At 46.5% G+C, this 72,089-nt stretch overlaps 1 protein-coding gene across 1 annotated transcript; it reads right to left on the bottom strand.

The window, feature by feature from the left end:
- Nucleotides 1-9,744: 9,744 nt before the first annotated feature.
- Nucleotides 9,745-28,923, bottom strand: LOC141167500 (olfactory receptor 10A3-like). Its single transcript, XM_073654899.1, has 3 exons — nt 28,002-28,923; nt 23,847-23,869; nt 9,745-9,903 (listed from the first exon to the last, which is right to left on the bottom strand). Exons 1-3 carry the CDS (start codon nt 28,921-28,923, stop codon nt 9,745-9,747), a joined length of 1,104 nt encoding a protein of 367 aa, XP_073511000.1.
- Between the last annotated feature and the right edge of the window lie 43,166 nt (nt 28,924-72,089).

The following is a 72,089-nucleotide window of genomic DNA, read 5'->3' on the forward strand; positions in this document are numbered from 1 at the left end:
GTCCGACCTAGTGTACTCTGAAGCAGTTGTTTTCTCTGAGCCTCTGCACTCTTCTGACCCGGCGGAGGACCTCCAGTTGTTTCCTGAATCCTCCGGGGTACCACCAGATAACAAAGAGACAGTGACTTTTCCTCATTATGTACCTGATAACCCGTCTATTTTTTCCTGTGGGCTTGACAAGATGTACCTCGAAGCAGAGATTACCCTCAAGTCTCTGTCCCCCTCCAACCCAGTGAACGACTGGCCCTCGAATTCCCTGCGGAAGATTCTGGCAGGCCTGAAGAAGAGGGGGCGTAAGGGGGGAGGTACTGTAACATACCTGGCGGCGTCCTTGCATGGTGGTCCATCTCCCACTGTGCAAGAGAGCGCACTTGATCTCCTGTCCAGAATGTCTCTCTGGCTTCCCTCCATGCTGTCTGTTTGTGTCTGTTTCTGCTGCTTAAGGGCGGCGCCCGATCACTTCCTGCTTTTTGTACCTGCTGTGGGTCACGCCCCTTGTGCGTCCTCAGCCTATTGCTGTCTGACACTTGGTATATAGCTCAGCAGCTCCCTTCTATCCCTGCCTGAGCATAGTGTTTCCTTCAGTGTGTGCTTGCACTCTGTAGGTGCCAGGTCCCGTTCTTTGTTTCCTTGTCTGCCTTTCCTGGAGGCTGTATTTCCAGGCCTGTCTGAACTTAGTCCTGTATGTCTCCTGCTTTGCGGTATCAGCTCCCGTGTCTGAACTGAGTCCTGTATGTCTCCTGCTTTGCGGTATTAGTTCCCGTGTCTGAACTGAGTCCTTTCTGTGTATCTTGTCTGTCCTGTCTGAACACGCTCCTAGCCTGTTCCTCCCGCCTTCTAGGGGCCGATTACCTAGACCCGCTCCTGTATCTTGTCTGTCCTGTCTGAACACGCTCCTTGCCTGTTCGTCCCGCCTCTCTGGGGGCAGTATTCCCAGACCTGCTCCTGTATCCCGCTGCAGTGTCGGTCTCCTCCGTACACTCAGTTCCAGTCTGAACTCTCTCCTATCCTTTACCTGTTTTGCCTCTATGTCCGTTCCCTTCCTTTTTCTGCAGAGTCTGAACTCGTACCTAACTCCTGCCGGTTGTCTCTGTACTCCCGTTTGTGAGTTTGTGGTCCACTCGCTACTTCACTGCAAGTACCCTGTGGGTGTCTGGCTCTGTCTTTCCCTTCCTGTCTGTTCCGTGTGAACAGAGTCCTGTCCTGCCCTGCTTCTGCCCGCTGCTCTGGCAGTCCTGTCCTGCCCTGCTTCTGCCCGCTGCTCCGGCAGTCCTGTCCTGCCCTGCTTCTGCCCGCTGCTCCGGCAGTCCTGTCCTGCCCTGCTCAGCCTTGTCTGCACTCTAGCTGTGCTTGCCTGTAACCCTCTGCCTGTATTGTTCCTGAGTCCCGGTGTGTACTGGGTCCTATCCCGCCTGTGTTCCTACCTGCTAGTGCCTCCCTGTCTGCACTCTAGCTGTGCTTGCCTTTACCCGCCTGCCTGCATACCCGCCTGCCTGCATACCAGTCGTGCCTGCCTATACCCACCAGTCTGTGTGCCAGCCTACCAGCCTGTTCCTGTATTCCCCTGTGTGGGTCAACAGCCGTGTCCGGGGTCTGTCCTGGAGTAGCACCTGGTCCCTCTGCTCGGTTCCTCCTTGGTGCACTGGCGTCGTATGCCGTCGTGCGACCCTGGTCGGATCGGGTGAATACTTAGTCACGCCCCTCCAGGCATTCACTCTCCGGCACGGTCCAGTGGAATCACTACAATCACACGCACACGCCTCTTAGCCCGGGCGTGTGCATAACAATGTGTAGCAGTTACCCCTACCCTTCTTCGTTTTTTCTTTTCTATTTGTATTTTGGTGATCATGGTCATAGTTGGGGAGTTTTGGTACAGCCAGCAGAGAAAGGACACTCTTATTGGAATATGTATAACCAAAGGCATTGACCCACTCAGCAAAAACAAAGAACAAATGGCTGCTGCACTGGCGCAACAGGAGACAGAGCAAGCCCTTCTCCAGACCTCAGCAGGGCCAGGGGTCAGCCGAGATATGGATAGTACTGCTGCAGGGGTCCCACCTGTAGACGCATGCCGCATCAGGGAACAGGACAGTGTGGACCCCTATTTGCAGATGGCTCTACAGCAACTTCCTGCAGAGGATCATGAAGGATGGCTGAAAGTAATTCAGCAGCACCTGGAGGCTGCCGAGCGGCAAGCAGAGGCCCAAGCCCAGCTAGAGGCAGAGAGAGCCGAGCGAGAGGTTGAGCGAGCCAAGCGGCAGGCCCAAGCTCAGAGGGCCCATGAACTGCAGATGGCCCAACTCGGGATCTCACCATCCAACTCATGGAACGGTGAGACCAACAATGCGACCCTGTTTAAACCCCGTCCAGAGCATTTTACTGTGATGTAAAAGGACGGCAACCTCGACACCTTTCTGAGGGGTTTTGAAAAGACTTGCAGACAGTACCAGCTGCCTGTGGACCAGTGGGCACAGTACTTACCTGCAGGGCTGCGAGGCAAAGCTCTGGATGTGTTTGTGGCTCTTCCTCAGGGCCTAGATGGGAACTATGATGCCATTAAGCAGGCTCTAATCCAGAGGTTCCAACTGACTCCTGAGCTGTACCATAAAAAGTTCCGGAACCTCCAACGTGGACCTCACGACAGTTACAGCGATGTGGTGCATGGGCACAGAACCAACTTTGAGCAGTGGATCCAAGGACTGTCAGCGACCACCTTTGAGCAGCTAAAGGACCTGATGGTGAAAGACCAGTTCCTGCATCTGTGTCCGACTGAGGTACGGCAGTTTGTGATGGATCGGGAGCCACCAGATGCCAATAAAGCAGGGCAGATCGCAGACACCTACGAGGCCAACCGGAGACCGGAGGTGCGGAAACTGGTCGTCGCCAGCTGGAAAGGGGGTAAGCCATCAACCACCATCCCTGCCCCTGCCAGTCGACCTTCCGGAGGCCTTGTCCCCGTTGCCAACGCCCGGCCTGCATCTGATGCCCGCAAGTGTTATTTCTGCAACCAGACTGGTCATCTCAGCGAGACTTTCCCAGAGAAGCAAAGGAAGAACCCCCCATCCAAGGCCCCAGGGCCTAGTGCATCAGTTCTTTTGGTGGGTGGGCCGGTTGGGAGGGCCTGTGAAAACTTGCAGTCTGTCACGGTGGGGGACACTGTCACTGTATGCCTCAAGGACACTGGGGCTGAACGAACCCTCATCCGACCCGAACTGGTGTCCGCAGAAGAGCTTATTCCAGGAAAGACCCTGACTGTCACTGGGATTGGGGGCGTCCGATGCCCCTTGCCCATGGCCTGGGTTTTTATTGATTGGGGTGCGGGGAGTAGGGTGAAAGAAGTGGGAGTATCTGAAAACCTACATTCAAATGTTTTGTTGGAAACTGATTTGGGGAGGATATTTGCTTATTATGTCCCTGACACCCCTCCCCGATCTGATGCGTTTGGTAAGGTTAATGCTGATAATGTAAATGTCAAAGCTTTACCTGATGATGATGATGATGTATTTGAAGGTACAGTAGAACTCAGCCATGTCACGCTTCGGGGTGATATTGCTGAGGATCCCCTAGCAGGAGCAATTGTCAGAGCTAAGGGTAATGGGGAGAGGCACGGGAACCATGAAGCAGGTGGTGCTGTGCCAGCGACCAGTGTCACAACAGACGGTGATCTGGCTGATGGTTGCTGCCCCATAAGTAGCACTGCGACTGAGGTAATGGGGGAGGATGGAGAAGTAGTACTTATAGCCGCGCAGGCTGATGGGACAGTGTTATTCCCTGGGGAGACGCCTATATAGCCGCTGTTACCCGCATTCAGAGTGCCCAGAACGCAAGTAACGCCATGCCTTCTGGACCCTCCTTGGACAAAGGAATAATGGAATCAGTTATGGACCCAGAGCCAATCCCAGAGGGTCCCAGTGAGGACGTGGCCTTAACTTCACTTCTGGCTTCCTCCAGCCAGGAGTTTCAGGCAGCTCTGCACTCAGATGCTAGACTAGAGACATTAAGGAGCCTCGCTGAGAAACCCACCTCCGAGTCAGATAAGGAGAGGGTATTCTGGGACCAAGGGAGGTTGTACCGGGAGACAGTTCCCTGTACACCCCAACAGGAGCGGCTGAGGGAAAGAGAGCTGGTCATCCCCTACCAATTCAGAGATGAGTTGTTGTGGATCATCCATGAGATTCCTCTCGCTGGACACTAGGGGGTCAGCAAAACCAAGGCCCGGCTGTCTCACCACTTTTATTGGCCCAAAATGGGGACGGATGTGGTGAACTACTGTCGCTCCTGTACCACGTGTCAAAGAGTGGGAAAGTCAGGGCCGGCTCCCAAAGCCCCCCTGATCTCATTGCTAGTGATAGAGGAGCCTTTCCAGAGGATTGCTGTGGACATTGTGGGACCACTGGCCATACCCAGCAGCTCTGGAAAACATTTCATCCTTACTGTGGTAGACTATGCTACTCAGTATCCGGAGGCAGTAGCCCTGTCCTCAATTAGGGCGGATAAGGTGGTGGATGCCCTCTTGGCCATCTTTTCACAAGTAGGCTTCCCCAGTAAGATGCTTACTGACCAGGGGACCCAGTTAATGTCTTGCTTAATGGAGGCCCTATGTAAGAAAATGCAGGTGCAGCATCTGATATCGAGCGCGTATCATCCGCAAACCAATGGTTTGTGTGAGCGATTCCATGGTACCCTCAAACAGATGTTAAAAATGCTGGTTGAGACCCAGGGATGCAACTGGGAGTGGCACCTCCCACACCTACTATTTGCTTACAGAGAGGTTCCACAGGCCTCGACGGGATTCTCCCCCTTTGAGCTCCTGTATGGCAGACGTGTCAGAGGACCCCTTGGGTTGATAAAGGAATCCTGGGAAGAAGAGCCGAGCTCCCCAAGAGTGTCCATCGTGGAGTATGTCATGGACAAGATGACAAGATGCAGACCTTGACGCAGTTGGTGCATGACAACATGGCGCAAGCCCAGGCTGACCAGAAGCATTGGTACGACCAGAACGCCTAAGAGCGGACCTACCAGGTGGGTCAGAAGGTGTGGGTGCTGGTCCCCGTACCAAAGGACAAGCTTTAGGCGGCCTGGGAAGGCCCGTATGTCATTCACCAACAGCTTAACCCTGTCACCTACGTGATCACTCTTGACCACGCGTGGGGTAGGCAGAAGGCTTTTCACATTAATATGATGAAGGCTCATCAAGAGCGTGGAGCCTACGTCCTACCGGTCTGCAGCCTGCCCGAGGATGGGGAGGATGACCCCCTCTTTGACATGCTGGCCCAAGCAAAGGCCAGCGGGTCCCTAGAGGATGTAGAGCTAAGCGCCTTGCTATCCGCACCCCAGAAGTCTCAGATGCGAGCACTGCTGAAACTCTTCCAAGCAGTGTTCACCAACATACCTGGCAGGACTGAGGTGGCGGCCCATGAAGTGGACACCAGGAATCATGCCCCACTCCGGCGGACAGCCTTTTGACTTTCAGTCGAGCTGCAGCATGTCATGCGTCCGGAGATGCTGAAGTTGGGGGAGATTAAGCGGTCCAAGAGCACGTGGGCCTCACCTGTAGTCCTGTTGCCAAAGAAGGACCGGACCACCTGTTTCTGTGTGGACTACAGGGAGCTCAACGTTATCACATTCTCTGATGCCCAACCATTGCCACACATTGAGGAGCTGCTTGAGCGGTTAGCCAGCGCAAGCTATCTCTCCATTATGGATCTGAGTCGGGGATATTGGCAGATTCCCTTGAGCCCCAAGGCCCAGGAGAAGTCCGCCTTTATCACCCCCTTCGGATTGTATGTATCCACGGTCATGCCTTTTGGCATGAAAAATGCCCCTGCCACTTCCCAGCGAATGGTCAACCACCTGCTCCAGGGACTGGAGAGGTACACAGTGGCATACCTGGATGACATTGCCATCTTCAGTCCCACCTGGGAGGAACACCTCGAGCATCTGCGGCATAGGGTGCATTCACCAGGCGGGCTTGAACATCAAGCCAGGAAAGTGCCAGATAGGCATGAACGAGGTCCACTACCTGAGGCACCGGGTAGGTGGGGGTACTCTGAAGCCAGAGCCTGGGAAGGTGGATGCTATCGTGTCCTGGCCCACCCCCAGAACCAAGAATCAGGTGCAGTCCTTCTTGGGCACCGCAGGATACTATAGAGGCTTTATACAAGACTATGGTAGCCTTGCGAAGCCCTTGACAGACCTCACCAAGAGGAGCCTCCAGAGATATGCCTGGAGGAGTACCAGAAGTTCCTACCTCCATAGCGCAGTCTAAAAAGGGGGAGGTGTCAGGCAAAATGTTTTTATGTCCTAGTTTTAAAAATGTTGAAAGGACAGCCAGAAGGCTGCAAGGTCTGACGAAGTTTTCCTGACACTCTTCTTGCCCCTCACCTGATTTTTCTATAGCAATTCCTCACTGATCCTACATTGGCTTCCTAAAACGCTCACTCCAGCTCTTGTCTCCTTTTTAAACCATGCTGATGCTTCGAGGGCTGACTAGTCATTAGCGAGTGTATTAGGAAACTAGCAGAGAACTTATTGAAAGCTGTGGTGGCAGAGGCAGGTGAGGGATGAGGCAAGTATAATTTATTGCTTTAAAACCTATTTCTGACCTATTTTACTATGATTAGAGATCAGGAGACCTCAGATCATTTAAACAGATTTTTTTCAGGACAATCGGGGACATTTGATTCCTATTGAGAAAAAAAATGATGACAATTAAATTTCCCATGCCAATTTGAATTTTGGCAGATTTACTCATCTCGAATGTCCTCACATTTGTTTTATTGGTGACAACCGCTAATTTCCATAATACAGAGAACAAAATATTTGCTTTGCCATAAATGTAATAGCTGCTTACTTTAAGAGTTGACATGTCAGTATCACAGAAGGATCAGAAGGCAGAATGTGATATTGAGATAATTGAACAAGCATGCTGTGATAGGAGAGCCTATTCTATTCTACCAAATACATGAACTATGATGACATCATAACAGAGCACCATTCTTACAGTTGAGCAAATCTCCCAAAATTGTACTTAGATGGATTGTCACGGGGTCTTCTCCAGTATCACACAGTCAACAGAGCGGGAGATGAGTGAACAATCCCAAGACCTTTATTACATGCAAAACTGAAAGTTCCATAAACAATCCACCACACAGAGGATAAAATAGTCCAAAAACATGAATGCAGTCCATTAACGGGATAAATGCCACTGGAGAATAGACTCCAACAATCCAGCAGACAGAGGATAAAATAGTCCATATGCTTCTCCATATATACTACTCCAGCAGTATTTCCAAGTTTCCTATCCTCTTTGATGTGCTGTCCTCACATCATCATCACATACAGAATTTAACTCCCTCATCTCTTCTGGCTGTAATATTTAAAAGTCCCTCTCCTCATTCACAGGGCAGTGGGGAAAAGTGGCAGGAGCGCAGGTCTCATTGTTTGAGTATTTTATCAATTTGCATGGTTGGTCTTCCATTGCTTTAAAAAATCAACAAGCTAGCCTGGTTCATTATGTCAATAGCATATTAGCAAACAGTATTATTCACTGACCCTGTGCAAGCATAACAGTACAGTAAACTGTGGGAGCTGATATCAGATGAGAAATAACAGCAATTCATCAATTAATAAATATCAACTCATCCTACAAGAGAAGTCAACATTAGAGGGAAAGCACTGAAGGACACAGAGCAACAAGAGTACACTATGAAAATCAGTAAAATATGAATATAGACAAAATCATACCCACATACCATATCACACCATCACAGGTATTTTATTAATTCAGTCGGCAAATTTGATGTACAGCGAATATATTTGATCCAAATTTAATATATTTGACCCAAGTTGAGAACAGGTTTAAAAATATTTTTATTCAGCTATCCCACCTCTGCCCCCTCTCTTAGCTTCTGCCATCTGCTTTCTATCCTATCATTTTTCCATCTGGGTCTTCCAGTCTCTGTGTCCCATTTTGCATGGTTTGTACTTGTCAATAATTTGTGTTCTGCCCCACATGGTAAGGGACCTAGCGAATGGAAGATCCTGCAAAAAAGAAAATATGAAACAGAGCATAAAATAGGCAATCAAGGACTGGCACGTTTAGGCAGTCTGAGCTGCAGGAAAACGTGGCAGTTTCCATTTTTGTCATATACCAATGGAAGAACATTTCCTCCAGCCACGGGGCACCAGCAGCAGTGGCTTTTTATGCCTTTACAGGTGTTGTGCTTGCACATAACACCCTTAGGTGACTGCTACCATCAATTATACCTATCCTTTACCAGACGGAATTGACCTATTTTGTGTGTACTTTTGTCCCTCTCTAGGGGTTCTCTTGCTTATTTTCTTAACCTCTTACCAGCCCTCTATAGTTCTCAAAATAGCATCTAATTCTCATTTTGCTGGATGCACACAAAAAACACAAATGAAAATTAAAAAAAAGCATACACTCTGTAGTAAGCAAATAGTAATAGTATATATAAATAACATAGGGTGTTTAGTTAATATTATTTTGATCAAATAAGCATAAAATACATGGCACTGAGACAAGTTGTACCCAATCTGGATTGTCCTATCTCTAGTATTAAAACCTCACCTTGTCTCAGCCAACCTCAATATAGATGGAGGCAGAGCAGGACACAGGCCCGACTTTTCAGACATCTGCCCATGGGAAGATGAAAGGCCTGGCTCAAAAAAGGCATGCAAAGCAGTTGTTTGTACAAAGTACAAAAAAACTACAGCAAAACCAAATAAATGAGCTCGAACAGAAGTTTCTATATGTGCAATGTGTGGGAGCACGTTCACACTGTGATCGTTTGGCCAAATGGCTGGAGTGTGAATGTGCTCCAAGGTGTTTTCCAGCTTGGTTTTGTTGGATTTGTATAAAGCGAATCACAAAAAAATTCTGATTTTGGTAAACTTGATTTGCTTGTAAATTTGGAGTTTGCCTCAAATTGATTCAATCGTCACAGGCGATATTGAATGGCTAAAAACAGACATACAGACAAGAACAACCAGGTGTAAAATTAACCAGTGCTAAATAAACACACTTACCTCATTTTGGTTTCTCATTGTAATTCCTTTATAGTTTTCCAATTTTTTTCTCTATAGACAGAATTTTTTTTACAGTTTCTTGTGATATTGTCTTCTTTGAAGGATGACATATGACCATGGCATAAAATATCATCACCCATAATGCGGCTTGTAGTGTTTCAGGTCTCGCTTTATACTCTCGGCTTTTAGGGCAAATTAGTCTCCAGTGACTGATAATGGCCTCAGTCATCCTTCTAAAAATTAAACAGATGAAAAATCCAATGAAATCTTTATTTATTATATACATGCTCAGACAATGGGCAGTAATAACAAAGGTATGAAAAAAATTGGTTTTATGACATTTATTTCAAATACAATGACTGATTCTTATGTTTTCTTATGCTCTGATTTTAAAAAAAAATTCTATTTTTAACAATCACGTATGGATTGTTCACAAAGTGCAAGTTGAATTTATGTACCACTAAGATGAACAAGAATACTCTTTTTATAATCAAGAATGTACACAATATTTTATATAAAAATTTATTGAACATACATTCTGCAACTTTATAGGAAATTCATTTTTGCCTCTGTTCCTTTTCTCTTCAAAGCTTCTCTTGATACCTTTTCTAAATTGAAAGCCTGCAGATCTTCTCTGTGAAGCATCCAGCTGTAGTCCACCATCATGTCCAAGTTCCATCTACCTTGGTATAGTCATTCCATCTCATTGATAACGTCATGAAATCTTTCTCCTTGATCTTCGCTATCAGCACCAAAGTTTTCAGGTAAATAGTCCAAATGGGAATGTAAAAAATGTAACTTCATCCGACAACCCAAGGCTTTGAAACATTTCAGCTTTTTCTCCACAATGAACTTAAATTTTGGATCATTGATGTTACCTAGAAATTTCTTCACAACTTATTTAAAATAAATCCCAAGCCCTTTTCTCAAGAGCTTTCATTTTTGTTTCAAACACGTCATCCTTCATGAGTTTTCGAATATCCGGACCCACAAAAATGCCTTCCTTCAGTTTTATTTCAGCCAGTCCCTAAAATTGGGTACACAGGTGCTTCAAAATCTCTCCTTCTATAGGAAGAGCTTTTTCAAACTGCTTCATCAGTCCAAGTTTAATGTGGAGTGGTGGTAGGAGAACTTTAGTGAGATCATGTAAACCCAGAAACTATATTCTTGAGTCCACGTTGCAAAGATGTTCTCATTGACCAACTTTTTTGGCTCCAGTGAGGAGTCCTATCCCGGCTGTCCCATTCACACAAAAAGCATGGGTACTCCATGCATCCTCTTCCTGCCCAAGGTGAAACCAAGAGAATGTTCAAATCACCACATATTCACCATCCTTGATCCTCATAGTTAAGTTTTTTGAGAATAAGTCTAAATTCGCATAGGTTTCCTACAAGTGTACTCCATGCCCTACAGGCACTGAAGCATACTTGCTGCCATTGTGCAGAAGCCAAGCTTACGACTTTTTTTACATGAATCAATAAAGAGTCTCCACTCACTCACATTATTCCCAATGTTAAATTTTTCCATCAGCCCAGGAACATTACGGCAATACACAAGAGCAACGTCTAGACAAAAATATGAATGGAATTCCTTTTCTCTGCTTCTGTACCGCAAAAAAAAGGTACCAGGAGCTAGCAGGTTCTTTTCCTTTAGTCTAGAGCCTAAAAAGTTCTGCAAAATGTTTAGGAAGGTCCAAGTCACTGACTAAATAATTTAATTTGAGCTGTGAAAAAAGCTGTGGATTGTTGGGAATTGCGTGAAAGTCTTCGTCAGAATCCTGCTCTTCATGCTGTGAATCTCCTGAATCAGGTGTACCTTCAAGTTTCTCCGGAGGTGAATGGACAGGTATTCTGGGACCATGAGGCAGAAGGCGAATTGCTGGCAGGAGGTCCGGGTATATTATTTCCTTCTTATTTTTAAGGTTTAATACGTCCACGCTGCATGTACAAAAGTAGCAGTCATCACTATGATTTTGCGGTTCTCTCCAGATCATAGTCATGCCAAAATGAAAGCTCTTTTCCTTCCCTTTAGACAAGTGTCATAGTTCTTCTACACAAACAGAACACAATACATGTGGAACCCACGACTTGTCCTAATCACCTAATTTTACACCAAAGTACGCCTAATACGCCTCTCTAACGAAGTTTGCAATGTTCCTTCATTGTTTCTTCACTACAAAACAACCTCAAATGTAGCAAAAGTTTTCAGGTGAATACAAAACCCCCTTGTAGCCATTTTGATCATGCTGTTTGAAACAGAAGCTTAATCCACAACAACCACTAATTACTGTAAGGAATCATGGTAAGCACACCACCACACTTTTGTGAACTCTATCTAATAAAAATCTGTCTTTGCTGCCCATAACAACCAATCACAGCGCAGATTTTATTTCTTATACTACGGTGGAAAAATAAACGATATTCTATGATTGGATGCCATGGACACCACCACACTCTTTGGAAGGTGGGTTAAGAAAATCTTCTCTGCCCACAGCAGCCAATGGCAACACAGCGTCCATTGATTTCTAACCAATCTAATGACACCAAAATCATCTATCTAAAATCACGCAAATGGGACAAACTGTGGTGCAAGAAAAAACCGATGGCATCAGAGTTTGTGATAATATTGTATGTGATGGAATTTTTTAGTTATTTTTACAGAGTTTAGTGATCAAAAGTATATAAAAATCACCTCTAACTTTTGGAAATAATTTTACCCTTACAGACTTGTGTAATTTATGTATATTGCTTCGACCAGATCCCAGTATTTTGTTATCACAACCTCCTACATTATGAAACACATCACGGTAGGAAAATTTCCATTTTTATGCTTTTGAATTCTTTCTTTGCATCCTAGAGCCAAAACTTTTTTTATTTTTCATTGATATTCTGTAGCTGTGTGAGGGATTGTTTCTTGAAGTAAATTGAATGATAAATCAGCACATTTTTTCTTTATGGCATTCAGTGTGCAGAAAAATGACCTTGCGGAATGATTCTCCAGGTCAGTGCAATTATGGCGAAACAAAAATTATGTTACTTTTTTATTATTATTTGCAAAAAAAACCTGCCTTTTGTAAAACTTAAACTGGTTTATATCTACTTTATCCAAGACCCAACTAAAACTAAACTAAACACCTAGAGAAAAGGTGTATCTGCTGTGGCTCAGCAGATAGAAAAGTTGTACACAAAGCACAGGCTCAAGAGCTTTCACCCAGACACATGAGAACTGTGTCAATCAATGGTTTATTCAATCGATGGTCGAGTCCTGAACAACCCCTTTAACACTTTCTCTTCTATCCTCTGAAATCCCTTAGAGAAGTCAAGCACTTTGTAACATTCCAGGCGGCATGCTGGCATGGCTTACCCTCTCTCACCATGCAAGACCGCCAACTTACCTACCAGTCCAGGTTGTGCACTGTGTTTCTCTGCTTGCTGTGTGCATGTCTCTTGTCTGCTGGTTTAGGGTGGCGGTGCTGTCAATTTCTAATTCTTAAAGTTAGAGTATGCGCAGTCCTAATGCATCCCCAGCCTATTGCTGTGAGTCACTGGATACTTAAATCTACTCCACCCAGTAGGAGGTGCCTGAGCAACACTTTCTTTCAGTGTGTTCTGTGCAACTGAGTTGCCAGGTCCTGTCCTGTATCTTGTCTGTTTCCGCCACCCTGGGGGCTGAGTACCCAGGCCCGTTACCTGTATCTGTGACTTCTAGTTTATTCCTGCCACCCTGGGGACTGAGTACCCAGGCTTATTACCTGTATCTGTGACTTCTAGTCTTTTCCACCACCCAGGGGGCTGTATGCCCAGGCTCGTTCCTGTGTCTCGTTCCAGTGTCAGTTCCTGTCTGAACTGTGTCCTTGCCCGTTGCCTGTTTTTCTTTATGTCCGATCATTCCCTCTTCCTGCAGTGTCTGTACCAGTACCTAAATCCTACTCGTTGTCTCTGTACTTCTGTTTGTGAATTTTGTGTCCACTAGCTACTTCATTGAAAGTACCTTGTGTGTTTCTGGTTCTGTTTGTCCCATTTCCCTGCCTCCATATCTACCTCCTGTGTTTCTAGCTATCTTCCTGTGTTTCCCAGTCTGTTCCATGTAAACAGAGTCCTGTCCTGTCTGCCCAACCTGCGGCTTTGACTGGCTCTGTTCCGCTTCCCCTCCGCACCTGCAGTTCGGCTCCGCTTGTCCTCCGCACATGCGGCTCTGCTCTGCTCCGCTTGTCCTCCGCACCTGCGGCTCTGCTCTGCTCCACTCCACTTGTCCTCCGCACCTGCAGCTCTGCTCTTCTTGTCCTTAGCAACAGTGGCTCTGCTCTGCTTGTCCTCTGCACCTGCGGCTCTGTTCCTGTATCCCAGTCTGTACTGGTCTTTATCCAACCTGTTTTCCTACCTGCCAGTACTGGCATGTCTATATACTAGCTGAGCCTGCCAGTACCCGCCCGTCTGTATACCAGCTGTACCTGCCTGTACCCGCCATTCTGCAAACCAGCCATGCCTGCCTGTACCCGCCTGTCTGCACACCTGCCAGCCTGCATTCCCCGGTGTGGGTCAACAGCTGTGACCAGGGTCTGACCTGGAGTAGCACCTGAGCCACCACTTATGTCCCTCCTTGGACCACGGAGTCGATTAAGCCGCAGTGTGTTCATGTTCGGATCTGCCGAGGCCCCTAGTCAAGCCCCTCCAGGCAGTCCTTCGTTCGTGGCCCAGTGAGACCACGAACCACGCTCACTCCAGTCAGTCCGGGCGTGAGCGTAACACACTTCATCAAGCTAGATATATAGGAAAGATAATTAATAGTGATGAGCGAACACTAAAATCCGCCTCCACCCAGTAGGAGGTGCCTGAGCAACACTTTCTTTTAGTGTGTTCTGTGCAACTGAGTTGCCAGGTCCTGTCCTGTATCTTGTCTGTTACCGCCACCCTCGGGGCTGAGTACCCAGGCCCGTTACCTGGATCTGGGACTTCTAGTCTATTCCTGCCACCCTGGGGGCTGAGTACCCAGGCTTATTACCTGTATCTGTGACTTCTAGTCTTTTCCACCACCCAGGAGGCTGTATGCCAAGGCTCGTTCCTGTGTCTCATTCCAGTGTCAGTTCCTGTCTGAACTGTGTCCTAGCCCGTTACCTGTTTTTCTTTATGTCCGATCATTCCCTTTTCCTGCAGTGTCTGTACCAGTACCTAACTCCTGCTCGTTGTCTCTGTACTTCTGTTTGTGAGTTTTGTGACCACTAGCAACTTAATTGTAAGTACCTTGTGTGTATCTGGTTCTGCTTGTCTAATTTCCCTGCCTCCATATCTACCTCCTGTGTTTCTAGTTATCTTCCTGTGTTTCCCAGTCTGTTCCATGTGAACAGAGCCCTGTCTTGTCTGCCTGCACCTGCGGCTTTGCTCCGCTCTGTTCCGCTTTCCCTCTGCACCTGCAGCTCTGCTCTGCTTGTCCTCAGCACCTGCGGCTCTGCTCTGCTCCGCTTGTCCTCCGCACCTGTGGCTCTGTTCCTCTATCCCAGTCTGTTCTGGTCCCTATCCAACCTGTTTTCCTACTTGCCAGAACCGGCCTGTCTGTATACCAGCTGAGCCTGCCAGTACCCGCCCGTCTGTATACCAGCTGTACCTGCCTGTACCCGCCATTCTGAATACCAGTCATGCCTTCCTGTACCCGCCTGTCTGCATACGAGCCAAAGCTGCCCATTCCTGCATTTCCCGGTGTGGGTCAACAACTGTGACCAGGGTCTGACCTGGAGTAGGACCTGGACCACCTCGCACGTCCCTCCTTGGACAACGGAGTCGATTAAGCCGCAGTGTGTTCGTGGTCGGATCTGGCGAGGCCCCTAGTCACGCCCCTCCAGGCAGTCCTTGGTTCTTGGCCCAGTGGGACCACTAACCACTCTCACGCCAGTTAGTCCAGGCGTCAGCGTAACGCCCCCTGAGGAAGTACGGAAACACGTGTCGGGACCTCCCCTGGCACTGCTGGTCACCTGTTTAATTTCTCTAAGTATGTCTTAGTTAACCCTTTCCATGTGATGTTTGTACTTTTTATGGGTTGCTGAAAAAACCTCTGATGGTTGTTTATACTGTGATTTGTTATAGGTCACTTGATCTATGTTATTTAACTTTTTCTGCACACATTGTCTGTGACTTATGGATTGTATGGGTTGGACTATGTGACCTATTATAGGTCCAATGTGAATTTGATACCAGCTGTGTCTCTATCTATCTCCTGCTTCCTCACATGCCCATGTTATTTATACCTATGTGTTATTTCTTAAAAAATACATAAATAAAGCATTTATCTCTTTTAGTCAACATATGTTTTTTTAATTCTGTTATTTTGGGATTTGAAAATACCTATGGTTTCTCTGGTTTATATACTGTTTCCTACCTGCCAGTACCGGCCTGTCTGTATACCAGCTGAGCCTGCCAGTACCCGCCCATCTGTATACCAGCTGTACCTGCCTGTACCTGCCATTCTGCATACCAGCCGTGCCTGCCTGTATCCAACCTGTCTGCATACCAGCCAAACCTGCCCGTTCCTGCATTCCCCAGTGTTGGTCAACAGCTGTGACCAGGGTCTGACCTGGAGTAGCACCTGGGCCACCTCCCACGTCCCTCCTTGGACCACGGAGTCGATTAAGCCGCCATGTGTTCGTGGTTGGATCTGGCAAGGCCCCTAGTCACGCCCCTCCAGGCAGTCCTTGGTTCATGGCCCAGTGGGACCACTAACCATGCTCACGCCAGTCAGTCCTGGTGTGAGCGTAACACACTTGATCAAGCTAGATATATAGGAAAGATAATTAATAGTGATGAGTGAACACTAAAATGCTTGGGTGCTCATTGCTCAGTTCGAGCAAATCATAATGCTCGGATACTCGACCCGAGCAACGTGCCCAATGTAAGTCAATGGGAAAATCGAGCATTTTTCCACTCCCCCTCCCCCCGGTTTTCTGGGGGGGGCCTAAAAATTGGTCAAATCAATATAAACAGTGCTCAAATGACATGGGAACATCATGGCAAAGACCCCTGGAAGCATCTCTGACTTTAAGGTCACTGCTGTTAACAGTGTTGTCAGAGTATTATGCCACTTTTACGGACTCAAAATAAAACATACAAAAATTAAGCCAAAATGGATTTTCCTGGAAAAAACGTTAAAGGAGATTCTATCCAGGATAATGACTTGTAGATAAGGTAAAAAACCCCAACAGAAATGATCCGCCACACCTTGGGCTATGTTCACAAGCAGCAATGTTGATGCATTTTTTCACTTTTGCTTTGCTTTCAACGGTGAAAAATACATTCACCAGTAAATGTCATTTTAAAATTTACAACTTTATCTGCCCATGTGGTGTTTCAGTAATGATCAGACACATTCTGTTTCATTTATGAAGGAGGGACTCTGAAAGTCACAAAGCCTATTTTTATGGGGCCATCACACAGCCCTTTCTATTGTTAAAGGGCCAGCAGTCGGCCCTCACTGTTGTTAGAGGGCCATGAGCTGGCTATGCTTTGTTTTTCCCTTTATTAAGGAGCAGGTTCCCTATACTGTTATTGCATATGCAGTGACTGCAAGGCCTGCCCAAAATTTAGAAAAACCAGAATAAACCTTTAAAGAGACATAGAGGAGGGCCTCGATTTAACCCTCCGTCACATACAATATCGGTTCTAACGAGTTCACATACAATGTGACTGTCAGGCGCAGGCTAGAAAAATACCTATAATATCTAATGTTTGCAATTTCAGTGCTCTAAAAGTGATCAGTGACCTTCATAGGGATGTAATAAAAGAGACTACACATAATCAGGTGCAAAAAAAAACCATTTACTTAACGTAAAACTAATAACTCTGAAATACAAACATTTCAAAACTCCCGCCAAATAGTCCCCAGTTCGACTCTGTCAAAAAACTCTACAAAGAAAATTTATGGAAACAAACTTAATTTTAAGGTACCTTAAGTACTATTAGATCCTGAAGTTTCCCCAGAAAAATTACACTTGCAGAGCAAAGAGCAAGAATTACACATCACCTTGAGTGGTGTACATTAGATGTCCTTTTTTGTACATAACTGAATATAGTCAATCCACAATTCATAAGTCCCCAAAATAGTAACAGCACTCCAGGCATCAATTTTCAAGGTCCCTCAGACTGGTGTAAAATCATCAGCAGTAAAGTTATTCCTTAGGATTAGTCCCTTCGTCCCTTAGTCCCTTAGGGACGAAGGGACTAATCCTAAGGAATAACTTTACTGCTGATGATTTTACACCAGTCTGAGGGACCTTGAAAATTGATGCCTGGAGTGCTGTTACTATTTTGGGGAGTTATGAATTGTGGATTGACTATATTCAGTTATGTACAAAAAAGGACATCTAATGTACACCACTCAAGGCACCGTGTGAATCTCAGATGGACTAGAGATTAAGATAAGTTTATTACTATTTCTTATTTGGTCTTACACATTTCTACCTATTCCAGTGGGTTGGGACGAAGGGTTTAATTATAACCTTCTTTGCGGATGACTTTACACCAGTCTGAGGAATTTTATAATATTTATGTCTGGAATATTGCTATTATAGCTTTGGGAAATTTTGCATTGTGGATTGACTACATTTAGTTATTGTACTAAAGGCCAACTAATTGATATCATTTATGGCATCGCTTGAATCTTAGTTTGATTGGGGATGAAAATATTCTTAATATTTTTTTCGGACTTGCTCTGACTGGTACACATTTCTATCTATTTATAATAGTGGGCTACTGTAAATCAAAAACCTTCTATTTGTGCAACTATATCTATTTTTGCCCACTCCCCACTGATATGGTATTGTTGTAATTTTTTATATTGAGCATGTCAATTATGACATGAATAGTCTACAATTGGTCCATTTATATGTATGTGTGTGGCATCTTTTGACTGTGTAGGGATACCTAGGGAAAGGAGAGGGACAGCCTCCGAGGAGCGGGGACACCATCTGAACCTTAGGGTGAAAAACACTCCGCTGTTAGGTAGGGAGAGCAATCCTATTAGGTGCTATTCAGGGCAAGTTTGTCTGAATTAATTGCTAATTTCATATTATATTCTCCTTACATGGTATCCTGTCTTTGAGATAGATGTGTAGTTTTTTCTCACTTGTACTAAAGAGTACACTTTTAAGGATAATTATTAAAAGTTAATTTTTATTGGGTATTTTTTCTGTCTATGGTTCTCTGGTAAATATATATACCCTATTACCAATTTAGTTTGGTGAATATTTTTCTGGTTCTACTTTAGGTTTTGAGAAACCACTGAACCAATGGGTTGAGCACATGGGCCAGGCATCGTACATGTGCGAGCTCACCTAGCTTCAGAGACGCCACCAGGTTAAAGTCATTGTCACACATGATCATGCCTGGCTGTAGGTTCAGCGGTGACAGCTACAGATCTGCCTGCTCTTTTCCAGCTGTCAACAACTCTGCAGCGGTGTGCAGTTTGTCATCTAAGCATATTAGCTTTATAACATACCTGGTGGCGGGCTTGCATGGTGCACCATCTCTCACTATGCAAGATCGCAAACTTGATCTTCAGTCCAGTCTGCTAGCCTGGCTTCTATTCATGCTGTCTGCTTGTCTCTATTCTGACTGCTTAGGGTGGCGGCCCGGGTACTTCCTGTTTCTTGTAGCTGCTTTGGCACACCCCTAATGCATCCCCAGCCTATTGTGGTCTGTCACTTGATATTTAAACCAGCTCCACCTTGGAGCTGATGCCTGAGCAACTCTTATCCTCAGAGGGCTTCTTGCCCCTGATGTGCCAGGTCCTGTTCTGTTTTTCCTGCCTGTCCACCTTCCTGGAGGCTGTATTCCCAGGCCTGTCTGAACACGCTCCTAGCCTGTTCGTTCCGCCTTCTGGGGACCGCATACCCAGACCTGTTATCTGTGTCTTCTAACCTGTTTGTCCACGATTCAGGGGGGCCGCATACCCAGACCCGCTCCTGTATCTCTCTGCAGTGTCAGTTCCTGTCTGAACACTCAGTTCCTGTCTGAACACTCTCCTAGCCTGTTACCTGTTTTTCTCTATGTCCGTACCTTCCCTTTTTCTGCAGAGTCTGAACCTGCACCTAGCTCCTACTCGTTGTCGCTGTACTTCCGTTTGTGAGTTTAGAGTCCACTTGCTACTTCATTGCAAGTATCTTGTGTGTATTCGGTTGTACCTTTCCCTTCCAGTCTGTTCCCTGTGAACTGAGCCCTGTCCCCTCTGCTCTGCCTTGCTCACCACTCCGGCGGTTTCTCTCTGCTCTGCCTTGCTCACCGCCCCGGCGGTTCCTGCCTGCTGTGCCTTGCTCACCGCTCCGGCGGTTCCTGCCTGCTCTGCCTTGCTCACCGCTTCGGCGGTTCCTGCCTGCTCTGCCTTGCTCACCGCTCCGGCGGTTCCTGCCTGCTCTGCCTTGCTCACCGCTCCGGTGATTTCTGCCTGCTCTGCCTTACTCACCGCTCCTCCGGCGGCACCTGACTGCTCTGCCTTGCTCACCGCTCCGGTGGTTCCTGCCTGCTCTGCCTTGCTCACGGCTCCGGCGGTACCTCTCTGCTCCGCCTTGCCCGCCGCTCCAGCAGTTCCTCTATGCTCTGCTTGTCAACCGCATTTGCGGTTCTGTTCCTGAATCCCAGTCTGTACTGGACCCTATCCAGCCTGTGCTCCAACCTGCTAGTACCTCCCCATCTGCACGCCAGCCGTACTTGTCAGTACCCTCCTGTTTGCATACCAGCCGTGCCTGCCAGTATCCTCCTGTCTACACTCCAGCCATGCCTGCCAATACCCACTTGTCAGTGTGCCAGCCTAACCTGCCTGTTCCTGTATTCCCCGGTGTGAGTCAACAGCCGTGTCCGGGGTCTGGCCTGGAGTAGCACCTGGTGCCACTGCTCAGTTCATCCCTGGTGCACGGCGTCGTTAGCCGTCGGATCGGGTTGTTACTTAGTTACGCCCCTCCAAGCACTCTCCGGCTCATGGCACAGTGGAATCACTAAATAACACACACGCCAGTCAGCCCGGGCGTGTGCATAACAAGCTTCAGCAGTGCTTGTTGACGATTGGGTGAGGCAGTGCTGCAGTGCTTCCAACCTCCAACTAATTATTATTATTATTATTTATTTATATAGCACCATTGATTCCATGGTGCTGCACATAAAAAGGGGTTACATACCAAATACAGATATCACTTACAGTAAACATACTAAAAATGATAGACTGGTACAGAGGGAAGAGGACCTTGCCCTTGTGGGCTTACATTCTACAGGAATGGGGAAGGAAACAGTAGGTAGGGGGGTTGCAATGGCTCCGGTGTTGTTGCAGTGGCATCAAGCAAGGTCATGACAGGCTTTAAGCTTGTTTGGCAAGATGAGTTTTCAGGTTTTGTCTGAAAGGATCCAAATGTAGAGACTAATCAGACATGTTAAGGCACAGAATTACATAGGAAGGGGGATATTCAGGAGTAATCTTGGAGCCGATTTGGTAAGGAACGAATAAATGTGGAGGAGAGGAGGTCTTGGGAGGACCGTAGATTATGTAAGGTAATATATCGGGAGATTAGCTCAGAGATGTATGGAGGAGAAAGGTTATTGGTGGCTTTGTAGGTCAGTGTTAGTAATTTGAACTGGATACGCTGGGCAATTGGGAGCCAGTGAAGGGATTTGCAAAGGGGGGGTAGCGGAGGAGTAGTGAGGCGAGAGATGAACTATTTGAGCAGCCGAGTAAAGGATGGACTGAAAGGATGCGAGAGTGTTAGCAGGTAGGCCACAGAGGAGGGTGTTGCAGTAATTGAGGCAGGAGATGGTGATGGCATGCACAAGCAGATTAGTAGATTGAGGGTTGAGGAAAGGACGGATTATGGAAATATTTTTGAGCTGGAGGCGACATGAGTTGGCGAGAGCTTGGCTTGGATGTGGTGTTTGAAGAACAGGGCAGAGTCAAGGGTTACTCCGAGGCAGCAGATTGCCAGTACAGGGGAAAGCGTGATGTCATTTAATGTGATAGAAATATCAGGTGGGGAAGATATGGGGGAAAATGATGAGTTCACTTTTGTTCACATTGAGCTTGAGGAAGCGAGAGGAGAAGAAGGATGATATGCCTGATAGACACACTGGGATTCTGGACAGCTGAGAGGTGACATCTGGGCCAGAGAGGTAGAACCTGGTGTTATCAGCGTACAGATGGTATTGGAAGCCATGGGATTTTATGAGCTGTCCAAGGCCAAGGGTATATATTGAGAAGAGTAGAGGTCCTAGGACAGAGCCTTGAGGGACTCCAACAGAGAGGGGGTGGGATGAGGAAGTAATGTGGGAGTGGGAGATGCTAAATGTAAAGTTCTAAAGGTATGAGGAGATCCAATATAGGGCAAGGTCTTTGATGCCAAAGGAAGAGAGGATCTGAAGTAGGAGGCAGTGGTCAACTGTGTTGAAGGCAGAGGACAGATCAAGAAGAAGGAGTACAGAGAATTGTCCATTAGCTTTGGCTGTAAGTAAGTCATTAGTAATTTTAGTAAGGGCAGATTCGGTGGAATGGTGGGGGTGGAAGCCAGGTTGTTGGTGGTTGAAGAGAGAGTTAGATGAGAAGTGAAAGGAAAGTTCAGCGTGAACATGTTGATCAAAGAGTTTGGAGGCAAATGGGAGCAGATATATGAAGCATAGCTGGACAAGGCGGTTGGGTTGAGAGGTGGCTTTTTGAGGATGGGCATGATTGTGGCATATTTTAAGGCATAGGGGAAGGTACCAGAAGCTAGTGATAGGTTGTAGAGATGGGTTAGGGATGGGATGAGTGTAGGGTTGAATGGTCAAGAAAACAAAGGGGTTGTGGTGGTTGGACAGTGAAGACTTGCCTTGTTTGGTCAATCTTGTTTTTGAAGTGTGTGGAAAACTCCTCAGCAGAAATAACGGATGTCGGAGGGGGCAGTGCCGGGCAGAGGAAAGAGTTTCCGTTTTTTTCAGAGATGGAGGCTGAGGAGGAGGAGGTGCTGAAGCTGTAGAATGTGGGGGCAATCCTGATTTACCCAAGGCCCGCAATCCTTGGCGTCGGGAGGACGTGTTCCATCCTAGGATCCCACTGGGTCCTGGCTTCCACTATATTAACCCAGTGTGTCGTTACCGAGATGTACCATCCCTGGCCACAAGCACTTGTCAATGTGTCTATAGTTAGGTGGACCTTCCCTGTAACTGCGTTGTTGAGGGTACGGGTAATGTTTTGGGACACGTGCTTGTGTAATGCGGGGACGGCACAATGGGAGAAATAGTGGCAGCTGGGGACCAGGGACCGAAGGACGGCAGCCGCCATCAAGTTGCGGAAAGATTCCATATCCAAAAGCCTAAAAGGCAACATTTCAAGTGCAAGCATTCGAGAAATGTGTGAGTTTAGTAGTTTGGCCTGGGGGACGTTGGTTGCATATTTGCGCTTGCATTCAAAGGACTGGTGGAGAGACAGCTGAACGCTGCACTGGGACAAGGATGTGGATGCTGAAGGTGATGGTTGCAAGTGTGCAATGACAGGTGCAGGGCGAGAGGCATCTTTGCCTGTGCCATGGACAGGGGATTGGCATGCGCGCACAACAGCTGAGCATCCAGTGATGTCACACAGACACTGTTTCTGGACCCTGGAATTCGGCCCAACTAATCGGGTGCTTTGCTGCCATGTGCCTGAGCATACTTGTGGTGGTCAGGGAGGTAGTTTTGCTGCCCATACTGATTCTGGCATGGCAGAGGGTGCAAAAGTCCTTTCTGGGGCTATCTGGTCAATCTTTTAAAAAAAGCCAGACTCTGGAAGAGATAACAATTTTACTGGCAACTTTCCTCTTGTTGATGTTCTGGGGACAGTTGCCCACCATTTCACATCACTGATTGTTTCTGCCTGTTGTGGTGCTACGCCTCCCTCCCCCTGTGTTCTGCTGTCTTTGCTATGCATGTCACCTTGCCAGGTTGAGTCAGTGACTTCATCGTCCACCACCTCATCTTCCACGTATGCACCCTGGGCCTCCTACTGACTTTGTGGCAATTGTGTCTCATCATCATCATCCACCTCTTGCCACAGTTTCCCACCATTGCCTTCATGTGACAATGGCTGCTCAAATATTTGGGCATCGCTACATGCAATTTCTTCTTACCCTTCTTGAATCGAGCCGGGTGAAAATATAGAATCTATAAATGGAAAAGTGAACAGCTCTTTGGAGTGTCCAAGTGTGGGATCAGTTGTCTCCAGGCACTAGGCATGATGGGAGAAAGGAGGATCAGGATGAGGAATATATGGCCCAGACTCACGGCTACTGACATTTGACCATGTGGATGACAGGGTGGTGGTGGTGGCAAACTGACTGGAAGCATTATCTGCTATCCAACCAACAACCTTTTCACACTGCTCTGGCTTGAAGACTAGTGTTCAGCAGCCACTTAGCAATTGGGACAGGAAGGTAGTTTGACATGATGTGGGTGCTTTTTGTGCTCCCTCAGCAGGCACAGTTTCATCTTGCCCACAGTCTCGGCCTCTATGTGCACTATCACCATCACGTCCACTTCCCCATTCCTTGCCACGAGCCTTGATCATTTTAAATGGAGTGTAATATTTGGCCCGCTCCACAAAATATCTGTATCATTACCTCAGTAATATGGGATCACGTGTAACTGTAAGAGGGTGTATAGAGTTATGTGTGTTGGTGATGACTGTGAGTAGAGGCCACACCTGTAACGATGACATCTGACCATTAGATGTCAGTGACACTCACTGTTGATCTAAATTTTATTAAGTGTTAATAAAACAACACTTGAATAATTTTATGAATGCTGCGATGCAAATAATAGACGAACTGTGCAGTGAAAATGCAATTTTACTGCTTGAGTTATAAAATCTTTCATTGCATCATTGCTCTGCCGCTCAAGCTTAGGATGGATAAAGTTTGTTTGGTTGAGAGGGGTTGAATTGCCAGGGAGACAGAGCTAAGACGTGACGAGCGTGGTCTGGGAGCTCCTGGTGGATGAGAAATAAAGGAAGGTCCAGAGCAGGCAAGCCTGGCTCCCCCTTGGAGTGCAGCGGTTTCGTGCTCCTGTGATTGGTGATGTCTGGGACAATAATCCTCTATTTCTGTTCGGTGAAGAGAGCGGGGAAGTTCAACAGTGGGATCATATTGAAAAGAGCCGGCCTTCTTGTGAAGTGTGACATGGCGCCCGCGGAGGGTAAAGCACCCTATGTTTTAAACAAGGATGAGGTACCTCATGTTCTTCTTCTTATTTTAAATTCTCCCTGACTGGTACAACGAGTTAGTTAGGGTCAGCTAGGTGTTGAGACCATTCTAAATGACTAGTCTCTATGGGACGGTGTCAGTGAGGCACGAACTGTGGTCATCTTGTCAACGACTGTTGATAGCGCGGTGCGAAGTTCAGAAAGGCCACAGTCCATGGTGAAGCTCCCAAGGCACCCACCTGTCTGGATTGAATTTCCGGCAGAGCATGCTAATCAAATGAATTTGCTTTCATCTGTGGTCTTGTAAATGGGAACTGAATATGGTTGTTTATTTTATATGTTATTCTTGTTAGGTGAACTTGGGTTGTAATCCGCCTAGCTGTACACCTGAGTTGGATCATATTGGGATCCCAGAAAGTTTATTGATTGGAAATAGTATTAAGATTGTGAACCAGGAGAAAAGACACATATTACGGCTTCCCCTCAGGAACTAGCCCTGTTTAAGTCCGGACACATTTAGGGAAGAGGGGTGGCATTTTTGGCCCATGGGAAGACATCCCCTTAGTGGGACCAGGGATATGTGGCTGCTTTCAAGTTCCAAAAAAGTCACAATTATTACCGCAGTTATATGGGATCATGTCTGATGACCACGGTTTTAGAAAGTGACCTTACAGATGTGGCATTGGTCAGCGACCAAGTGTGAATAGGTTCAACAACACATAGCTCGCTGACTTTAGATGGAGTATATTTGTCATGCTCCACAAAATGTCTGTATTATTACCGCAGTAATATGGGATTACCTGTGATGACCATGGTTTTAGCCAGTGGCTTTGTAGTATAGTATTGGTCAGTGAACAAGTATGAATGGGTTCAACAAAACACAGCTGGCTGACTTTAAATAGAGGGTAATATTTGGCACGCTCCAAAAAATGTCACACTTATTACTGCAGTAATATGGGATCACGTGTTATGACCACTGTTTTAGGAAGTGGCTTAAAAGATGTGGTATTGGTCAGCAACCAAGTGTGAATAGGTTCAACAAAACACAGCTGGCTCACTTTAAATGGAGTGTAATATTTTGCATGCTCCATTAAATGTCTGTATTATTACCGCAGTAATATGGGATCCCGTCTGATGATGGAAAAGTTTCTCTGCTTCCACAATACAGTAATGTGAATAAAAAAAAAAAAGTCTGTCTGTATTGTGCTAGCAAGCAAATGGAGCATTAAAATGGTGGACTGTATTGCTTTTTAAGCAAATAATCAGGATTTCTGTAACAGCAGCAGCATATAGAACGTACAATGGACCCGATTGTGCTGTATACAGTGTCCACAAACCCTGCCTGCCTTACTCCTGCTATCACCAGTAATATATGCAGCTGGATTACTGCTCAGTAGGACTGTTAGTACAGATGGATATATATATTGCTGTGGAATACCTATATCTAACTATTAACTTGCAAATTCTGTCCCTCAATCAGCAGCACCACCTCTCCTTACTCTGCCTGATTCCGGAGTGACTGTGACGAGCATGGCGGTGCCAGGTCTTATATAGACCTGATGATGCTATGCAGCCAGCCAATCACTGAAATGCCACAACCAACATGGCAACGACATTACAGTGAGTGGCAGGCGATCTCTCCATGTTAATTGGCTGTTTAAAGAGCACCAAACATGCGGGGCGGGGACTCGAGCTACCAGTCGAGCATCCTAGAAATACTCGCCGAGTGCCGAGCATCTCGAGCATTGAGCGGGGACTGGATGCATTTCTAGATACCAGGCAGATTTCAGCATATACTTAAAAATAAAATAAAATAGTAGGTTGATACAGGGATTTATTCTGACTGCTGGTTTCAGAGTCGGGAGGGAATTTTTCCTCACGTGAAGATTGGCTAAATCATTTGGGGTTTTTGCCCTCCTCTGGATCAACTTTAGCATTTACAGAACTAACAGGTCGAACTTGATGGACTCAAGTCTTTATTCGGCTTTACAAACTATGTTACTATGTTACTATGTTACTATACCACATTTTGCAGATTACAAGAAGTACTCCAAATTTTAGGATGAAAATAGGAAAAATGTTTTTTTTTAAGAAAATGATGGTGCGTCTCACAGTCCGCTTTTATGGTATCTTATCAGTGGGTGACTGTGGTGGAATGGGGTCCCAGGAGGCAAGGGCACTGCTGCAGGAAGCAGGCGGCAGTAGGCAATGCTGCGAACCCAGGGCTGGGAGGAGAGGGTGATTGGCAGTGGGAGGCTGCGTAGGCTCCAGACTTTCGGAAAATGTTGGGAGTCCCTTCACTTCCCATCCTTTTCACTGCAGTGGACTTCGGGAAAATGACCGGTGGAGGCAATGTAATCACCAGATCTCGTTTTATGCCACGTAAGCACTGCATCCAATCAGCGGCTAGTAATGGGCGGCACTTCTCACTCTTTCTTCAAATGTTCAGCTGAAGAAAATAGCAGCCCATTGGCTTTATTGTTTAGGTGGCATAAAAATGTCACTAGAGGCCCGGAAATCCCGGAGGTGACGTCCCTGGAAAAGTTTCAGTTAAGCACTTATTATATTTATTTTACCTGGGGAATAAAGTGTTTAAGAAGTGGTTGTCCAAGTGGTGGACAACACTAATAAGTTAACAGAATTAACCATTTCCAAAATAAATGCAACAAACTAGACTTTTAAACCTTTATGACTTGTATGAAAATATTAACACTTTACTTCTTCTATGAAACACTGTAAATAATAAAAAAAAACATCAGGTTACATGCAACGGTCCTGTTAATTAGAATAGGGGTGCCGCTGGTGGAAAAGATCTGTCATGTAGTCATAAATGTGAAGTCTGTGGCACCATTTCACAATTTATCAATACTGGATGAGAAATTGCTACGATCGTTATCTACAGGAAGTTGATCCAAATAAAGGAGGTACAGCATACAAACTGTATTTTTTAAATTAAAGGGCATATTCAAGAAGTTATCATCTATTTGTAACATAGGTGATATCTTCTAGTCTGGTATGAGTAATAAAACTAAGCCCACATTCTAGTGATTGCTGGGGGTCTTAGAGGTTGAATCCTGACGAATCTAGAAATTATCGGCCTATAATCCACAACACAGTTTAATTTAGAAGCTGACAAAAAGAATGTATGTAATCCTATAAGGATCTTTCCAACACAATATGAGAATATTCATTATATTTTATTAATAATTATACACAATTTTACAAAAATGCTAATAATTTGCAGACAAGTACATACATGAACATAGATGGATCCAAACAGGAAAACTCAGAATTGTCTCTAAAAAATACCCTAAAAGCAATATTAAAACCTCGATGTCCACCATAAATATCCTACAAAGACATACTCAGACCAATTTTTAATGTTACAAGATATCATAAGAGAGGAAGTATGATGGAAAGCCATGGGTTTTTATAGAATATCCGATAGTAACTACTTTATGAATAAAAGTGATAGTCTCTAGGCTGTGAGTCACAAAGCTGATCCCTCATTCTCGTGATCAATGTGGGTCTTCACAGTTGAATCCTGACTGATCTAGAAATTATTGCTTATGTAACAGATAGACAATAACCTCTTGTAACTGAAGTACCCCTTTAAGTCAAGCTTTTAAGTAGCTCATCAATTCATTAGCTGATAAACTTTTATTTTACAATCCTTAGTACCTATGTTAAGGTTGTGGATGTTAACATTGATCTACAATTTAGCTTTTTCATGAATAATACAAACAAAATTATAATTTTGCAATGAGAAATGATAGAGTGAGAAATGTTGGCGATTAGTTTCCCGAGAGCCTTCTTAATATCTCTATTATTCAGACTATAAATGATGGGATTAAGAAGAGGGGTTAATACAGTGTAGAAGAGGGATAGTAATGTCTTTGCATTTTGCTGATGTGGAAATATGTAGATGATAATAATTGATCCATAGAATAAGGACACCACAGTCAAGTGGGCACTACAGGTGGAGAAGGTCTTCTGTCTCCCGGTCACAGTCGGGATCTTTAGTATGGATGAGATAATGTACACATAGGAAACCATGATAACAGTAAGAGGACAAACAGCAAGAAGAATAGACAAAACTAAACTTTCCATCTTGATTATAAAAGTATCTGAACAGGAAAGCTCCAGTAAAGGTTGTAAGTCACAAAAGAAATGGTCAATGACATTTGGTCCACAGAAATCCAAATAACTTACTGTAAAAAAAAAAATTAACATAGTTGTTAAAATTATCAACCAGGACATAAGAAGCATTCTCAGACAAAATTTGAGATCCATTAATGAGGTGTAATGTAGAGGGTGACAGATGGCCTGGTACCGGTCATAGGACATGACGGTCAGGAGAACACATTCCAAGCCTACAGAGACCGTGGAAAAATAAAATTGTATCAAACAGCCAATAAAAGACAAAGATCTTCCTTCATAAAACAGAATGTGAAGCATGTTGGGTTCGATGGTGGTGGTGAGAAGAATATCTGACAAAGAAAGTTGTGTGAGGAAGAAGTACATGGGAGAGTGGAGCGATCGGCTGGAGGACACCACCAGAATGATGAGGAGGTTTCCACATATTGTCACACAGTACATAATTAGAAGCAAAACAAAAAAAGAAAAATTTAACCTTTGAACATTTTGAAATCCCAACAGCAGAACTTCAGTCACTTTGCTACAATTGTGAGGCTGCATATTCATGGAGGAGACTTTCTTATAAACTCTACCGGGAAATAAAGAGGACATATTAGAGCGAAGAAAGAGATTCTTCTCGGTGTCGGCAGCCGGTGAAAATCAGCTCTACAGGAACGCTTACTTGCATCATTTTTGTCTATTCTAATCAATGTATCATTTTCTCGTGAACAAAAAAGTGTTCATGGTTTAAAGTATACATGCTTTTATAGCAGCATGAAATTACACTAATAATTACTGAACATTTCATATTCTTAATTGATGTACACAAAGCTCGGCAGGGGAGGATTCCCAGTGGGAGATTGGACTATAAGGAGATAGTTATAAAAGAAAAAAAAATGAAATAATTTGTATTAGTTAAATAATAAATATAAAGATTTCTTGAAACATTATTAACCCTCAAGGTCGTTGTCATATTTGGCATTATACACACAACCCTTTAATTTAAATCTGACATGTGTCATTTTACATGGTTAAAACATTGGAAAGCTTCTACTTATCCAAGTGATTATGAGCTTATTGTTTCCATGATACATAGTACCTTATGTTACTTGTACATTTAATTCAATTTTATTGTAGGTCATTTACATTTTTTTTTTTAGCTGAAATTTATAGAAGATTTTTAATCTTTCAAACTTTAATATTTCTAACTCGCATTGAGGGGCCAATATATTAGACATTTCCATCCCATATATTAATTCATTATCAAACTGCACAGTATAATAAGCATCAAGGAAGCTCGATTCGTTTTTCAAAAATTCAATTTATGACAAATAAATTTGTGAGAGTCTCCAAAACTGGAAAAGCTTGTAATTGCTCCGAAATTACACATGAGGGAGAGAAGAGAGAATGAATCATGGTGACCATAAGAGTTTACATTTTAAAGGCAAGAGAAAGAAGTCCTATTTACTATAAGAGCTTACACTCTACAGGAGAGAGAGGACCACACTGATAATAAGATCTTACACTCTACGGGAGAGGGAGAGAGGACCCCACTGATCAAAAGAGCTTACACTCTACAGGAGAGAGAGGACCCCATTGATTATAAGATCTTACACTCTACAGGAGAGAGAGGACCCCACTGATTATAAGATCTTACACTCTACAGGAGAGAGGACCCCACTGACCATAAAAGCTTACACTTTACAGGAAGGAGAGGACCTCACTGACCATAAGAGCTTACATTCTACAGGAGAGAGAAGACTGCACTGATTATAAGATCTTACACTCTACAGGAGAGAGAGGACCGCACTGATCATAAGATCTTATACTCTACAGGAGAGGACCCCACTGATTATAAGATCTTATACTCTACAGGAGAGAGACTTACATAGTAATTTGGGACATGGAAAACTACTCTGCTGTACAAACTGGAAACTGTTGATTTGTGATGGCCTAAGTACCAACCACCATTGTGCAAGGTATGATAATCCATTAGATGTCATTGCTGCAGGGTATTATCGGGGGGACTGCATGCAATGCAAAAGAATGGTAGCCTACTCTCTGATTCCTCAGCAGTTTGGAACATGATGCTGGGGCCTGCTGAGCTGTCTGTTTTGATTAACAGCTCGGCCATCCAATCTGAGACCGGGAGGTGCTGAGTAGAGATGAGCAAATGTTTCAATATTCAAATTACAATTGTCGAATCTGCAATATTCACTGATTTATTTGTCGAATAATCGTCGAACATTACCGAACGCTATAGGATTCAATGGGGGGGGGGTAAAAAAATGCATATACAACACCTTCAAATGGGCCCAAAAGCTTCCAAAGCACATCAAATTAGGAGTAGACACTTGGAAGGTGCCATCAATTGACCCAGAGTACAAGTACTATAATTATTACAACAATATTTATTCCTTGGTGCTTTACATGTGAAAAAGGGTCACCGTTGGTGACTCACCGACTGGTACAAGAGGAGAGAGGACCCTGCCCGCGAGGGTGCACAAACAATCTACAAGGGATGGGTGAGGATACAGAAGGTCAGGGTACAGCTAGTCATGCAGCGGTATGCTGGAGCAAGGGTTACCGCAGATTGAATGCTTGTCACAAAAAGTGGGTCTTCAGCTTCCTTTTCAAGGTTTCCACAGTAGGTGACAGTCTGATGTGTTGGGGTACAGCGTTACACAGTAGGTGTGATGCACAGGACAAATCTGACGAGAGCCTAAATTACAGTAAGCTTTAAGGAGCTCACAACTGAGCAGATTAACCCCTGCATCGATTTATATGAAGGCAAAAGGTTTTTAATGACTGCAGGAGTGGGAGGAATCAGACGCTGATGTATTCTGGCTCCTCACTGTCACAGTAAACACGTGACACCTTGCAAACTTCAACACAATATTCACAATGTAGACAGCAATGGTGGTCAGTCTCCTAGACAACGAGCTAACTCCTTTATGATTATATAGGCCATCATCTCCTTAGCTTGCTGCTGGTAATTTTCTGTGGGAATGAGCTCGTCTACCACCAGCCTGGAATACTTACAGTGAATTATGGCATGATGCCATGGTATTAGCAGTGCATCCAGTACCAGAAGCAAAACCATCCACAATTTCCTTCTCAGGAATTTTATTTGGTAGACTGAGTGGATTCCCAAACATTAGTTTCTCAGAAATAAGCTGAAGACACTGAGTGGCAGTAGGTGCAATTTTCTCCAGCATGTTAGATATCAGAGCTTGGAGTAAAGAGAAAGCAGCACAGTGGCTCAGAGGTTAGCACTACATCCTTGCAGCACTGGAGTCCTGGGTTCAAATCCCACCAAGGACAACATCTGCAAGTAGTTTGTATGTTCTCCCTGTGTTTGTTTGCATTTCCCCCAGGTTTCGTCCTCAGTAAAATAAGCAGCCATATAGGAGTGTTGACAGTTCAAAAAATAAGGGCCTGATACCACCATTTCCATGGCCAACAGATTGGAGATGGTGGAGTTCAAACTCTTAGTTTTGTCATGTGTAGGAGGAAGCAATCTTTTACGTGATCACAACTACGGGATCGAGGGCTGCCTGCAGTGCTGAGAGAGGGTGGGGTATGGTGAATCGGACATACTGCTAGACCGTGAGTGAGATGCAGGCAGAGATGATATGATGGATTGATAAAGTTGTGGTGTGCTTCTGAGATCGGTCAAAAAGCTGAAGAAAAGTATTCAAAATATATGAGGAGATTGCTAATTTGTGAATAAATATTCCCTCTAAAACAATAGATTTTATTTAGTTAATTAAAAAACACACCAAAAAAATCCTGTGTTTTAAAATATACTGTTGTCTTACTAGAAGACGATAAAGCTCCCAAAATGATGTAATGGCCTTAACAAGCCCTGATATGCCACTAATTGAATCATGCCTAGCACCCTAATATTGCGTATTTGGTGCCCCCACTCAACGGCGGCTGTCCTTGTCTTTCCCTGTTAATCCCTATCGGGTGATCTAAACAAGGTATATAGGTGACTGCCTATTCTAATACATAGTAGCTCCTATTTCTAATCAAGATATATAGGAGATATTAATAAACATTTTGACAAAAAGTAAGTTGATAGACTTATCTTATATCATATTAGCGCCTCGACGCGTTTCCCCAACTGTGTCTGATACATCAGGAGGAAGATGTAGATATTATAGATTCATAAAAAATGGAGCTGCATGATAAAAGCTGCAATATCTGCCCAAAGAATTATTGTAGAAAGAAAACCAATTTCTATTTTATCATGTGTTCCCCTGTGAGAACAATATCTACACCAAACAATTAATTTAAATTGAGTATAAATATTATGATGTGGACAGACAACTCTTCCACTACAGCCAACCCAGCAGATGGAAACACAATTAGGAGTGTTCACATTTAAGAAAAATAGGGTCTTACACCACCATTTCCATGGCAAACAGATTGGAGATGGTGGAGTTCACCCTCTAAACTTTGTCATGTGTAGGATGAAACAATCTTTTACGTGACCACAACTGTGAGACCGAGGGCTGGCTGCAGTGCTGAGAGAGGGGGGAGTATGGTGAACCGGACAAACTGCTGGACCGTCAGTGAGGTGCAGGCAGAGATGTTACGGTGGATTGAGAAAGATGAGGTGTGCTTAGTGAAACAAACACAGCAGGTATGTCCGCTTCCGTTACAGCTGACTGGCTCGGACTCTGAGTTACTAGAGTGGGTATACAACCATACGTTCTACGGTTGGATACCTGTGTGACAACACTTGGCATGGTAACAGAGGAGGAGCAAGAAGCAGCAGATGCGGTTGATGTGGCGACTGATGGTTGTTGAGGTTTGCATTTTAGCGCAGTGAGATAGCCAGTGTGAAGCATGTTGATTGCGCATGTGAAGGTTCATGCATGTAGTAGTCAAGTAACTGCACTTTTTCTCTCTACTGAGCTTTTTCTTGCAAAGTTTGAAGATAATGTGAGCTAGCTCATCCTTTCCGGTGTCAAAAAAGGCCCAGGAAGGTAACCATTGCTGCCCCTGCGAGCTGCAGACCCGTGACCCCTGCTGGCCACAGCCACAGTTGTGGCTAAGGATGCAGTGCTCCTCGACTTTGTATGACTCCATGTCTGCGCCATAGGATGCAACGTAACCTCCTCATCTTCCTCCTCCACCTCCTCAGATGAGCTACTCAGCTGCATGCCTCTGTGTTCGCATCAAGTGAGATCTACAATCTCACTATTATCTAATGTGTTATCCCATTCCTCGAACTGAGAGTCACCCTCTTCTTCTTGCCCTGACAGCACAGTACTGTCCGCGTGACCATTAGGCATCTGAGTCTCATCAGGATCACGTCTGCCTCTGGGTTAACTTCTGGTGACAAGAATCAGGAAGCTGCGCAGACCCTACTGTTTTTTTTCCTTGTATGGAGAGCGATATTTGCACCAAAAAATTTTAAGCTGAGATGTAGCCTGCTTTATATACCACAGTAGTAAGAAAAACAATTTTCAGTTTAACATCTCTGTGTACCCCTGTGTGGAGAATATTATCTGCACCAAATAATTAATTTCACTAGAGTATAATAATTGTAATGGAGACCAAAACCTTTTCCATTACAGCCAATTCAGAAGATGGAGACCTAACCAGGAGTGTTCACATTTCCTTAAATTAGGGCCTAACACCACCAAAGTGGCATCAATTTCAGCAGAGTAGAAATAGTTTAATGGAGACAAAAACCTCTTCCACTACAGCCATCTCGGTAGATGAAGAGTCAATCAGGAGTCTCGACATTTCCAAAAATTAGTGGCAGACACCAGCAAAGTGGCATCAATTTCAATACAGTAGAAATAGTAGAATTAGGAATGACACATCTTCCATTACAGCCAACTCAGTATTTGGAGATCCAATCATGATTCTCCATATTTCCAAAAATTATTGGCAGACACTAGTGATGAGCGAGCACTAAAATGCTCGGGTGCTCGAAGCTTGGGTCGAGCACATTGGAATACTCAGGTGCTTGACCCGAGCAACGAGCCCAATGTAAGTCTATGGAAAAAAGTTGATCATTTTTCTGGCGTTCCCCCCCGGCGGTCTGCAGAAGGTCAAAAATTGCCCAAATCGATGGGAACAGTGCTCAATTAAACATCAGGCAGGCAGAATATATATATTTTTATTAAAAAAAGAATTGGGGTGGGGTTCCCCGTAATTTTAGTCTCTAGCGGAGGTTAAGCAGACGGCTGGGGCAGATGTTTGAAGCCTAGGAAGGGGGTAATACCCACGGAGCTTCCCAGGCTACTAATATCAGCGAATAACTATGTTTTACTAGCTATTAAAATGGGGGACCCCCCCAAAAAATGACGTGGGGTCTACCCTATTTTAATAGCTAGCAAAGGCTAGGCAGACAGCTGGGGGCTGATATTAATAGCCCAGGAAGGGTGCCATGAATATTGGCCCCCTCCCAGGATAGAAACACCAGCTGTCAGCCTCCCCAGAAATGGCGCATACATAGGATCCGCCAATTCTGGCACTAAGACTCGCTCTTCCCATTGCCCTGTAGCGGTGGCAGTGGGGTAATAGGGCTGGGGTTGATGTCAGCTTATAATGCCAGCTGACATCAAGCCCAGTTTAGTAATGGAGAGGCGTCTATAAGACACCCCCATTACTAACCCCTTAGTCAAAGTTAAAAAAAAACATAAACACCCAGAATAAAGTCCTTTAATTGAAATAAAGACACAAATCTTTAATGTTCTAAATTAAACTCTACTTAACGTCACGCCCATTCCAGCTGAAGCCAACGATCTCCTGCAATAAAAGTAAAATAATTAACCAACCTCATCCTTACCTTTCCATAGTTCCCACGACAGCTTCAGCTCTGCTACATTGAGATGACAGGCTGGATCGTAGCAGAACGCTGCCATCCTGCTTGCCATGCCGCAGACACTGAGAAGCCTTGCGCTGCTCAGTGTCTGGCTGTGACAGCATCCAGATGAGCCGAGTTCATGTCCAATGAACTCAGCTCACCTCATGCACGTCACTGACAGCGTGGGAGAATTCTCCTGCGCATGCGGTGCCGGCAAATGACGTCACCGCTTGAGCAGGAGAATTCTTCCATGCTGGGATTGCATTGAGATGGCAGGCTGGATGGTAGTATAAGGCTGCCATCCAGCATGTCATCCTTCAGAGACAATGCCTGCGCTTCGCAGTGTCTCTGAAATATGGCATGCAGGATGGCAGTGTTCTGCTACCATACAGCCAGCCATCTAAATGCCGTCCCAGCGTGGAAGAATTCTCCTGCTCAAGCGGTGACGTCATTTGCCGGCACCGCATGCACAGGAGAATTCTACCACACTGTCAGTGACGTGCATGAGGTGAGCTGAGTTCATTGGACATGAACTCGGCTCATCTGGATGTTGTCACAGCCAGACACTGAGGAGCTTCACTGAGGAGCTTCTCAGTGTCTGCGGCACGGCAAACTGGATGGCAGCGTTCTGCTGCGATCCAGCCTGTCATGTCAATGTCATGTCAATTTTTTGGGGTGTCCCCCATTTTAATAGCTAATAAAGGCTAGGTATTCAGCTGGGGGCTGATATTAGTAGCCTGGGAAGCTCCATGGGTATTACCCCCTTCCCAGGCTTCAAACATCTGCCCAAGCTGTCAACTTAACCTCCACTAGAGACTAAAATTATTTGGAACTCCACACCAATTTTTTTTTTAATAAATCCTTTATTTTAACACTAAATGATAAGTACAGTAACCAACACTGTCACTGTACTTATTATATATCTGACTGACATGTTTATATCTATATAATCTATGTGTGATGCTCTATTTTTTCTGTTCTAAATTGTCGGGTACCGAAGTATGCCACTGATGAATTGCCGGCCGGCTTTTTTAAAGAGACAGGTGCATGAAAACACTATTATTTTTTTTTTAATAAATCCTTTATTTTAACACTAAATAACAAGTACAGTAACCAACACTGTCACTGTACTTATTATATATGTGACTGACATGTTTCTATCTATCTAATCTATGTGTGATGCTCTATTCTTTCTGTTCTAAATTGTCGGGTACCGGTGTATGCCGCTGATGAATTGCCGGCTTTTCCTATTTCACTGTGAACACTGTTCCCATCGATTTGGGCAATCACTGTAATGTCACAACTACCATGGCTGTGACATTACAGTGAGTGGCAGACAATCCCTGCTTGATTGGTGCTCTAAATAGCACCAAACATGCAGGACGGGGACCCGAGCTCCCGCCCGAGCACCTCGAAAGTACTCGGCGAGCTCCGAGCATCTCGAGTACTGAGATGTTTGGGCGAGTACCGAGCAGTGGCGAGCATGCTCGCTCATCACTAGAGATGATCGGTGTTAGACTCAAACTGTTCGCCAATCTCAAATTCAAGCTGTTTGGGGCAGTGTTCGAGCCGTTCGGTGAACACGAAAAATTTGCGAAAAATTTGGCTGTTCGAGGTTATGTTCGATAACTGTTCGTGCACCAAAATCATAACTGGATTTTTTCTCAGTAATGCTGAAAATTAATGTTAATACGCAGTTTGAGTGCACAGCGGGGCGGGGGGAGGGGCATGGGATGGATCTCTGCAGAAATAATGAAGATTTCCATTTTTTTTTCTCTTTCCCGCATTTACAGTGGGGAGGTGCAATCTGTCAGGTTATCAGCAGCGCACACACGGAGCGAAGTGCTTTTTTTCACACAAGCAAGGGCATGTGTCATTGGCAGTGTATGTCACATGTCCTTGCCCTATAAGACTCAGCCATTTTACACGTAGCCACCATTTTCTCACAGCTGCAGCTGCGTGTTAGACGGCACCGCTGTTGCTGTGTGCGCTATACTTTGAGTGTTAATTTCAAGCCAATTTTCGCACAAATCTACAGATAGCTTGGGAGTAGGGAATAGTTGTGATTGCAGTCCGTTTGAGGACTAGGTTACATCATTTCCTACGACTTTTATCAGGCAGGTCTGTGCTGTTAAATAGATAGGTTGGGAGTAAAGACTAATTGTAATTGCAGTCCTTTTGAGGGCTAGGTTACATCAGCTCCTATCACTTTTTGCCAGGCAGGTCTGTGCCAGTGCTGTGCAAGTTTTTTTCACAGCATTTGGCTAAATCTAGCTAAGCAAATCCTTTTTGGCCCCTTGCAGTTTGTGTTAGTCAGTGGCGTAGCCTATCTGTGTTACAAGCTACACTACCTGTGTATAGAATACAATTTTTTTTACTGCACCTAGCCAAGTAAAACCTTTTGGGCATAGCATCATTCTATTAGTCCATCTATACTAACCTCCACCTGGTTGAAAATTCAAAATAATTTTTATCTGCATCTAGCTCTGAAAAAATATTTGGGCTTGGGCTTGAAGCAGTGTGTGGGACTTGTTCTATTAGTCCATCTATACTAACCTCCACCAGGTTGCAAATTAAAAATAATTTTTTTCTGCATCTAGCCCGGAAAATAATTTTGGGCTTAGTAGCAGTGTGTGGTACTCATTGTATTAGGCCATCTATATGAAGCTCCACCAGTTTTCAAATTACTAATAATTTTTAGCTGCATCTTGCCTGGAAAATAATTTTGGGCATAGTAGCAGTGTGTGGTACTCATTGTATTAGGCCATCTATACCAAGCTCCACCAGCTTGGTATAGATGTCCAACTCACTTAATGAGTTCAAGAGAGGCCTGGACGCCTTTCTTGAGAACAATAAAATTACATCTTATGCTTAGTGATAGTTAATTAATCCAGATTGGTGTCGGGAAGTGAATTTTTTCCTCAATGATGTCAATTGGCCTATACCGCATGTTTTTTTTTTTTTTTTGCGTTCCCCTGGATCAACGCTGCGGAATAGCTGCAGTGCACAAGAAATAGGCTGAACTGGATGGACGCTTGTCTTTTTTCGGCCTTATAAACTATGTAGCTCTGAAATTAATAATAATTTTTAGCTGCATCTTGCCTGTAAAATAATTTTGGGCATAGCAGCAGTGTGTGGTACTCATTCTATTAGGTCATCTATACTAAGCTCCACCAGCTTGGAAATTAATAATAATTTTTAGCTGCATCTAGCCGAGAAAATAATTTTTCTTCCCAATAGTGAGTGGTAGTATTAGAAATATGGGGCGCGCTCCTGGCTAACAAAAATATGCGCTTCATAACAAAAAACACCAGCCTAGCGCACTGCATTAATAAGATGGAATCATTGTCTCTCCTAGTGCTAGGCCTACTACGCCGGCTAGAATTCCTGTGCCTAAAACACAATGTATGGGCCCGCGCTAGCCACGATGCTGAGGGGTCTAAAGCTGCTGCTAACGCTTTATCACAATTCAATTGGCAGATTTTCACAGAGCTCCTCCCCAACGCCCACCCATTGGGCAACAGTTGCCCACCCTCCCTATGGGATCTAGTGGCGAATAGTTGATGCCATTAATCAGAGCATCAGTTGCCCCTTCGACGTGTCAAGCATACGGTAAGGCATGGGAAGATTGGACACGACTAGTAGCAGGCAGACGGGTTGACCAATGTGAACAAGCCAGATTACAAGTCATCATAGAATTTCTCCACAAGCTAATGATGAGGAGCATACCAGCGGCGTCAGTTCAGCGGTGTCTGACCGGAGTAGCATTTCACTTCCAACTACTGAATTGGGGAGATGTGACAAAGAGATTCATCATCAGACAATCCATAAAAGGGTGGAAAAGGGGTCAGCCAAGTCAGGAGTGTAGACGTCCCGTCCCGTGTCACTAAAACTGATTTCTCACATCATATCCCTAACACCATTAACATGACACTCACAATTTGAAGCAACACTACTGTCTATTGCATTTGCCATCGCCTTCTTCGGGGCGCTATGCATAAGTTAATTAGTCCCTCAATCCAAAATTACCACCAGTGGAGGCTTATTACACCAGGACGTAGTCATAGCCAATAATGCAATACGTCTACGCATACGCCAATCGAAAACGGTTCAAGCGGGCAGGGGCACTTGGGTACTTCTACAACACACAAACGGTACACTGAGTCGGGTAACAATATTAAAAACATATATAACCATCAGATCACAAAGTAATTTCTTCCTATCACACATTAATGGAACGCCATTATCAAGATACCCGTTCCAAGCTATATTTAATTATTGCATAACATCGGCAGGGAGCCACCTCAAAGATTACGGGACACACTCATTCCGCATAGGCGCCGCCACGGAAGCAGCAAGAGCAGGACTGTCAGAAACGGAAGTTCAGAGGATAGGAAGATGGCGATCCACGTGTTTGGCGAGATACATAAGACTGGACTTGTTATCCTAACGTGGTTTGTTCTATTACAGGTGACGCTAAGCCAACAGTGTGGGTGATAGGCCACTCGTAAATATATTGGGAAGAAAAAAGGGCGAAAGTCCGCCCTGGCGGGAGGAAATTAGAGTTTCATAACACATATTTCAACTGGAGAGGTATTAGAGGCCTGCTAAGGCCACAGGTACTAATGGAGGTAATCAAGGTAGGGAGAGAGGCAAGAGGTCCGGTCATCTTAGTTATACAGGCCGGGGGAATTGACCTAGGTCATCACAAGAGCGCATAACTAATGGCAATAATGAAACAAGACACTGAGCGCTTCAGAGAATTTTTCACAAAACTAACTATAGTATGGTCAGAGATTGTGCCGATAGCAGCATGTCAAGGTGCGCGAGACATCACGGCCATCGAACGAACAAGGCGGGTAATAAATATTCGGATGGCAAAATTTAGAAGAGACAGAAGCAGTGTAGTGATACAACACCGACAACAGAAAGGAGATAAAGCAGGCCTCATACGGCCCGACGGTGTTCACTTAATGGATATTGGACTGGACATATTCCTGTCAGGACTCCAGGACGGAGTGGAACAAGCGTTAAGAGTGATGGATGGGGGTCAGAGTCCTGCATACGAGTACGCAGGATCCTCCGTGGCCTGGAAATAGAAAGGACATGTTGGAGAGTTACACTTGTTTGCCAACTTGCCGGTGTGGAGACCCAGGGCATGCTGCTACAAGCTGAATTATTTTAGAAATAAAATGCCTTTCTAATGGAATGAGTATAAAGAGTTAATAAAGCTGTGACCTATCCTCACCCATCCAGTTGTAAGAGTTACATTATTGTATTGTCAAGGAAAGGGGAGCGGTAGTGGGGCTGAGAGTCTGGGTTTGGTTGGGGGTCCTCACAGTCTGCCTAGGCTAGATGCAGTTAAAAATTCTTATTAGATACACAGGCGGTGCAGCTTGCTTCGCAGCTGGGCTACTACGCCCAAAGTATTGCCTAGGCTAGATGCAGTTAAAAATTCTATGCTGACTAGCAGACACTGAAGCTTTGGAGCAGACCTCTGAGTAAACAGCTCTTCAGACTCAACCATCTGTGTTACCCCAAGCCATAGTGTATGCAGTTTCTTACAGTTAAAAGGGGGGGAGCGACCCAACCCACCTGGAATTGACGATGCCAACGTCACGTAAAACGCAGCAAGGAGACTCCAAAAAGAGTCTCCATTTTTTCCAAAAATCGTGGCACAGACACCACTTAAGTGGCATCAATTGCCCAAGAGTTGCTTAAAATGGTTGGTGAGGTGATTTTACCAAATCCTCAAGCTTTTATTCTCCCCAGGATGACACAGGGGGAGAAAAGTCCATGCGGATCCATGATTTGTTCATCTTTATGAACGTGAGTCTGTCTACATTCACAGTGGACAGCCGCATGCGCTTATCTGTCAGCACACCACCAGCAGCGCTGAACACACGTTCAGAGAAAACGCTGGCTGCAGGGCATGACAAGATCTCCAAGGCATGAGTTGCGAGCTCCGGCCATTTTTCCAGATTGGAAGACAAAAATGTGCAAGGGTCCAGTGACACAGACATAGCTTCGATGTTCACTTGGAGATACTCCTGTAACATCCTCTCTAGGCGTGGACTATGTGTCAGACTTCTTGTCTCCTGTGGCCTTGCAAAAGATGGTCTAAAAAAGTGGTGAAACGATTCCACAAAATTGTTGTTACCAGCAGATACTGTGTTACTGTTACGGTTTGAGTGATGAAGACTCGACAATCCCATGGTTTGCAAGTTAGAACTGTGAGATTCTCTACGTGCACCACTGGTGTTTTGTGGAAAAGCACATGTTAGATTCTGCAACAGCCTCTGCTGATACTCCTGCATGCGTGAATCCCTTTCTATGGCAGGAATTATTTCAGCAAATTTATTTTTGTACCGGGGATCTAAGAGTGTGGCAACCCAGTAGTCGGGATTACTTCGAATTCTGACAATCCGAGGGTCATGTTGCAGGTAGTGCAGCAAGAAGGCACTCATGTGTCTTGCGCATCAAGGAGGACCAAGTCCTTGATGTGTTGGTAGCGAGGTAAGAATCATGCTTCCTTCCTCTGCCCTCTTCCCCCAACCTCGCACAAGAGAAATGTGATCAAGGTCTCTCTCATCTGATGAGTCTTACATGCCCATCGCCAGTTCGTCCTCCTCTTCTTCCTCGGCTCCTGCAACTTCCTCAACAGTTTGGCTGCTACCATGCGCCCTGGTTAATCCCTCTCCCTTGGTGCTGTTGACCGTCTGGACCTTGGAGATGTTATCCCTTCCGCTTACGACTCCTCCTCTACTTCCTCCACCTCCTCTTGTCCCACCACCTGACTCTGAATTCTGTTTAACGTGTGCTCCAGCATGTAAATCACCAGAATAGTCATGCTGATAATGGCATCGTCGTCAGCACTAAACATCTTCGTCGCCATTTCAAAACTGTGCAGAAGGGTTTTTGGCGCCCATGATGGTTCAGTCGCCACAGAGGTACTGCATCTCAACCAGAGGTGTGGTATCTCAACCTCAGGTAAGGAAGGAGTATGGCTCGGGACCCTAATACCTGCATCCAACACATACCCACAGTCGGGGTAGGGCGAGATTGCTCCTAAGGGAGAGCACAGTCCCAGGTCCCTAGCTGGTGGGAGGGTCCTATGTAGTAGGTGTGGGTGGAGAAAGCAGCTTAGGGGAGCACATGACAGGGAGAGTATAAATAGGAAGCCATCTTAGAAAGAGCAAGCCAGTCAGAGGAGAAGGACAGGAGCAGAGGCTCTGCATGAGCTCTGCTCCGGAGGCGGGCCTATCCTGGGAGGCCCAGGACTGAAGGAGAGAAGAGAGGAGTGGGAGCAGGAAGGCTCCAGGAACCGAAGGGACCCTAGGGGTACGGGCCGTGCAGAAGGCAACCCGTACGCCCGCTGCTACCAGGAGGTAGAGGGGTCAGGCCAGATAAGCGGAGAAACAGCAAGGCTCAACTAGAAACCGGAGGCTGCAGAATTTCATGTACTGCAGGCTAAAGTCCACACCAGCCTCACTAAGAAGGTAGCCACATAGGACCCAGGGGACGGAACACACGTCGCCAGCCAAGGCCCGAGGATACCGTATAGAAGTGTCACTGGGTGTGAGATGCAGGGAGAAGGCCAGAGAAAGGACACAAAGAAGGGGGTCCTGCTAAGTACTCCGGAGCTATCTGGGGGTGGACTGAACCCCTCACTGAGTACACACAGCACGACCGGGGAGATTGCTCTGGTACATGTAATCTGGATGGCAACAACTGTGAGTAAGGATCTTGGGACTGCATCACACGGACTCTGTGTTCATTACTGACTCCCTGCACTACAACCACCATCATCCAACTACACTGCCCTGAAGCCACACTCTTCCTGTGGGGAGTAATAATTCCATTGCTGCAAAACCACCAGCTTCAGAGGACAGTTCCGCAGCAGCGGCCCCTTTGGCCGCACTCCACAGGTGGCGTAGTCGGACATTATAAAACCCATATATACAAATTACCCTTGGATTGACCGCCCTGGGTCACGGACCGGGTCGCCGCCACAGTTACTAAAACCCCCAGCGTCTACCAGCCCGGCTCCGGGTACCCCAAGGCCCAGGGGGCGCGTGAACTTCATAGGTCGCTGATCTGAGACCACTCCTGCAGCGTGATTTGCCACACCTCTGGATCTCATTGGCCCAGGCTATACTTCAGAACGTATTGCACCAGGGCTTGTCGGTGCTGACACAGTCGCTGCAACATGTGCAGAGTTGAATTCCACCGTGTCGGCACATCGCATTTCAGCCGGTGAACTGGCAGGCCCAACGACTTCTGTAGAGATGTAAGTCGTTGAGCTGCGGGATGCAAACGGCGGAAGTGAGCACACAGCGACAGTGCCCTCTGCAGAAGGCCATCTAGTCCGGGACAGTGGGCTAAAAATTGCTGTACAACCAGGTTCAACATGTGAGCCATACAAGGCACGTGTGTGACATTGCCCCGGCGAAGGGCCGCACCCAGGTTTGCAGCATTGTTTCACACAGCCTTCCCTAGTTGCAGGTCCAGTGGAGACAACCATTCATGATGCTGGGTCTCCAGAGCTGACCACAACTTCTCAGCTGTGTGACTCAGATTTCCCAGACATTTCAAAAAAACATCGCCTGATGCCGTTGAGCCCTGCTGCCAGCATAGTAAGGAGGTGTGCAGGATTCCTTCTGCGCAGTTAGAAAGCAGGTGGCATTACCAGACAGGCTTTGGGTGCAGGTGGAGGACCGAGAGGAGGTTGAGGAGGCAGAAGCAGTGGAGGAACTTCTAGATATAGAGGATTGACGTACAACTCGTGGGGACGGCAAGACTTGGACAGCAACCCCTTGTCCTGCTGTCACCATACTTACCCAGTGCCCAGTCAGCGACATGTAATGCCCCTGTCCATGCCTACTCGTCCAAGTGTCTGTGGTGAAATTCACCCTGTCACACACAGAGTTTCTCAAAGAAGCGGTGATGTTGTGTGCGACATGCTGGTGGAGCGCAGGCACACCTTTCTTTGAGAAGTAGTGCCAACTGGGCATCTGGTACTGGGGCACTGCGACGGACATAATGTCTCGAAAATCCTCTGTGTCCACAAGGCAGAAAGGCAGCATTTATGTAGCCAACAGTTTGCAGATTCTGAAAATCAACCTCTTAGCTTTCTCATGGCTAGGAGGAAATGATCTTTTACTTGTCCACATCTGAGGGACCGAGGGCTGGCTGTTGTGCTTAGACGGGGTTGAGTAGGGTGTCCCCAGCAAACTGCCGGTCTGTGAGGAAGATGCAAACGAAAAAGTTAGGTTGCCTTGATCCAAAGGTGGTGCTCTCGATGTCGGAGTGCGCTCAACACCAGCTGGTGTTTCCACTTCGAAATGAAATGATGACCTGACAATCACACTGGCTGTTGCGGGTAAAGAGGTGGCAGGTCTGCATCCAAAAACATGTGTGACTGCTGTCCCCCCAGTCACAGAGGATGAAGAGACCACGGATGCACAAGATGGGGCAGACGGTGGTTGGCCCGGCCCGCTAGGCCGCATTGTAGCACAGTGAGCTTCCCACTGCAACTTATGCTTCATATCCATGTGACGGTTCATGCATGAAGTAATCAAACTATGGATTTTTTGGCCTCTACTTAGCTTTTGGTGACAAATATTACAGATAACACGAGTTAGGTCATCCTTATCGATCTGAAAAAATGCCCAGGCTATGCAAGGCTTAAAGCCCATGCGACCTGAAGAGCCACTACGACTTGTGGTCAGAGGCAGAGTTGTGGTCAAGGATGCAGTTGTTGACGTGCTTCCAGTACTTCGTCTCTGTCCAGGAAGGCGCAACCTAACTTCGTCGTCAATAGCATCTGTGACGCCCAGCTGCGCTTGGTATCACAGATCCTAGAAGAGTGCATTGATGGAATCCTCCACAAGAGGCCCCCATAAACATTCACACATCTCCACCTTCCACCTCAGACAAGCAGAGGGAGCCCGTTAGGGATATAAATAGGGAAGGTGGAGCTAGGCAGTTCAGTTCCTCTGAAGAGTTCCTGCAGTAGAGAAGCCTAAGAGAGGTCAGTCTGCAGTGGAGCTCAGTCTAGTCTAGAGGACTCAGTTAATAGTTCAGCAGTGGAGCACGAGGCTCCTGTTAGCTAGAATCAGGGAGCCCAGTTAGAGCTTAAGGTGTGCCGGCGCCATAAGATCGGTAAAGCGTGGCAAGTTGCCATTAGTGGGTATAGCCTAGTGAGGGCCCGAGTAGGCCGAAGGCAAGTGGAGAGTTAGTACATAGGGGGCAGAGGAGCTTAACCAGCTCACCCCGAAGCATTTACCGGACACCGGATCCGAGCTTACCAGGATCTCTATGACCCAGTAAGGCATAAACGGAAGCCCTGGAGAACTACAAGTCCCAGGATCACTAAGGTGCTGATACGTAACATAGCCAGGAGACGCTTAGGCCCCGCATACTGGGAGCATGAACTCCAAGACAAGACCCTTCCACAAGGTCAGCCAGCGCAGGGCAGAGACAAAGTTAGGCCTAGCTCCAGGCAGGTCAGAAACTTACTATGCAGAGGCAAGAAACAGGAGGCCCTACACCCGCTCATTGGGGAAGATCCTGATATGCACCCTTCACCCTACAGTGCTCCGGGATGTGCCTGAATTTCCACCAGTAAAAGCTACTGAAGTGACTACCGTGTCCATTCCTGTTCTTGCTCTGACCCTGCTGGGTCTCGCCTGTCCTGTGGGGAGCTATACCATCGAGCTGCCTTATCACCGGCCTCAGTGGACTGCTGCAGTGCTGGTGCTTCTCACCAGATACCACAGGTGGCGTCACGAACTCTTATAAAATTAACAATTATCCACCCTTTTAAAGAGTGACCCCAGGGTACGGGCCCGGGAGCCGACCACCGCGACATCCCAATGGCCAGGCAAAGGCCCGGGTACCGAATCATCCACATCCCCTGGGCTAGTCACATCCTCCTCCTCTGCTGACCTCATCGACTGGCTGACTGTGGATTGACAGTAAGTGGGATCTCCAACCTCGTCATCATCACCCTGTGTGTTCTCACACCCATCGTCCTCAGAGCCAACCTCTTCCTGCCCTGACCGAAAAGTCAAGTTGTCGCTCCAATCAGGTATTTGAGTCTCATCATCATCTTCATCATTGTCTCCACCAACAGGAATTACAGTTTTTATAACGAGTGTCTACATTATGCTCCAAACCTTGTTCATCTGGTCCTGGATCCGACTATTAAAGATTCTGGGAATCAGTGCTGATCATTTCCTCATCTGGATTAACAGACCTCCGTTTACCAGGCTATAGTATGAGTAAACAGCTGTGCAGACTCAACCATCTGTGTTACCCCATACTCAGACGGGCAGCCGGAGACTTGGGAGATGTGAGGAAGCAAGTGCGATTGGGGTGACACCTCTGAGGACTGAAGTATTTGTGATGTTGAAGTTGAGGTGTAGGAGAGCCCACTTGAAGGAGCACTTGATATCCGTTGAAGCACCTGCTGTTTTTGTGCCTCATCTGGAATTTGTAGCGATGGGCATGTCCGTAAGAAAGGGATCGTATCACATTGTCCACAAAAAGAAGTAGACATCTTAGTTTGGCTGGAAGATGGTCTTTCTTCTGAAGATGTTACTCCCCCCCACCGAGGGGGGCTCGACCCACCAGCGGACAGGCACAAGTATTGGGAGAGGGGGGCTGGCCGTCAGGGTCCACCGCGGCTCTGGCGCAAACCCGGCGACACGGAGGTCGCACGGGCAGGAACGGACTGGCCGTGTCGGCTTGGCACTCCAGCGTAGTCCCTCTGCCCACTCGTGCCCGTAACCTCAAAGGGATGCGCAAGCGGCAATTCTTCCCAGGGCTGTTCCCCGCCCAGCAGGAACATGGGGGAGCTCAGGTCGGCCTTCCACTGTACTCCCTTACCTCCCTCGTCCTCTTTCCTTCTTCCGTTCTCCATCTAACCCCTCGGCTCTGTGGTGTCCGCTCTCACTCCAGCTCTCTCCTTCTCACAGGTGGACTACCGCATGTATTCACACTGTGGCGAATCTTTTGGGCCCAGGCATAAGAATTTGTCGAGGTAATGGATAATATGTGCCCCCTTAGAAAAGTCCATTACAACCCTTTCGAGGAAGCAACTAAATGCCTCAAATAGTGAGCAGGATCTGGAGCACCCCATGGGCAAACAGTGATCTATATAGTATGCTCCTTCCCAGAAGCAGCCCAATAGGTGGACACTATTCGGAGGCACAGGTAGCAAGTAACCGGAATGCGCATCAATGTCTGTTTTGGCCATGAGGGTGACCCTTCCGAACTTCTTGATCCACCTGATTGCCTTGTCAAAGGATGTACAGTATATGCTACTGTACTTGGTTCCGCGTCGATGTTGTCGTTTACGGACCTGCCCTTTGGATATGACAAATGGTGGATTAGTCCGAATGCATTGGGTTCCGTTTTGGCACAACTCAAACCGGGGATACCACTACGTATTGTAAGGAAAATGTTCTGAATGGAACCACCATTCTACCTAAATATATTTCTTGTTAATTTTCTTGTCACGACGTCTGGGTGTTGGTAGGCTGATTTTAGATTTTTACTCCAGCCTTTCTTGATTTTAGAAGGGCATGACATGCCTATATCTGTGTCTCCCACTCCTTTTACTCCTCCACCTCTTTTCTTTTCGCATGACTATATGTACTTGTCACTTTTCCATGTGCTAGTTGTGTCTTCTGAGCAGATTGTCAGCTTTTGGACACCTTTGAAGTGTTTTCTATGTGTTTTCTATGTATTTCTATTTCTCTGCCATTGGTTTTAATGGTGTTCGATGGTGTTCGACGAACAGTTCGACGAACAGTTCAGCGAACATACGGGTGTTCGACGAACCGAACTCGAACACTACGGGGTGGCTCAACACTACTCATCACTAGCAGACACCAGTAAAGTGGCATCAATTTCACTTCAGTAGAAACTGTAGCATTAGGAATGACACTTCTTTTTCTACAGCCAAGCCAGCAGAGGGAGAAACAATCCGGAGTGTTCACATTTAAAAAAAATTAGGGCCTAAAACAACCGAAGTGGCATCAATTTCACTAGAGTATAAGTAGTAATGCTGACCGTCACCTTTCCCCTACAGCCAACCCAGCAGATGGAAACACAATCAGAAGCATTCACATTTAAAAAATGAGGGCCTAAAACCACTAAAATGGCATCAATTTCACTGGAGTAAAAGTAGCATAATGGGGATCAACACCTCTTCCACTACATCCAACCCAGCAGATGTAGAAACAATCAGGAGGGTTCACATTTAACCAAAAATAGGGCCTAAAACATGCAGCAGTAGCAGGTGCAAGAGCAGGCTCAGGAGCCATATCACAGACTGCAGCACACTAAAAAATTCAACATCGCCTAGTCTGTACTGTCTGTGATTGGGGTGCAAAAGTCCTTGTATATCCATGACTGGCTCATCTTGATGAAAGTTAGCCAGTCTACTCTTTCATGGGACATCAGGCTCTCTGTCAGGACACCACCAGTAGTGCTGAAGACACGTTCTGAGATAATGCTGGCTGCCGGGCATGGTAAATCCTCCAAGGTGTGACAGGTGAGCCCAGGCTATTCATCCATTTTTGAAGACCAAAATGTAAATGGGTCCACATCCTCCCTGATGGTATTCATATTGAGCTAGATACTCCTGCACCTTCCTCTCCAGTCGTTCACCATGTGTCAGATTTGTACTCTGTTGTGCTGGTGCACAAGCTGACCTAAAAATTGTGTGAAAGGACTCACAGAAAATGCTTGTGCAATTTACGCTGCTGCTGCTGCTGCTAATGTTTTGGCATTGACGAACTGACGTGCCAGAGGTTGAAAGACTACAGCTGCGATGCACACTGTTTGCCTCACTGATATCTTAGGGAAAACCTCACTTAAGGTTGCTTAAAAGCTGGTTTTGATACTCCAGAATTAGCAGGTCCCTTTCCAAAGCGGGAAGCATCTATCTGGCAAAATTTACTATTATAAAGTGGATCTAACGAGTGGCAACCCAGTAGTCATCATTATTTTGAATCTTAACTATACGGGGAACATGTTGCAAAACTCATATGTCAGAATACTCCAGGAGGTCCAAAACCAGGCTGCATTGATGGCTGCATAACACTGATGCTGGTTTCTTCCGTTCCCTCAGGCCAATCACCACGTTCAACAGAGAGGGGATTATTATCCTCTTCATTTCTGACTGTTGCTCGACCATCACCTCTTCCTCCTCCATTTGTTCCTCAGCTCTTGCACCTTTACTTACAGTCTTAGGGTATCACTAACCTCCCTTGATCGCAGTAATCCATAGTCACTTGGAATCCGCCTGTGTTACGACAGTCTGGAACTTTGAGACGTTTTTATCCCTTCTGCATCCTCCTTTTCTTCTGGGACAACCACCTCCTGCCACAGGCTATTCAAAGTCTGCTCCAGCATGCACATGCCAGGAATAGTGATGCTGATGATGGTATCGTCAGTGCTAACCATTTTAGCAGCCATTTCAAAACTGTGCAGAATGGTGGAATGGTCCTTAATCTGTTCCCACTCCGTAAACGTGATATGCCGCATGTCCATACTGCGTTGGCTTAGGCTATACGACATGACATACTGCGTCAGGGATCGTTGCTGCTGCCACAGTCGCTGAAACATGTGCAGAGAATAATTGCACCATGTTGGCACATCGCAAATCAACCTGTTAACCTGCATGGACAAAGACCTCTGTATCAATGCGTCAATGACATGAGGGATGCAAACGGCGGAAGTGAGCACACAGCTTCCGTGCTTTGTGAAGAAGCTCATCCAGGCTGGGATATTGGCAGAGAAATCTCTGAATTACCAGGCTGAGGATGTGAGCCATGCAAGTCACATGTGTAAGTTTGCCTCAGCCTAATGCTGTCACCAGGTTTGCACTGTTATCGCACACGGCCTCCTCTGGTTCTAGATTCAGCGGAGACAGCCATTGCTGAAACTGAGCCTGGAGAGCTGTCCAAAACTCTTTAGCTGTATGACTGAATGATTTCCAAGGCATATTCATTTTAAGACTGCCTGATTGCGGTGAGCCCAGACTGCGCAGTACGAAGGTGGTGTGGATTCGCTCTGCACTGTTGTCTCATTAAGGCAGAGGTTGAGTGCGCACTTGGTGGACCTAAAGGAGGTGGAGGACGCAGAAGCAGTGGAAGAAGTTGGGATATAGAGAGGTTTGCTTTGCAAGCCTTTGACATTCCAAGATTTGTGGAGCAGCCCCTTCCCCACCTACCCCCACAGCCACCAGAGTCACCCAGTGTCCAGTCAGCAAGATGTAACGCCTTTGACCATGCTTACTCGTTCAAGTGTCTGTGGTGAAATGCACCCTGGCAGACAAAGATTTACTCAAGTAACTGGTGATGTTGTCTGCAACATGTTGGTGTAGCGCAGGCGCAGATTTATTATAGAAGTAATGGCAACTAGGCAACTAGTACTAGGGGACTGTGACGGCCATAAGCTTTCGGAAAACATCTGTATCTACCAGGTAGAAATGCATTATTGTCGTGGCCAACAGATTGGAGATGGTGGAGTTACCTCTTAGCTTTCTCATGTGTAGGATGAAAAAATCTTTTATGTGACCACAACTGTGGGACAGAGGGCTGGCTGCAATGCTGAAAGCAGAGTATGGTGAAATGGACATATTGTTAGACCATGAGAGAGATGCAGGCGCAGATGTTACGGTGGATTGAGAAACATGCGGTGCTCTCGGTGAAACAAACACAGTAGGCATGTCTGCTTCCAATATGTGACACCCGGGAGGAGGAGAGAGATGACTTGATAATAATATGTCTGAGTTGGTTGGACTAGGGGATGCCTCAATCCTTCCCCGCTCGCTAGCCCACCCTGAGAGTTGGGGTTCTCAAGGCCGGGCCACTGTGCAAGGTGGATGTAGTCGCGGCATAGGCCCGGTCCGTGCCCAAGGTTGTCACATAAAAAGTTAAGGGCTAGGAGGGACGGTGACAGTGGTTCCAGTGGTGTGAAAGACTATGCCACCTGTGGTGTCTGGTGATGGCCACCAGCGCTGCGGCAGTCCTCTGAGGCGGGATGTAGTGGCAGCTTTGGATGGTGCTACTCCCCACAGGCAGAGCAGGGCCTCAGGGCAGAGACGCGAATGGAGGGAGTAGTAGTGAATTCTGGTGCAGTGCGGTGCGGCGTGGGAATAAAGGACCGGAGGCCATAAGGGTAGTCTTCCAGGTTTTACTCACGGTAGAGCATGCAGCTGCAAGGCTTCTCCCTGCTACTCATGGCGCTCTGCGGCCACCAGGACCAGGGGTCCGACCACCTCCGGGTAGTTCAGATGCTTTGGTCAGGACCCCGCACCAGAGTGTTCCTAGACTTTCCCACTAGGTCCTCTCCTGCCCGTGTGTAGTACGTGTAGTAAGGCCGGATCTCCCTCTGGTCTATGCACAGAACAAGGGTACGGGTGGCGACTAAGCTCCGTCCGGTACCCGGTGGGATCCACTGAGCCTTCCGGGCTTTCCTGACTAGGATGTGAAGTAACGAACTAATGTATCGGGGGCAGTTCCCCTTTTGCAGCAGGAGTCCCTCTGACTAGGCCAGAATAAAGAGTACAGGTGGCATATGCCGCTCTGTCCTTATTCTCCGGGATCCTTTTGCCTGTGGAGCTTTACTCCTCCGCTCCCCTCCAGGCCTTCTTAAGTAAGGACCTTGACTGGGTAGAGACAGCCGTTAACTCTTGCCTGCTCCTCGACTCAAGGCCAGAGTATGAGGACCATGTCCCCATCAACTGCAGGTTCACACAGAAAGCCACGTTCAGTGATGAAGATCACAATCAAAGAACTTTAACTTAAGGTGGCTGACTATTAAATATGAATTTAGTGGTGTTACCTCTAAGTGCGTCCTCCACCCTCACCCACTACATGGTTCCCCCTATCTTTTGGTTACCCCCATCTCCTCTTATCCCGGCTGGGGCAGCACCCTGGTTCATATAGGCCCCCCCACAGGTGGGAGAGGTGTAGTGTTGGATGCAGAGGTGGGGTTCTGACAGCTGCACCATCCTTACCTCGAAGGAGAGATACCACACCTCATTAAAGAGATGCAGTACCCCTGTGGCGACCGAACCCTTAGGGGCGCCACAAATACAGCTGATAGGCTCTCACTAAGCCTAACTTGAGCAGATAGAGAACCAGAGGTTCTGCGGTGGGAAACCATGTGTGCATGTGAAGGTACATGCATGTAGTAGTAAAATTATTGCACTTATTATCCTCTAATGAGTTTTTTCTCGCAAATTGTACAGATAACGTGAGTTGGCTTATCCTTTGCTGTGACAAAAAAGGCCAAGATTAGGCAACCCTTGCCACCCCTGCGAGCTGCAGACCCATGACCGTTGTTGGCCACAGTTGTGGTTAATGATGCTGTGCTCCTCATGCTTGCATCACTCCGTATCTGCGCCGTAGGGCGAAAGGTAACCTCCTCATCTTCCTCCTCCACCTCCTCAGATGAGTTACTCGGCTGCATGACTCTGGGTTCACACCAAGTAGGATCTTCAACCTTGTCATCATCCAATGTGTTATCCCATTCCTCTCCCTCAGAGTGACCCTTCTCCTTTTATTGCCCTGACAGCAAAGTACAGTCCCCGGTGGTTAATGTCTGATAACGAGGGTCAGGAACCTGTTAGGACCTTACTCTGTCCTGCCCCAAATCCAACCAAAAAAACTTTTGGGCATCGGTGCAGATGCTTTCTTCCTCGTCTTGACTCTGTGAACGCTTGGAGTAAACTTCTGATGCCCATGGTATAGAATGGGTGAACAGTTCTACAGACTCGCCCATCTGTGGTTCGCTACAGTCAGTTGGGCAGTTGGACAGTTGTGATGCGGGGGGAAGCAAAGGTAATTGAGTTGCCTCCTCTGTGGACTGTACTGTGCATGATGTTGAGGTGGGGGAAGAAGAGGAGAGGCCACTTAAAGCAGCACTTGCCATTCACTGGAGCACCTGCTCATTCTGGCCCTTATCAACAAGGCGTATCTCTGTACGGCTGCCAAAGAAAGGGAGTGGAGTAGCTCGTCCAGTAACAGAAGCTGTCAGTTGTCTTTGGATAGGAGATGACGTTGTTGCTTCACTATCGCTTTCACTAACATTACCACATTCCCCACGTATACCTTGAACACCAAGCCTATTCTTCCCCATTCCATAGTGACCTCTCTTTTTCCCACTTATGTTGCTCAGATAGTGTGGTAGAAGCATGCTATTAGCTAAACAAAATTAGATTTTTTTCCTCTGCAAACACCTGAATTTCAGCTGCACTAAATGACAAGGTAAGTTATGGCTTGCTGTATAACATTACTTACCGAAGAAAGTATTTCTTAGTGTTGTTGGGGCCTATATAACATACAAGGAATTCTCCAAACTATTTCAAACTGAGATGTCCCATGTTGTATTACGTTAGTAACCGAACAAAGTTTATACTTTACTCTGTACGAGGCCTGTATAACATATGAGATATTCTCCACACATTTTCAAACTGAGATGTCCCCTACTGTATGACGTTAGGAACCGAACAAAGTATTTTTTTTACTGTCGATGAGGCCTGTACAACATACGAGATATTCCCCAAACTATTTCAAACTGAGATGTTCCCTGCTGTATAATGCTAGAAACCGAACAAGTATTATTTTAGTGTGGATGAGGCCTGTATAACATTCAAAATATTCTCCACACTTTTTCAAACTGAGACGTCCCCTACTGGATAACATTAGGAACCCAACAAAGTAATTTTTTTTACTGTGGATGAGGCTTGTAGAACATAGGAGCTATGAACAATTTCAAACTGAGATGTCCCCTGCTGTTTAACATTAGGAACAGAAGAAATTATTTTTTTAAATGTGGATGAGCCCTGCATAACATAGAATATATGTTCCAAGATATTTCAAACTCAGATCTAGCCTGCAGTATCACGCTAGGAACAGGAAAAAATAGATTTTTTTACTCTCCATAAGCCCTGCATACAGATGAATTTCACCCCCACTAAAAGACTAGTTGGCTTATAGCAGAGTGTAGCATATTTGAGAGAGAAAAAATTTTTTTTTGGACTCTGGCTAGCTACAGAAAAAATGTATTTTTTACTTTGAAAACAGCTGAAGTTCAATGCCACTAAAATAGTAGGTGGCTTATAGCAGAGTGTATCACGTTTGCAACGCAAAACAATCTTTTGTGGACTCTGTATAGCAACACAAAAAATCTATTTTTTTTACACTGAAAACAGCTGAAGTTCAACGCCACTAAAATAGTAGGTGGCTTATAGCAGAGTGTATCACGTTTGAGACACAAAAAAATATTTTGCAGACTCTGCCTAGCAACAGAAAAAATATATATTTTTTTACTGTTCATACAGCTGAATTTCACCCACTAAAAACTGACATTTAGAGATGAGCGGTGTTCGACTAGAACTGTTCGCCAATCTCAAATTCGAGCTGTTTTGGGCCGTGTTCGAGTTGTTCGACGAACCCGAACGATTTGCAAAAAATTCGGCTGTTCGAGGTTATGTTCGATAACTGTTCGTGCACCAAAAGCGTGTCCTGCATGTCTGGTGCTATTTATCATGCATGGATTGTCTGCCACTCACTGTAATGCCACAGCCATGGTGGTTGTGGCATTACAGTGATTGCCCAAATCGATGGGAACAGTGCTCACAGTGAAACATGAAAAGCCGGCAATTCAGCAGCGGCATACACCGGTACCCGACAATTTAGAACAGAAAGAATAGAGCATCACACATAGATTAGATAAATAGAAACATGTCAGTCACATATATACGAAGTACAGTGACAGTGTTGCTTACTGTACTTGTCATTTAGTGTAAAGGATTTATCAAAAAAAATAATAGTGTTTTCATGCACCGTCTCTTTAAAAAAGCCGGCCGGCAATTCAGCAGCAGTACTCGACAATTTATAACAGACAGAATAGAGCTTCACACACAGATTAGATAGATAGAAACATGTCAGTCACATATATATGAAGTACAGTGACAGTGTTGGTTACTGTACTTGTCATTTAGTATTAAAATAAAGGATTTATTATTAAAAAAATTGGCGTGGGGTTCCCCTTAATTTTAGGCTCTAGCGGAGGTTAAGCAGACAGCTGGGGCAGATGTTTGAAGCCTGGGAAGGGGGTAATACCCACGGAGCTTCCCAGGCTACTAATATCAGCCCCCAGCTGAATACATAGCCTTTACTAGCTATTAAATTAGGGGGGACCCCCCCCAAAAAATGACGTGGGGTCCCCCCTAATTTAATAGCTAGCAAAGGCTAGGCAGACAGCTGGGGGCTGATATTAATAGCCCAGGAAGGGAGCCATGAATATTGGCCCCCTCCCAGGCTAGAAACACCAGCCGTCAGCCGCCCCAGAAATGGCGCATCCATAGGATGCGCCAATTCTGGCACTTAGCCTCGCTCTTCCACGCTGCTCTGGTGCGGTGGCAGGGGGTAATAGGGCTGGGGTTGATGTCAGCTTATAATGCCAGCTGACATCAAGCCCAGGTTAGTAATGGAGAGGAGTCTATAAGACACCCCCATTACTAACCCCATAGTCAAAGTTAAAAAAAACACAAACACCCAGAATAAAGTCCTTTAATTGAAATAAAGACACAATTCTTTATTGTTCTGAATTAAACCATACTTACCATCACGCCCATTCCAGCTGAAGCCAGCGATCTCCTGCAATAAAAGAAAAATAATAAAGCAACCTCATCCTTACCTTTCCATGGTTCCCACGACAGCTTCAGCTCTGCTACATCGAGATGACAGGCTGGACCGCAGCAGAACGCTGCCATCCAGCCTGTCATCCTGCAGACACTGAGAAGAGCAGGCTTGCTTGCGCTCCACATTGTCTCTCTGTGACGGCATAAAGATGAGCCGAGGTCATGTCCAATGAACTCGGCTCACCTCATGCACGTCACTTACAGCGTGGGAGAATTTTCACGCTGAAGCGCTGAGTGCAGGAGAATTTTCCCACGCTGTCAGTGAGGTGCATGAGGTGAGCTGAGTTCATTGGACATGAGCTCACCTCATGCACGTCACTGACAGCGTGGGAGAATTCTCCTGCACTCAGCACTTCAGCGTGAGAATTTTCCCACGCTGTCAGTGACGTGCATGAGGTGAGCTGAGTTCATTGGACATGAACTCGGCTCATCTGGATGCCGTCACAGCGAGACACTGAGGAGCGCAAGCATGCCTGCTCTTCTCAGTGTCTGCGGCATGACAGGCTGGATGGCAGCGTTCTGCTGCGGTCCAGCCTGTCATCTCGATGTAGCAGAGCTGAAGCTGTCGTGGGAACCATGGAAAGGTAAGGATGAGGTTGGTTTATTATTTTTCTTTTATTGCAGGAGATCGTTGGCTTCAGCTGGAATGGGCGTGATGGTAAGTATAGTTTAATTTAGAACAATAAAGAATTGTGTGTTTATTTCAATTAAAGGACTTTATTCTGGGTGTTGTGTTTTTTTTAAATACTTTACTAGAAATTCATGGCGGTCATGTCTAATACTGGCGTGACCCCATGAATTTTGGGCTTGGGGCCAGCTGATAATACCAAGCTGGCCCTAACCCCTTTATTACCCAGTGAGCCACCGCACCAGGGCCCTGGATGAGTTGGGTACAGCGCCAGAAGATGGCGCTTCTATGAACGCGCCATTTTCCGGGGTGGCTGCGGACTGCAATTTGCAGCGGGGGGGGCCCAGAAAGCTTGGGCCTCCCTGCGCTGCAGATTCCAGCCCCCAGCTGCCTAGTTGTACCTGGCTGGACACAAAAATAGGGCGAAGCCCCACGTATTTTTTTTTTAATTATTTCATGAAATTCATGGAAAAATTAAGAAAAAAAGGCCTTCCCTATATTGTTGTGTCCGGCCAGGTACAAATAGTCAGCTGGTGGTTGGGGGCAGCCCGTTCCTGCCTGCTGTACCTGGCTGGACACAAATATAGTGCGAAGCCCCACTTCAATTTTTTTTAATTATTTCATGAAATTCATGAAATAATTAAGAAAAAAAGGCCTTCCCTATATTGTTGTGTCCGGCCAGGTACAAATAGGCAGCTGGTGGTGGCGGGCAGCCCGTTCCTGCCTGCTGTACCTGGCTGGACACAAATATAGTGCGAAGCCCCACTTCAATTTTTTTAAATTATTTCAGGAAATTCATGAAATAATTAAAAAAAAATTGACGTGGGGCTTCGCACTATATTTGTGTCCAGTCAGGTGCAGCAGGCAGGAACGGGCTGCCCCCAACCACCAGCTGCCTATTTGTACCTGGCCGGACACAACAATATAGGGAAGCCCTTTTTTTCTTAATTATTTCATGAAATAATTTAAAGAAAATTGATGTGGGGCTTCGCCCTGTTTTTGTGTCCAGCCAGGTACAACTATGCAGCTGGGGGCTGGAATCCGCAGCGCAGGGAGGCCCAAGCTTTCTGGGCCACCCCTGCTGCAAATTGCAGTCCACAGCCACCCCGGAAAATGGCGCGTTCATGGAAGCGCCATCTTCTGGCGCTGTACCCAACTCATCCAGGGCCCTGATGCGGTGGCTCACTGGGTAATAAAGGGGTTAGGGCCAGCTTGGCATTATCAGCTGGCCCTAAGCCCAAAATTCATGGGGTCACGCCAATATTAGACATGACCACCATGAATTTCTAGTAAAGTATTTAAAAAAAACACAACACCCAGAAAAAAGTCCTTTAATTGAAATAAACACACAATTCTTTATTGTTCTAAATTAAACTATACTTACCATCACACCCATTCCAGCTGAAGCCAACGATCTCCCGAAATAAAAGAAAAATAATAAAGCAACCTCATCCTTACCTTTCCATGGTTCCCTTGACAGCTTCAGCTCTGCTACATCGAGATGACAGGCTGGACCGCAGCAGAACGCTGCCATCCAGCCTGTCATCCCGCAGACACTGAGAAGCGCAGGCTTGCTTGCGCTCCACAGTGTCTCTCTGTGAGGGCATCCAGATGAGCCGAGTTAATGTCCAATGAACTCGGCTCACCTCATGCACGTCACTGACAGCGTGGGAAAATTCTCCTGCACTCAGGGCTTCAGCGTGGGAGAATTCTCACACTGAAGCGCTGAGTGCAGGAGAATTCTCCCACGCTGTCAGTGACGTGCAGGAGGTGAGCTGAGTTCATTGGACATGAGCTCACCTTATGCACGTCACTGACAGCGTGGGAAAATTCTCCTGCACTCAGCGCTTCAGCGTGGGAGAATTCTCACGCTGAAGCGCTGAGTGCAGGAGAATTCTCCCACGCTGTCAGTGACGTGCAGGAGGTGAGCTGAGTTCATTGGACATGAACTCGTCTCATCTTTATGCCGTCACAGCCAGACACTGCAGAGCGCAAGCAAGCCTGCGCTTCTCAGTGTCTGCGGGATGACAGGCTGGATGGCGGCGTTCTGCTGCGGTCCAGCCTGTCATCTCGATGTAGCAGAGCTGAAGCTGTCGTGGGAACCATGGAAAGGTAAGAATGAGGTTGCTTTATTATTTTTCTTTTATTGCAGGAGATCGTTGGCTTCAGCTGGAATGGGCGTGATGGTAAGTATGGTTTAATTTAGAACAATAAAGGATTGTGTCTTTATTTCAATTAAAGGACTTTATTCTGGGTGTTTGTGTTTTCTTTTAACTTTGACTATGGGGTTAGTAATGGGGGTGTCTTATAGACGCCTCTCCATTACTAACCTGGGCTTGATGTCAGCTGGCATTATAAGCTGACATCAACCCCAGCCCTATTAGCCCCTGCCACCGCTACAGTGCAGCGTGGAAGAGCGAGGCTAAGTGCCAGAATTGGCGCATCCTATGAATGCGCCATTTCTGGGGCGGCTGACGGCTGGTGTTTCTAGCCTGGGAGGGGGCCAATATTCATGGCACCCTTCCTGGGCTATTAATATCAGCCCCCAGCTGTCTGCCTAGCCTTTGCTAGCTATTAAATTAGGGGGAACCCACGTCATTTTTTTGGGGGGGTCCCCCATTTTAATAGCTAGTAAAGGCTATGTATTCAGCTGGGGGCTCATATTAGTAGCCTGGGAAGCTCCGTGGGTATTACCCCCTTCCCAGGCTTCAAACATCTGCCCCAGCTGTCTGCTTAACCTCCGCTAGAGACTAAAATTAAGGGGAACCCCACGCCAATTTTTTTTAATAATAAATCCTTTATTTTAATACTAAATGACAAGTACAGTAACCAACACTGTCACTGTACTTCATATATATGTGACTGACATGTTTCTATCTATCTAATCTATGTGTGAAGCTCTATTCTGTCTGTTATAAATTGTCGGGTACCGCTGCTGAATTGCCGGCCGGCTTTTTTAAAGAGACGGTGCATGAAAACACTATTATATTTTTTAATAAATCCTTTACACTAAATGACAAGTACAGTAAGAAACACTGTCACTGTACTTCATATATATGTGACTGACATGTTTCTATCTAATCTATGTGTGAGGCTCTATTCCTTCTTGTCTAAATTGTCGGGTACCGGTGTATGCCGCTGCTGAATTGCCAGCCGGCTTTTTTAAAGAAAGCGTCTTCTGAGCAGTTTGTCAGCTTTTGGACACCTTTGAAGGTGTTTTCTATGTGTTTCTATTTGTTTTTGTTTGCCTGCCATTGGTTTTAACGGTGTTCGACGGTGTTCTAAGGTGTTCGACGAACAGTTCGACGAACAGTTCCTCGAACATCCCGGTGTTCGACGAACCGAACCGAACCCGAACACTACGGGGGTGGCTCAACACTACTGACATTAGCAAATGAAAAAAGTTTTTTGTGCTCAGCACTGAGAAGCTCTGTAGAGTCTGCAGACAGCTGAATTTCAACCCCACAAAATCAAAAGGTGTCCTACAAGGGATTGCTTTATCACAATAGCAATTGAAAAAAATATATTGAAGGTAAACTCGTTCATATAGCACAATACAAGCAGTCCACAAGACACATCTATGCCATGGGCCCTGCTGTTTATGTCTGTGATTTCAGCAGCCACTGGCAGAAGCCCTTGAGTCTGGACAGTTTGGATGCTTCCTGCTCTCGGATTGGCTTGTCGCTGTTTCCTCACTCAAAGTTAAAGAAAAAATAAGAAAAAGATTAAACGCTTGCTGCTGATCTGACCTGTTCTGAGCTCTCACCAGCCCCTCCACTCATCTAACACGTCCCCCCACTCATCATACACTATGCTAGCAAACCTGTTAAAAATGCTCTAGTTGCCCCGCAATCACGTTTCCGCACTTATTCGCCGAACGGTGCAGATTTTTCCTGAATTTAAGAAAAAATGCTCCTGTTTCCAATCTCGAATCTGAATGTGCTACATTCGTGTCAAACTTAAGTTTGAAGATCGGATTTCGAACATATTCGCTCATCACTAATACTGAGCACTAGTCAAGTGCTCTGAGTTTCCATAATTGCTCAGCTATTTAACTAGGCTGGCAGTCCCAGATACCTGTCAGCCATAGCTTCACTTAAGTGTGATTGGTTTACTCTGTGCTTTGTATTTTGCCCATTGCTCTATTTCTGCCTGACCTTGTCCAATTTGTGCCTACAACAGGTGGGGACTATATTCTAGACATGAAATGTGACTCATCATTACTAGCGATGGGCGAGCACTAAAATGCTCAGGTGCTTGTTGCTCGGGTTGAGCACATTGGAATACTCAGGTGCTCGACCCGAGCAATGAGCCCAATGTAAGTCTATGGGAAACTAGAGCATTTTTCACGTGGCTGCCCCCAGCGGTCTTCAGAGGGCCAAAAATTGCCCAAATCGATGGGAACAGTGCTCAAATGACATGGGGACACCATGGGGAAGACTCCTGCAAGCATTTATGACTCCCAGGTCACTGCTGTCAACAATGTTGTTAGAGTTAGTACACCACTTTTAACAACTCACAATAAAACATGCAAAAACTAAACGAAAATGGATTTTAATGGGAAATATGTTAAGGAACATCCATTCCAGGGTAATGACTTGTTTATAAAGCAAAATAAATAACCAAATCAAAAATACTCCTCCACACCTTGGGCTATGTTCACACGTAGTGTTTTTGATGCGTTTTTGCACTTTTGCATTGCTTTCAACCAAGACAAATGCATTCACAGGGAAATTTCATTTTAACATTTTACAACCTTTTCTGGCCATGTGGTGTGTGACACATCATCAGACACATCCTGTTTCATTTATGAAGGAGGGACTCTGAAAGTCACAAAGCCTATTTTTATAGGGCCATTAGGCGGACTTTACAATTCTTAAAGGGCCAGGAGTCGGCCCTCACTATTCTTAGAGAGCCATCAGCCGTCTATGCTTTGTTGTTCCCATTACTAAAGAGTGGGTCTCCTATACTGTTATTGTATATGCAGTGAGTGGCAGGTCTGCTCAAAATTTGGATGCAACCTAATACCCCATTGAAAATTTGGATGTACCTGAAGACCCCTTTGAAGAGACTTAGAGAATGGCCTCCTGAAAACAATGTTCCCATTATTAGGAAGTGGGTCTCCCATACTGTTTACCTATGCATTGAATTCAAGGGCTGACAAAACTTGTGAGGCCCTCCAATGCCTCTTGGAAGAAACGTAGAGGGCCTCATGAAAAAATGTTTCCATTATTAGGAAGTGGGTCTCCCATAGTGTTGGCCTATGCAGTGAATGCAAGAGTTGGCAAAAATTGTGAGGCACTCCAATGCCTATTGGAAGATACATAGATGGCCTCATGAAAACATGTTCCCATTATTGGGAAGTGGGTCTCCCATAGTGCTAGCCTATGCAGTGAATGCAAGGGTTTCCAAAAATTGGGAGGCCCTCCCATGCCCCTTGGAAGAGACGTAGAGGAGGGCCTCATGAAAAAATGTTTCCATTATTAGGAAGTGAGTCTCCCAGAGTGTTGGCCTATGCAGTGAATGCAATAGCTGTCAAAAATTTGGAGGCATTCCAATGCCCCTTGGAAGAGACATAGAGGGCCTCATGAAAAAATGTTCCCATTATTAGGAAGTGGGTCTTCCATAGTGTTGACCTATGCAGTGAATGCAAGGGCTGCCAATAATGTATGGCATGGTACGTGTGTGAGCTCGCCTCACGTCAGAGCCGCCACCAGGTTCCGGCCATTGTCATACACTGCCATGACTGGCTAAAGGTTCAGCGGTGTGAGCCACAGATCTGCCTGCTCTTTCAGAGCTCTCCACAACTCTTCAGCATTGCGCGGTTTGTCATCTAAACATAATATCTTCAGCACAGCTTGTTGTCGCTTTGCAATGGCAGTGCTGCAGCGCTTCCAGCTTGTGACTGATGTGGTCATTTCGGAGATGGAGGCTGAAGAGGAGGGGGAGGAGGCTGAGGAGGATGAGGTTCAGGAGCTGTAGACTGTGGGGGAAACCCTGATTGACATAGGGCTCGCAATTCTTGGCATCAGGAGGACGTGTTCCGTCCCAAGGTCCGACTGGGTCCCAGCTTCCACTATGTTAACCCAGTGTGCCATCAGTGAGATGTACCGTCCCTGCTCACAAGCACTTGTCCACGTGTCCGTGGTTAGGTGGACTTTCCCGGTAACTGCATTGTTGAGGGCACGGCTAAAGTTTTGGGACACGTGCTTGTTTAATGCAGGGACAGCACACCGGGAGAAATAGTGGCAGCTGGGGAACAAGTTCCGAGGGACAGCCGCCACCATCAGACTGCGGAATGCTTCCATCTCCACAAGCCTAAAAGGCAACAATTTGAGCACAAACAGTCGTAAAATCTGAAAATTTAGTAGTGTGGCCTGGGGGGTGTTGGCTGCGTATTTGCGCTTGCATTCCAAGGACTGGGGTATGGACAACTGAACACTGTGCTGGGACAAGGAGGTGGATGTGCTTCCTGATGCTGCTACTTGAGAGTGTGCAATGACAAGTGCAGGGCAGGAGGCATCTTTGCATGCACCATGGACAGGGGATTGGCTTGCATGTACAACAGCGGAAGAAGCAGTGGTGCCACGCGCAGACACTGTTCCTGGAACCTGGTGTATGGCCCACAAAGTCGGGTGCTTTGCTGCCATGTGCCTAATCAGGCTGGTCATTCCCCCCCCGCTGATGGTTTCTTGGCAGGTGGTGCAAATGGCCTTTTTGGGGTTATCGGCAGAGTCTTTAAAATACAACCAGACTCAGGAAGACCTAACCTCGCCTTCCACTTCTGCACCCTTGTCCTCCTCCTCCTCCTGACTTTCTGGCAATTGTGTCTCATCATCGTCCACCTCTTCTGGCTCTTTCACACCGGTGCCTTTTTGTGACCATAACTGCTCAAATATTTGGGCATCGCTACATGCGTTCTCCTCTTGTCCTGCTTCAAGTGGACCAGACGAGAGGCCCGAATCTCTAAGAATCCAAAGAAAAGTATTCCTGGCCCCTGAGACCTGGGCCTTTGTATAGAAATATCTAACAGCAGCAGCTGACAGAACAGGAATGGAGCCTCTTGTCCTTTGTGCACTGCAGTCTGCTATATACACTGCCTTCCTGCCTATATACACTGCCTGCCTGATATCTCTGCAGGTGGATTAGTCCTCAGAAGGACTGTTTGTTGAGATGGATATGTGTAATATACTTCTGTTCTACCTACACTACCTAATAAACAATCAAATCTCTCCCTGACGCAGCAGCACCTCTCCTTACACTGTCTGATTCCGGAGTGACTGTGACGAGCATGGCGGCGCCAGGTCTGATATATACCTGATGACGCTGTGGGGCCAGTTAATCACTGTAATGCCATAACCAACATTGCTACGGCATTACAGTGAGTGGCAGGCAATCCCTGCATGTTCATTGGCTCTGTAAAGAGCGCCAAACATGCAGTGAGGGGACCTGAGCTCCCGCCGAGCAACCCTGGAAATACTCAGCGTGCACCGAGCATCTTGAGCAGTGAGAGTAGCGAGAGAGAGTAGCATCTTGAGTAGCAAGCATGCTCGCTCATCGCTAATCCTTACCATAATCTGGCTCTAATTAATAGACATTAGGCAAAAACCCCAACTTGCTAAGTTTACAGAAAAACTTGAGTTAAATGAGTTTGGAAGCTGCAGGTAAAATATTCTGCGTTCTACTTAGCAAATGCTGAATCAATGCTGAATCAATGTGGTAAGAAACACATTAATATTGAATTGCAAAATGGACATTAAAGCTTGTAGAGGGTTCAGCCATTTTAACTTCCATTCTCCTTCACAGATACTTTCATCTATTTCCTCTAATGTCAGGATGTATGTTCCCTCTTGCCTCTGTTTCCCTTGCAAGTCCCAAAAGTTCTGTCACTTCTTACTCACCAACCCATTGTGCTGCCAACACCTCTTTCCCTGCTGTCACCATCCCTTTCCTGTGTGTCTATGGCAAAAATGAAGATTGAGGTGTCAACAGAGGGCAGCAGAGAACCTGAGCCCAAAAGCAAAGACATAGTTGTAAACAGTCCAGATTTTGTCAATAAAATCTTTGCACATGATATTTTCGGGAAACAAAACTTTGACAAACTTCACCAAAAAGTGAACTCTCCTGCGTAATGTGTGTATGTTTGTATGTGTATATGGGAGTGTGGCTTTCAGAACTGAGGCTTGGCTTAAATGTCATGATTTTGCCGGGTAAAATGGTAGTATCATTTTTAGGCGTCGGTCTGTGGCTGGATTTGAAATGGGTCCAGGACCTTCTGTGGTCTCCTATTCCAGGCCAGCCAGGGCTGATACTACTCAGCATTGTTGTCAGTCCCAGCTGTTCCACGAGTCCTGCAGATATTCTCCCAGGCATTTGTGCCCAGCATTTGTGCCCAGCAGTGTTAAGCATAGGCTGCAGAGGGAGACAGGGCTCGTGGAGTCTAAGTCCAGGATTCGCCGCACTGAGCATGTCCGTGACCTGGCGGATCATGATTGGTGGGTTGGCACCCACCTGACTCGGTGACCTGGCACTCCCTGATTGGATCACGGGTAACGTCACCAATAGCACGTCGCTGGGCAGGGCTTAGTCTTTAAAAGGCCCGCCAACAAACATGGCGGCGCGCTCAGATCATTTGAGCTAGCTGTTTGGTGTGCACGCTTACTCTGGGCTCAAAGAGCCAAAGCTTTAGTTAGGCAGGCCGGGCTCAAAGAGCCATAGCTTTAGCTAGGCAGGCCGGGCTCAAAGAGCCATAGCTTTAGTAGGCAGGTAGCTTCGCCTCGCTGACTGGCTCTAACCAGGGGGTTCGCCTTACACCCCGAGTCGCCTGTGAGCTAAATAGAGTGGGTTTGCTCAGTCCGGTGGCTCGCCGGCTGAGTGCTCGATTACCCGGAATCACCCGCACGCTAGCGCTGTCTCCTATAGCGTAGCGCCTGTACCGAAGACAGGGCTACTGCTCATAGTCCGGTCACAGGTCTCCCTGCGGTTCTTGGAGATTGTGTGAACCGCTTTAGCGCCAATCCGCATAGTGTAGCGCCTGTATCAAAGACAGGGCTACTGCTGTTCCCATGGACACACGTCTCCCTGAGGTTCTTGGAGATTGTGCGTACCGTCTTACCCTTCTGTGTGCGTTAACACAAAGGGCTAAGATATTTGTTAGGTGCGTCGCCGGTCGTTCTCTCCTCCGTGCAGTAATCGGAGTTAGAGCATACCGCTATACCCTGTCCGGTGTGTAGTTAACACGGAAGGGTTTATCTTTTAGTTGTCGTTTGCCTTTCCACCCGGGAAGTGTTCGGCAGCAGTCCTCCAGGCTGCATCGCGGACCCCGGGGTCGGTTGCGTTCCATTAAATAAAGTTGTCTGCAACTGCTCCCCCTAACAGTATCTGAGCGCCAGGGTCTTGCTGAACATGGCCGACAACCAGCAACTGCAGCGTTACATACAGCAGCTGGAGACCAGACTTAGGACTCTGGAACAAGCCCCGGTAACTGATATCACTGCAGTAGCTACCCAGGCGGCCTCGCAAGCAGCCAATATGGTTAACTCGGCAGCATTAAATGCTGCGACAGCTGCAACTGCCCCATTACCCCGTTTTGCTCTCCCGGAAAAATTTTCTGGGGACAGTAAGCTCTGTAGGGGTTTTGTTAATGTATGCTCCATTCATTTGGAGATGATGGAGGCACGGTTCCCCTCCGAAAGAGCCAAAGTGGGACATATCATATCATTGCTCTCCCACCGAGCTCTGGAGTGGGCTACTCCCCTGTGGGAGCGAAATGACCCAGTAGTGGCTAATGCGGGTCTTTTTCTCAAGACCTTAAAAGGTATATTCCTAGGGCCCCAGATCACGCATGATGCGGCTCTTAAGCTTCTCGCGTTGACCCAGGGTTCGGCCACCGCCAGTCCCTATGCCATCCAGTTCAGAACCCTTGCGGCTGAGCTGGATTGGTCTGAGTGGTCGCTTATCCCGGTTTTCTGGAAGGGTCTGGCTGGGCATATTAAAGATGCACTATCTACCCGAGAGATTCCAACCTCTCTGGAGGAATTAATATCTCTCGCTGACCGTATTGACTTACGTCATGCAGAACACAGGTTAGAGCTAGAGGTTAGCAGTCCCCAGTACCAGTTGGCACCAGGCGTCTTTAGACCCAAATCCAAGACCTCCGACCCAGAGCCTGAGGCTATGCATGTATCCCGGACTGAGTCTAGTCTCTCTCGTTCCCGTTCTGCACATCTCTCGGAGCACCCCGTAAATAAGGGCTCCAAGCAGCCGGTAAAACGAGTAGGGCTTACCACTGTTGGTGGGGGTACATTAAATTCTGGGTCCTCCTTCTCCAAGCTATCATATAAGATGATCTTGTCCTTCAGTAAATCTGCAGTTACTGCCAAGGTGTGGGTGGACTCTGGTGCTGAGGGCAATTTTCTATCATATACATTTGCCCAGAGACATGCCATCTCTACTGAGCCACACTCTTGCCCAATGAACATTAGTGTTGCCAATGGGTCACTCCTGGATGTGCAAATCACTCATCGGTCGATCCCTCTCACCATGTCATTCCCTGAGATCCACCGGGAGGTTATTTCTTTTCTTATTATTCCCGGTGGATTAGACGAGGTGTTGTTGGGTCTCCCCTGGTTACGCTGTCATTCTCCACACATTGACTGGAATTCGGGGAGAATTTCTTCCTGGAGTGAGAATTGTGCATCTCAGTGTTTGGGCAAGTCACCCGGAGGGTAGGCTCTGATCCTTCTATCATTGCGACATCCGGTACAGATTACTTGTCGGTTTCCAGGACCCGGTCCATGTCAGACTATGTCGCAGAGAATTCTCAGGAGGAGAGAGTGTCTGCAGTGTCCTCCAACCCGGTTCCGTCGGGGAAGACGTTTGTTTTCCCTAATCTACGGAATATGGTGCTCTCCTGGGCTCATGCCCCTAAGTTAGGAGCTCACCTGGGGGTCAAACGTACCACTAAGTCCCTTCTACGGTCCTATTGGTGGCCCCGGTGGCGCCAGGACGTCAAGGACTTTGTTCTCGCGTGTCCCGTCTGTGCGAGAGATAAACCTTTTCGCCAGAGACCGGAGGGTCCTTCCTCTCTGTCACCCGTGAGGGATCCTACGCATAGAGAACCAGTTGTCACTGCTTCCCATCCTAAAAGAGGGTACCCTGTACACCAGAGGGGTCACTGTATCGTGGGTTCCCTCTGTGACCCGTTGGACTACATCCTTGCCCCCCGGCTCATGGAGGAAAATGAGCGTCAAATGGAGGGGGATAATGTTAGGCGTCGGTCTGGGGCTGGATTCAAAATGGGTCCAGGACCTTCTGTGTTCTCCCATTCCAGGCCAGCCAGGGCTGATACTGCTCAGCATTGCTGTCAGTCCCAACGCCTAGCTATTCCACGAGCCCTGCAGATTGTCTCCCAGGCATTTGTGCCCAGCAGTGTTAAGCATAGGCTGCAGAGGGAGACAGGGCTCGTGGAGTCTAAGTCCAGGATTCGCCGCACTGAGCATGTCCGTGACCTGGCAGATCATGATTGGTGGGTTGGCACCCACCTGACTCGGTGACCTGGCATTCCCTGATTGGTTCACGGGTAACGTCACCAATAGCGCGTCGCTGGGCAGGGCTTAGTCTTTAAAAGGCCCGCCCACAAACATGGCGGCGCGCTCAAATCATTTGAGCAAGCTGTTTATTGTGCACGCTTACTCTGGGCTCAAAGAGCCATAGCTTTAGTTAGGCAGGCCGGGCTCAAAGAGCCATAGCTTTAGTAGGCAGGTTGCTTCGCCTCGCTGACTGGCTCTAACCAGGGGGTTCGCCTTACACCCCGAGCCGCCTGTGAGCTATATAGAGTGGGTTTGCTCAGTCCGGTAGCTCGCCGGCTGAGTGCTCGATTACCCGGCGGGAATCACCCACACGCTAGCGCCGTCTCCTATAGCGTAGCGCCTGTACCGAAGACAGGGCTACTACTCATAGTCCGGTCACACGTCTCCCTGCGGTTCTTGGAGATTGTGTGAACCGCTTTAGCCCCAATCCCCATAGCGTAGCGCCTGCATCAAAGACAGGGATACTGCTGTTCCCACGGACGCACGTCTCCCTGCGGTTCTTGGAGATTGTGCGTACCATCTTACCCTTCCGTGTGCGTTAACACGAAGGGCTAAGATATTTGTTAGGTGCGCTGCCGGTCGCTCTCTCCTCCGTGCAGTAATCGGAGATAGAGCGTACCGCTATACCCTGTCCGGTGTGTAGTTAACACAGAAGGGTTTATCTTTTAGTTGTCGTTTGCCTTTCCACCCGGGAAGTATTCGGCAGCAGTCCTCTATGCTGCATCGCGGACCCCGGGGTCGGTTGCGTTCCATTAAATAAAGTTGTCTGCAACCGCTCCTCCAAACATCATTGTGCTTTGTAACATTTTGCATCATGATGAGAACCTCTGTGAATTTATATCAATATTGTGCACGCAACATAATGTGGAAACATGAATTCAGACAAAATTGAGAGAATTTATTTGAGAGCAAATGAATTCTACTTGAATTTTAGAAAAACACTTATTCTTCAGAAAATGGATTTTTTTGTAATTCACTCAACAAAATCGTGTTCTTCTGGTCATCATTCAGATGTACCACAGAGATTTGGCCAAAAGTAAAAGAAATTAAGAAAGCTTGCCTATCTGGCCACCAATGCTACTCTCTCCTATACAGTCTTTGTTGTCTCATTTTACCACTGTCACTGGCTAAAATCATGGGCATCTTCATGCTAGGCTGGAACTTCTGGCCACAACTACATGAAGGGTCATCCCTGTTCATGTGCAGAATGTGAACACTAGGCTGGAACTTTCATCTGTGACAAGTCTTGGGTAGTGATGAGCCAGCACTAAAATGCTTGGCTACTCATTGCTCGGGTCGAGCAAATTGGAATACTCGGGTGCTCGACCCGAGCAACGAGCCAAATGTAAGTCTATGGGAAACTCGAGCATTTTTCAGGCGGCTCCCCCCGGCGGACTGCAGAGGGCCTAAAAATTCCAAAAATCGATGGGAACAGTGCTCAAATTACATGTGGACAGCATGGGGAAGACCCCTGGAAGCATTTATGACTCCCAGGTCCCTTCTGTCAACAAAGTTGCCTGGAGTATTACACCACTTTTACGGACTCACAATAAAACATACCAAAACAAAGGAACATCCTTTCCAGGGTAATGACTTGTATATAAGGCAAAATAAATACCAAAAAACAAAAATACTCCTCAACACCTTGGGCTATGTTCACACGTAGAGTTTTTGATGCGTTTTTGCACTTTTGTACTGCTTTCAACCAAGACAAATGCATTCACCAGAAAATTAAATTTTAACATTTTACAACCTTATCTGGCCATGTGCTGTGTGACACATCATAAGACACATGAATACTGTGCTGAAAAGACATGGGAACAGCATGGGGAAGACCTCTGGAAGCATCTCTGACTCCCAGGTCACTGTCTAAAATTGTGCCCATCATAAGTGATGCTTGGCGCATGCAAAAATGCCTCCCGCCATGAACTTGTCATTGCAGACTTTCAACAATCACCGTCCACGTCCTTGTCCCACTGCCACATTCAGTCGGCCCTATCCCATTCTTTGGAATGCAAGCGCATGTATGCAGCCAGTCACCCACCCACCCACAGTCTGCAATACTATACTGCCAAATTTTTGACAGCTGCTTGCACTTGAAATGTTGCCTTTTAGGCTCATGGAGGTGGAAGCTTTTCACAACCTCATGCCAGCGGCAGCCGGGTGTCCACACTCGGTCCCCAGCCACCACTATATTTCCCGGTATCACCTCCGCCTTCCACAAGCATGGGTCCCACAACATTACCCATGCCCTCCCTAGTGCACTTGCTGCCAAGGACCGCTTAACCACAAACACGTGGACAGGTGAATGTGGCCAGGGACAGTACGGAGCCAGTCCACAAATTTTTTTGCTGACAGTTGTATTTAGCTTGGTGAAAGGACTGGCATAGAGGGAAACCCTATCTACCCTGCATGTCATTTCTCACAAGAAGTCCTGTAAAGCTGTTTTCACTTTAAATGTGGCCTTTTAGGCTTGTGGAGGTGGTTGTTATGTTCTGCTACCAGAGCTAAGGAAAGAGAGGAGATCTGTCCCTACGATAGAACTCAGCTGAATCCCTACGATGTAACAGGGAACCTGATCCTGCGATCAGACCTGCTAAAGTCCTAAGCTAGTCTGTACGAAGACCTATAGATGTGGGGGAGGAATCCCTATAAGTACTAAGGACTGGGAGGAATATGGGACACCTCCTAACAGAAATAGTAGCAGACAGACGAACAAACAAAATATATAGAACATAGAGGTCAGTAGACCAAGCAAACTAACAGAGCAAGACACAGAGCACAGGCTAGCTAGAAAGTAGATATACAATGAAGTCCAGCAAAGCCAGAAGGGCGGAGCAGGATTAAATAGGCCAACAAGGTCATGTGACCAGCAAAGGAAAAAAAACCTAACAGCAAGGTTCTAACAGTACCCCCCCTTCTAAGAGGATCCTCCGGATCCCCTAGGACCAGGCTTATCAGGAAATCTCCTGTGAAACGCTCTGATAAGTCTGGACGCGGAAACATCATCTGACCTCACCCAAGAGTTATCCTCGGGTCCGAAACCTTTCCAGGCCACAAGATACTGCAAACTACCTCTATACCGTCTAGAGTCAAGGATGCGAGAAATTTCATATTCCCCGTCCTCCACCACCGGAGGAACAGAGGCAGAGGTGTCACCATCCGACACAACAGCTGTTTTTAACAGAGAGACATGAAAGACCGGATTAATTCTCCAGGAGGTAGGAACCTCCAACCTAACAGCAGATTGGTTGACAACCTGAAGCACCTTAAAGGGCCCTACAAACTTGGGACCCAATTTCTTAGAAGGAATCCTCAACCGCAGATTCCTAGAGGACAACCAAACCATGTCACCAACAGCGAACAAAACCTCCTGTCGTTTCCTATCAAAGTAGTCTTTAGATTTTCTGTTGGCCTCCTGAAGATTACCACGCACATCCGTCCAAACTCTTTCCAAATCACCGGAAAAATTCTCCTCCTCAGGCACGGCAGATCCCAACTTGGAGAACGACCCAAACGACGGATGTCTCCCAGAACAACAAAAAAAAGGCGAACAACCAGCAGAAGAAGATGTATGATTGTTCAGAGCAAATTCGGCAAGTGGCAGAAACTCAGACCACCCCTCTTGATTGTCTGCCACAAAACAACGCAAGAACTGCTCAACATCCTGGTTTTTCCTTTCTGTCTGGCCATTAGATTCAGGATGATATCCGGACGAAAACGACAAATGAATTCCCAACCTGTCACAAAAGGCACGCCAAAAACGAGCCACGAACTGAGGACCCCTATCAGAAACAATGTCAGTAGGAACGCCATGAAGTCTGACAATTTCCTTGACAAAGGCCTTAGCGAGAGTTTTAGCGCAGGGCAGTTTGACGAAGGGAACCAAGTGACACATCTTGCTAAAACGGTCCACGACCACCCAGATGACAGTAAAACCCTCAGAGGAGG

Source organism: Phyllobates terribilis, unplaced genomic scaffold (assembly GCF_046119375.1).
Source record: "Phyllobates terribilis strain yellow unplaced genomic scaffold, ASM4611937v1 Scaffold_11__3_contigs__length_659146591, whole genome shotgun sequence".
In the NCBI taxonomy this organism is placed as follows: domain Eukaryota; kingdom Metazoa; phylum Chordata; class Amphibia; order Anura; family Dendrobatidae; genus Phyllobates; species Phyllobates terribilis.

What these genes read in the sequence shown, in the direction of transcription:
- LOC141167500 (XM_073654899.1), bottom strand. Translation starts at nt 28,923, where the DNA reads ATGAATATGCAGCCTCACAATTGTAGCAAAGTGACTGAAGTTCTGCTG. An exon ending in GAAACTAATCGCCAACATTT is followed by an intron (nt 23,870 to 28,001) that starts CTCACTCTATCA and finishes TAACTCAAGCAG; the next exon opens with TAAAATTGCATTTTCACTGC. An exon ending in AATTGCATTTTCACTGCACA is followed by an intron (nt 9,904 to 23,846) that starts GTTCGTCTATTA and finishes CCAAAATTTAAG; the next exon opens with TTCATTGTGGAGAAAAAGCT.